The 54912-nt window shown below is 43.8% G+C and overlaps 1 protein-coding gene across 3 annotated transcripts; it reads left to right on the forward strand.

Annotated features, from left to right (window-relative positions):
- Positions 1-1015: 1015 nt before the first annotated feature.
- On the forward strand, positions 1016-29097 carry eogt (EGF domain-specific O-linked N-acetylglucosamine (GlcNAc) transferase). Of its 3 annotated transcripts, XM_028825046.2 has the most exons (16): positions 1021-1465; positions 2530-2803; positions 4564-4664; positions 6751-6859; positions 10065-10159; positions 12960-13064; positions 13576-13682; positions 15325-15428; positions 18847-18939; positions 19045-19116; positions 19732-19818; positions 20894-20962; positions 21480-21541; positions 23721-23840; positions 24142-24244; positions 26731-29097. In XM_028825046.2, the coding sequence occupies exons 2-16, from the start codon at positions 2570-2572 to the stop codon at positions 26875-26877; spliced, it is 1608 nt and encodes a 535-aa protein (XP_028680879.2). In that variant the 5' UTR covers positions 1021-1465; positions 2530-2569; the 3' UTR covers positions 26878-29097. The 3 variants fall into 3 exon arrangements, 2 of the variants coding, with proteins under 2 accessions (XP_028680879.2, XP_051777071.1); XR_007933865.1 differs by lacking the exon at positions 26731-29097 and having other exon boundaries at positions 1016-1465; positions 23650-23840; XM_051921111.1 differs by lacking the exon at positions 23721-23840.
- Positions 29098-54912: the final 25815 nt, after the last annotated feature.

A 54912-nucleotide genomic window follows, 5' to 3' on the forward strand; every position in this document is an offset into this window, starting at 1 on the left:
AAAGTATGGACCCTAATAGTCCCTAAATATCTAATTATAATCAAAGTCAGAGAAACTGGACCTGTTCCCACACTCCAGTGTTTTGGACAGATTAGCCCAGGTTTGTCAAAGGGAAGTTTACTGAAGATTTCTGTTTGCTGTTTACAGAACCGCGGAGAGGACACGACTTGCTGTTCATGCACACGATTTATAATTTATGTTTTACTTAAAGCGCTCCCTCGATTTAGTTGATTCTTGCGCACTCTGTTTACATCCAGCGACAGCCAGGCAGTCTTACTGCGCTTTGCCACTCATCAGCCATAAAGTGAAAAACCTCTTCGTCGGTAAAGTCCCTTAAGCCTGGGAATCCCTCGAAGCTGCCGTTCGCTCAGATATGTCCCGTAAGGCAAGAGCAGTGCGACCATAACTCGTTCCCAGATCACAAGGTAGCCTTATCCCACAACAGGACCTTACCCATTAGGCTGTCCGAATACAAGCCGGGCTACGCAGAGCGCAGGCGTACGCATTTCCTAACTCAAGGGAACGTCTTATTTCTTTTGTTATTTCTTTCTTTTTTGTGTGCCCTGTTCAATTACAAAATTGTTTAAATACGAAAATTATATTTTGCTATATCGTTGTGTATATGTTTTGTTGTATTATGTATTTTATATATGCATTGTAATTTTGCAATTCAAAAATAAACTAAAATATTAAAAAAAAACTAACTTGGGGTATGCAACGTGCCCACGAATAGCAGATCGTTGCCACGATTTTTCTTACTACCCGTCCTCTTGGTTTTCGAAAGAAATCCTTCTGGATTTTTATAAGTTTAAATGATGTAATGAGAAAAAATATTATGTAATTAATCTTATTATATTGGCAAAATTTCACATTCATAAATGTAATGTTATTAATCAGAAACCTTTTGTTTCTTATATTCCAAAATTAAGTTTCCACAATAAAGTTGAATTGCATATTAAGTTTGAAGTTTGAAAAAACGAATAGTATTTGTAAAGTTTTTAATGTTTTCCTGTAAGATTCTCTAATGTACCCTCGGCGATCTATTTCCTGTTATGTTCTCTATTACTGCAATTGCATTTTTTTTTCTTTTTAATAACAATAAAGATTGAAAAAAAAGCCCTTAATTGAGTGCCTGCACTTCCGCCCCTCAGTGAAAGGGGCGGGACGCTTGACTGAACTATGCAGCTGATTGGGTGGCTTCAGTCCAGGTCGGCTATTTTGGTGACGTCATGGCAAGTTTCCTGTCATGGCATCCTTCTTACCGGCGCCGGTTCAGGTTGAAAGTTAAGAAATCAAAGGGAGAAGGAGTCTGCGTGTGAAGTCGAAAGCTCACAGCGTCACGGGAGTGGCCGGACTTCGGGCGAAATCGGAATGCTGCGCTAACGGGATCTTTTCCGAGCTGGGCACCCGGAAGCGTCGATGGGCAGCGGCAAAAGTAGCGGTAACGGCGGCGCCCTAAGCAGCGGTACTCGGTTTGGTCTCTTTTTTATACTTGATATTGGCATTTGCTGAGTAGAAGGGGTCAGGGGTGCAGTTGTGATAAAAGTGATGTGAAAAAAGACCCCCCACACACATACCCCGGGAGGGTGGGTCCGGGTGCGGGTTGAATTCTGGTCCTGACTATTTGTATGTAATGTTTTTTTTTTCTTCAAATGAAATCATTAAGTTAAACAAAGTACAAAAGCTTCAACGTAGTCTTCAGCTAACATCTAATAAACTTTGGACAATTTAGCTGTAAATTATTCATCAGAGGCTTTCCGTCCCGGGGGTAGCAGATCCTTTCAATTAAACTAATTTCATCTTACTAACATATAAAAAATTGTGCAGCTTTAGCCAATATAAAAACAACACTTTCAGAAGTCATTCAAATTTTTATTTATACTAATGCACTCGTAATCTGAAAGCCTCTGACGAGACGCATTCCGCTGTGAATTACCGTTACTCGGCGATAAACTCCAGGACTACCAAACCATCATCACAGGGCCATTGAATTAATCACTGAAAATGTATTTATTATTTTTTTGTTTGTTTAACAAAACTTATTATTTGAACCCGGTACAGTTGTGTCTGGGGTTTGATGATCTGAGACGCCACCTACAGGCCACAGAAGCACATGCATTGAATTCTATGAAATACTGCATTATATTTGAATTGCCTAGAACTCTCTCCAATTTTCACAACCCAATGTGTTTTTTCGTATTGCGCCTGGTACTGCTGTTCAGTTTATTGTGTGAAGGCTATGAAATGTTTAAGCTTTACTGCCATTTCACTGCAGTGGCCTCTTACAGTAACCCACATCTTTGTGAACTGTGTTCTGCGGAACAGGTGATTAGCGCTTAATTAAATAAATTATGGAACATTTTACCACGTTTCCTATTTGAGGACAAACCCATTTCCAATTTATCAATATTTATACTATTATAATTTGCCTAGTCTGTCCATGCATTCTTATTGTGATTTTTATATTATGCAGATATGTAATGAGCACATTGTGTCAATGTTTGTAAGGCTTGGTTTATCTTTAAACAGGAATTGCCTGAGCCACTGCTGCCTAACCCGGACTCCTGTTATGGTGTCCTTTTCATGGTTCGGCATGCTGGTGTTGGCAGCCTTTGTCCTTTTCTGTGAGTGGATTGCAGTGGACTCGGGAGACTCGCCTTCCTCAGATACTGAAGATGCCCTGAAGAAGCCTCTGTTCAATTACAGCAGCGTCAGTCTACCAGACGAACATATCGGCTATTTGTTTCATAACAACCTGACCTTGGCCAAAATCTGTGAAAGCGATTCCCTTTGTCCATTTAAGGTAAGCGGGGCCTGTTTGTTACAGGCATTCTTCTTTTCGTGCCTCCTTTATCCGTGGTGTTCCCTTGATGATACCCATCTCATTTGTAAATTGTTTCATGAAGCCATTGTTTTTTGTTTCTGGGTCACAGTTTAAACATCAGAGCGTCTAGTGCTGGCGCACTCGGCACAAAACAGAGCAGCCCAAAGTTGCTGGAGCTCTGGTCTGATGAGCAGTGATCTCCCATTGTGTTTTGAACACATTGACCACCTTGGGCTTTAAAAAAAGGCTCAGAATGTACTGATACTATCAAAGAAATAGTCTCTCAGCTCTATGTAATGGTAAATAGACTTCATTTTTAATTTGCATATAGTGTATAATGTTCCTGCTTTCATATACGAGGGGCGTTCAACTATAAACAGGAATTTGTGAACTGCACTTTACTTATGGAATACAATTAAATGACTTGCATCCTATTTTTCTACGTAGTCTCCTGCACTGCAATTCACTTGTTCCAGCACTCAGGATGCTTCTTAATCCCCGAAGAGTAGAAGTCTTTTGACTGCATGTTGACCCGTTCTTGCACAGCGTCAATAACCTCCTCATTCGACTTGAATTTCATCCCTCCTAAAAATCCCTTAAGTGGACTGAAGACATGAGAGCCCTTGTACCAGTCATACACTCACATACGCTGAGAGAGGGAGACACTCGTCCCCAAACTGATGTTTAAGTCTGGAATAAATCTGAGATGGAATGACTCCTTCATTTGTTAAAAGTTTAATAATAATCTGCTGCACAACACCACTGTGTCCCTCCTGCTCCGACATATTGATTACAACTGACCGGAAGCAATACTAACGGCAGCTTCAAACATGCGTGTGTTTGCCCCATGAGTCACGTCTACCTTGCACTCTTTATAAGAACAAAGCATGAAAATTGCTGTTTATAATTGAACGCCCCTCGTATATACGCATGAGCAGCGCAGGGGTAGCACTGCTGCCTCACAAAACAAGGAGACTGCGGTTCATGTGCTCCCTGTGTTCAGGTGAATTTCCTCCCACAGTTCAATGACACACAAGAAAGATGAATTGTTATTGCCAAATTGACCCGTGTGTGTGTGTCACTCTCTCCTTCCTTGTGCCTGATGTGTCCTGGGATGGGCTTCAGATTCCCTGCTTAGGATAAGTAATAAGAGAACACGTGAACAGTCAAACAATTGGGGTTCCAGGACGGCTACTTTGTTTAACAAAGATCAGAATTCCATTATTGAGAGGCCAAAATCCATCAATGAGAGGTCCATGAGGTCCAGCACAAGTGCAGGCCTTTTTTAGCCAGTAAAGAGAGCTTCTTTATTGGAGGCCAGTCCACCTTTGATGCTTCTTCTGTAATGAACTCCGACTTCAGTTCAGCACATTCCTGAAATGGCAAATGGACCAGAAGAGGCCAGAAGAGACGTTCTGGGAGTGAGGTTGAAGTAACGCCAAAGTTCTTCCAGGGTATCATTCTCCACTCTGGAGGAAAAGAAGTCCACAATTGTGTCACACCTTTGTCCTTCCCTGTGACCCCTCCCTGGTTAGAGCCAGTAAAATGCTGCTAGGCTTTGGGTCTTTAATGTACACAAATATATAAAAATTGTCTTGTGGTTTACTCCTCAAATATCCGTCTCCATTTCTGAGTATTTGAGTAAGTCGAGTGGAGACCACTCATAATTTTTTTTTTTTTTTCTTCACGTTTACATAAATGACTCAAAGTTCAAAATTCTGCCTTCTTTTAATTAACAGGAACATCTAAAGAAAATGCAGTCTTGCTGGGGCTATGAGAAGACTTGCCAGCCTGAGTACAGATACAGCTACCCCATGTGCTCCGTTGTGGATGGAGGCTGGTATGTTCTCCACAGTGCCACCTTTGTCCTGGAGTGGTATTACACACTTAATAGACTATGGATGGTGGTCCTCAGATGCCTATGTGTGGCAATGTGTAAAACAGATGCACCGTAAATGAAACTACTCTTTATACAAAATTGCTGGTTTTTCCATTTTAAAAAAAAATCAAAACTGAAATCTTGAAACATTAGAACATTAGAACACTCAAAATGAGAACAGGCCATTCAGCCCAACAAAGCTCACCAGTCCTATCCACTTACTTCTTCCAAAAAAACATCAAGTCGAGTTTTGCAAGTCCCCATCGTCTTACTGTCCACCACACTACTTAGTCGCTTATTCCAAGTGTCTATCGTTCTTTGTGTAAAGAAAAACTTCCAAACGTTTGTGCAAAATTTACCCTTAACAAGATTCCAACTGTGTCCCAGTGTTCTTGATGAACTCATTTTAAAGTCACCGTCTCGATCCACTGGACTAACTACCTTCATAATTTTAAACACTTCAGTCAGGTCACCTCTTAATCTTCTTTTGCTTAAACTGTAAAGGCTCAGCTCTTTTAATCTTTTCTCATAACTCATCCCCTGTAGCCCTGGATTCAGCCTAGTTGCTCTTCTCTGGACCTTCTCTAGTGCTGCTATGTCCTTCTTGTAGCCTGGAGACCCAAACTGCACCCAGGACTCCAGATGAGGCCTCACCAGTGTGTTATAAAGCTTGAGCAGAACCTCCTGTGACTTGTACTCCACACATCAAGGCGCTATATAACCTGACATTCTGTTAGCCTTCTTAATGGCTTCTGAACACTGTCTGGAGGTTCATTGTGTCAAGTCCACTACGACTCCTAAATCTTCTCATGAGACGTACTTTCAATGTTTAGACCTCCCATTGTGTATTCAAACCTCACATTTTCACTTCCTATGTGTAATTCTTTACATTTACTGACATTAAATTTCATTGTCCACAAATCTGCCCGAGCCTGTCTTCTGTCCAAGTCCTTCTGTGATGATACAACGGATTCCAAATAATCTGCTAATCCACCTACCTTGGTATCATCTGCAATCTTAACCAGCTTGTTCCTTATATTCCTATCTAAATCATATATATAATTAAAAATAGCAGCGGCCCCAGCACTGCCCCCTGTTGGTCACCACTCAACATTTTCTAAGCATGTTTTCAAATATGGTCCTCATTTAAATTTGCTTCTTGCAGAGTTGCATTTCACTGCTTATACACCACAGTGTGAAGCTCCAGCAGGATTTCAGGAAAGCCCTTTAAAGCAGGGGACCCCAACTCCAGTTCTGGAGGACCACCATGGCTGCAGGTTTTCATTCTAACCCTTTTTTTAAATGAGTGCCCTATTTGTGCTGTTAATCAACTTCTCGGGAATTCATTTTAATTGAATTCCTTTTTTAAGATTTGCTTCCCTGAATTTCTTAATTTCTTTTCCTTAAATGGCACCCAAACAGAAATGAAATGTGAAACGAGTGAGCCAACAGAAGACCAACTAAGTCAGGACCTCAAACTCCAACCAATTTCACTCCAACCAGCTGCTTAATGAGGTGCCGATTCTTGTCGTTAATTAAACTCGTTCTTTAATTTCATGGCTTGTTGCTGCTCTCGTGGTGCATTAGCAGACATCTCCGACATTGTTGATTTTCTCTTTCTAAGAGCTCTGGTAAAATGTTTTGGGGACCTGAGCAGACCAACATTTATTTTCAGATATTGGATGATGGGCACCAGTTGTTTTGGTTCATTTTGTATCTTATTCTTGTTTGGCTGCTAATTAAGGAAAAATAAACAATTAAGGGGTCTGAGTCTTCAAGAGCAAATCAAATAAAATTAATTCAAAAGAAGTTAATTAGCAGCAAAAAAGAGGAGACTCATTAAGAAAGGGGTTAGAATGAAAACCTGCAGCCACGGTGGTCCTCCAGGACTGGAGTTGGTGACCCCTGCTTTAAAACTAACTTTGTGTATTCCAGAAACACACAACATCCTCTTTAGATAAGAAACTCTATTTATGGGAAGGTACAATTAAATACAAATACCAAATCTATGTGTGTTGTTTATTTTTCTTTTTTTTTTTTTTAACAGGGTTAATTCAATTTCAGCCGCACAAGAACTTTTCTGGAAACAAGCAGACTTTGGTTATGTCCGAAAACAAATGGACCAAATGAAAGTGTTATGTGAACCCCAGAAACCAGTAAGACATTTTATCCAAAATGTTGCTACCTGTTTTTACTGTTAAATAGAAAATGAGAGCATTGGGGTAATAAGAACAGGCCATTCAGGCCAGCGGGCCCGTCCACCCTATCCATCGAAGTGTGGTGGTCTCACTGAATACGTGAGACTCCCATCAGAGTCTGAAATGTGCTGGCTAACAGGAAACGCCAAGAAGTGCAGGTATGGAGGTATGAAGTGCAGGGTCCTCGCTGTTTTCATTGCTTTTCTTTCTAACTGTCTCTTTGTACTTGTGGCCCTTGTTTGTGTTGTCCTCATAAATTCATTGCAGGCGTCGCTTTCAAATTTGCCAATTAATTAAATGACTGGCATTCTGTTAAAATACTAAAAATCCGCTTAAACAATTTCTTAGAAACCAAATGAAAGCAATGCATAACAACAAAAAAAAAATAATGTGAGCACTGTAATATAATAAGCAAAAATTTTTTTAAAATCTATTGTATATTAAAGATTAACTAGGGGGCTTCGCTCGCCAACCCCCCGGCCTGCGCTACACTCCAGCCACTTTGTGTCTCTGCCGCTCGCATATGTGGGTTTCACTTTCACCAAACAGCAGATCTTTTAAGAAACACTACTTTTCCCTGATGGCAACATGAATTAGATGATCTATAAGTCTCCAACTTAAAGTTTAAATCTGAAAAATATATTCGATCTCTTTTCACTGTTCCGTTATTTCACCGAGTAATAATTTCTGTTTGTTTGTGCTAATGCGATCTTTACTATCAGCTTTTTTGTGACTTTCAAATTTTTGTACTTTCATTATCTCTAACCTTCTCTGCATGTGTATCGCACCAACGTTTTTGAATTCTTTACGACATTCTACTTGTCATCTACTCTTTGTCTTTTATTTCCAGCCCCGGGCCTGATTAAATCTCTTGGCACAAAGTCTCGTCTCGCGGGACATGAAAGTATGTCTCTGGAAAAAGTCGCATCTCGTTCCAGGATTTATTTATATAATAAAGAGATGTTTCATCAGCTTGTTATATACAGCGGGGAAAATAAGTATTGAAGATGTCAATGTTTTTTTTTCTCAGTAAATATTTCTAATGCGGCTATTGACGTGAAATTTTCACCAGACGTCAGTAACAACCCAAGTCCATAAATTAAGTTATGTGTAATAAAGTGCAACGACACAGGGAATAAGGATTGAACACACTTACTGAAAATTATTTAATATTTAGTAGAAAAGCCTTTGTTGGTAATGACCGCTTCAAGACGCCTCCTGTATGGAGAAACGAGTCGCCTCCATTGCTCAGGTGGGATTTTGGCCCATTCTTATTTCCACACAAACTGTCTTCAAATCTTGAAGGTTCCGGGGGTCTCTTCTGTGAACTCTGATCTTCAGTTCTTTCTGTAGATTTTCAATGTGATTCAAGTCGGGTGACTGACTGATTGGGCCAATCTAGCAGCTCGATTTTCTTTATTCTCTGAAACCAATGGAGAGTTTCCTTGGCTGTGTTTGGGATCCTTGTCTTACTGAAATGTCCCTCCTCGTGTCATCTTCAGCAGCAGATTCTTATCAAGAACGTCCCGCTACATTTCTCCATTTGTCCTTCCTTCAATTCTATGAAGTTGGTTCACTGGTGGTGGGGTGTTTGTGGGGTGATGTGCAGTGCCATTTCTCCACCAAACATGGGGTGTGTTATGATATCCAACAAATCCAGTTTTGCTCTCATCTGACCAGACTCCCAGTATTTTATTGGCTTGTCCAAATATTGTGCAGCAAACTTTAAATGAGCTTCAATGTACTTTGTCTTCTGCAGTGGAGTCTTGAGTGGTGAGCGGTGTGCATAGAGGCCATGGTGGCGGCGTGCATTACTTACTGGACCTGCTAATTCCTGGTCCTTCTGGCACTCTCGGCAAATGGTCCTTGGCTCTTGGACATCTCCTCTGGTTATTCTTTTGACAGAAAGCACCTGGTCGTATCCGCTTTATGGTGAAGTGATGTTCTTTCAACTTCCGGATTGTGGCCCCAACGGTTCTCAGAAGTTTAGAAGTACGTCTGTCACCATTGCCATCAGTAAGGTCGTGAAGGTCCTGAGAGAGCTCTGTGCTTTTACCCATCCCGAGATGCTTCTTGTGTGACACCTCAAGAATGATAGGCCATCAATTAGGACTAAAACAGCTGATGTTTATTTGCACTGCTAGGTGGCTGTCAGGATTGACAGATGTCAGCGGGTTTCTTGGCTTTTCGGACCCTTTTGCACCTCCTGTTCTTGTTGTGTTCAATACCCTTTCCCTTTGTCATCCCACTTTATTTCACATAACTTAATTTATGGACTTGTTTGGTTTGATTTGTTTGGTAACAACCCAAGTAATCCACACATACAATGTCTGGTGTAAATTTCATGTAGTTGATGCGTTTGATTCTTATTTTCCCCGCTGTGAATGTTTTAGATATTATTAATGTTCACGGCTGCCCACATCTGCTGTCCGCCTCGTAACTATTCATGGTCAGGTCGGTGTGTCTGTGGAGAGAGACGCTTACAGTTACAAGAAACAATAAGTGATGCTTCTGTAATTACCTGGAGTTCTGTATCGATTACAGCAGACTCCTCCAATCTCATCTCCTTAATTGAAACGCCTTTCTTCAATTAGCTTTTGGAGAAGTCATTAACACGGAGATTGACTTATTTTTTTTTCCAGTCTGCACCACGAATGATTTTTTCTTTTCGTGTCTTTATTGAGCGTACCAAGTACAGCGGTGTCTGTGTTATCAGTTTAATTAAGTTGTGTTTGTCTTAAAATGTGTGCTCTGATCTTCATCTGTCAGTAATCAGTCCAGAAATGCAGGTTATTCCAAAGGGCTCTCTTACATTTTTTGTTAACTATTAAGACTTTCATTGCTGGTAGTGATTTTTTAATTGAATTGAATTTAATTTTACACAAGGGGTCTAATTTATATTTTTCTACTTGGGCAAATCAAATTCTGGTTACAGTAGTGATAATTATTTGAAACTGATTTCCAGTTTTCCGATGACCCCTGTAGATCCTGTGCTACGCTCTGAAAGGCGCACCTCATGTATTAAGTGACTTCATGTTGGTCTTTCCACTTATTTATTTATTTATGCTAAAACCTGAACATTGCTGCATTAATTACAATTAAATGTCACAATTTACCTGTTACTATGTATTTGTGTATGAAATGACACGGTTTTGTTTTTCAGGAAGATTCATCCCTCGTATGTACCAGCTTGCTTCTGCATTGCACGGCGTCAAAGTTTTATCTAGATCTGAGAAACCCAAGGAGAACCCAAGACAGGTCTCTCAATTCTCTTTCTAAATTTGAAAAACGGTTACATTGTGAACACAGTTTACAAAATTTTGCTGTGGAAAGCTTTTAAGCGTTGTTCCATTTTTTTTTTCTTTTTCTTCAAATTTTCTTCATGAGGCAATGGCTGCGCTGTCAGAATGTGACACAACAGAGCATCAGCCATACGACAGGCGCCTCCAAACTGCTATGGGAGATCAGAGAAATAACCAGAAAATGTTTTGGGAAAAAAAGATTACCATGGAATAAATTAAGAAGATTAGCTTAACGCAGGAAGTTTAGTATTTTTCAGGTCAGTTATTTCTTCACATACATGCTATGTATGCATTGTCCACGCAAAAGTGTATTCTAAAGTCCAGTGTTTTCTACAAAGTAAATATATATATATATATATATATATATATATATATATATATATATATATATATATATATATATATTAATATAATATATATAATATATATATATATATATATATATTAATATAATATATATATATATAATATAATATAGATAGAGAGACAGATATATATACTATAGATAGATAGAGAGATAGATATACTATAGATAGATAGAGAGAGATATAGATATACTGTACTATAGATAGAGAGATATACCACAGATAAATAGATGGATATAGAGATAGATAGATGGACAGATAGAGATATAGATATACTACAGATAAATAGATAGAGAGAGAGAGATACTGTAGATGGATAGATAGATATAGATATGCTATAGATAGAGAGATAGATATATAGAGAGATGGATAGATAGAGATATAGGTATACTACAGATAAATAGATAGAGAGATATACCGTAGATAGATAGAGATAGATATATAGATATAGAGAGAGATAGATAGATAGATAGATGGATAGATAGAGATGTAGATATACTACAGATAAATAGATAGATATACCGTAGATAGATGGATAGATAGAGAGATAGGTATACTACAGATAAATAGATAGATATACTGTAGATAGATAGAGATAGATAGATAGATATATAGAGAGAGATAGAGATATAGATATAGAGAGAGATAGAGATGTAGATATACTGTAAATAAATAGATAGAGAGATGGATATACTATAGATAGACAGATAGATATAGAGATAGAGAGATAGATATATCTATCTCTCTATCTGTCCTGCACTGGTGCTTTACAATGAAAGCAATGGGGCACAAAGCACCGCCGTAAAATAACGGCCTAAAACTCGCCGAGCACGGCCATTTTGAGTTTCCACCTCAGTTTGTAATAACAAAAGGGATCTTGAAGTAATCATTTCAGCACATTGTCCTGGTCCTCTTTTTCTTGAGTTAAGGATGAGTTTTTTTTTTTCTGTTGGCTTGACTGACTTTTCACATACATACAGATGTGAATCGCAAAATCAAACCAACCCTGTGGCATGAAAAGCTGACTGTGATTTTTATCTTTCGAGAGGAACCAACAAATTATTGAGGAAGACTGAGGTAGTGTGCACAGCCGTTCTTTCTTTTAAAATGTCTCAATCCCATTATATTGGCGTTTCATTGTTGGAAAAATGATATGTGTGAACAATTTGACAATGTGTGTGCAATCGTAAAACGCGGATCAATACTCGACAACTGTCTTGGCTTGAAAAATTGACATATTTGGTCAAATTTTAAGGCTTCCATTTTCCGGCTTACCCATGCCCTGTATAATTCCAATATAAAATACCAATGCAGGCAAGACAGTTTTTTTTTAAATTTATAGAAAATGCTAGATTTTGGAACCAAATTTTACATGGCAATTGCATATATGCCACATTTCTGAAGAAATAACTTTAACTTGAAAAATACCAAAGTGATCGTTTATGGGCAACGCATTTAAATGAATGAAAATCTACAAAAATTGTGCAATACTACAAGCAATCAAAGAGTAGAATGTTATATAACTATCATAAATTATCAAGAATAAGTGCAAAAGTGCTATAAAAACCTATTAGAAGAAAATCCCAAGTGTCTAAATAAACATTTATTCTTGCTCTGACGATCAATTATTAGTCTTTTGTCTTTTTTTTTAATAATTATTTTAATAATAATTATTTGCATTTATGTAGCGCTTTTCTCACTACTCAAAGCGCTCAGCAATTGTAGGTTAAGGGCCTTGCTGAAGGGCCCAACAGAGCAGAGTCCCTTTTGGCATTTACGGGATTCGAACCGGCAACCTTCCGATTGCCAGTGCATATCCCTAGCCTCAAAGCCTAAGCTCCTGGTTCTTCCCAGATCAGTAAGAGAATTCCCAAGTGGAGTGTCCGAGTTGCGTTCCACATGGATTCTCCCATAGCAGCGCTTCTCGCCATCGCGTTTTGAGACTAGTCACGAGATTGTGGGCTCACTTCCTGAGCTCTTTGAGTAGTGAGATAATAAGCGCTATTTTAATGTAAAGAATTATTAATTATTATTAGTCTCTCCATCTGTGCCAGCTGCATTGCACTAAAACAGAGAACAGCAGAAACAGGGTCGCTACAGACATGATTAGATTTGGTGGCACTAGATGAAGATCAGACCACCTTGTATTAGTAATCAGTGTATTTACTTTACATCCTTGTAATTTATTCATCTTTTCATTGTTAATCTGAAAATAAACATCTAATATGAATTTTTTTTTTTTAAAGTTTTGCCAGTGCTTACAATCTTACTGTACAGGAGTAAGAAAATATTTTTCTTCCCTTTGTTTTATAAAGTACATTTACTTGTTACTGATCAAAGAGAACTTAACAACTTGTAGACACTCTTTTGTTTAATGTTTCTTTATTGCAGATACAAGGAGGATTTTCTCCAGGATGGTGAAATTGGAGGGCACTGCAAGCTCAACAAGGCAGCCCTCCTTGCTGAAGGACAGCATAAAAGCCCACTGCAGTCTTGGTAAGCTCACTCTCATCCTATCAGCCCTCCACTAACTCCCTGATGATGTTAATCCACCATAATAAAAAGATGAAGTGTCTGTGTGTCCATCCGGCTGCTACATCTGTCATTCCAAAAGATGGCACATCACAATCATTTATAGTAATAAAATGCATTGCACTTGTCATTCCAACAGTTGGCGCATTACAAACCTTAACACTGCTTTTTTGACTCCAATACCAAATGGCACAAAATAGAGACATGTGTGCTGCAGATGGCAATGCTGAGGTCTCCGTTGCTGTCTTAGACGGGTAGCACAGCTAGCCATTAAAATACCAGTAGAGGATGTTTGTGTCCTGTTCAATTATTCTAATATTTAATGGGAGTATCTTGATATCTGAGCAGCCTATGAGTGATGGATATCTGAAATCACTGTGTAAATGACTAATTATATAATTATGAGCATTAGCTGTTTAAATGATTAAACCAGTTACTGCATGGCTCTTACCTCAGAATGGTCAACTTTGTGCAGGTCTTCTGAGCTGCTCTCCTATTCTGCACTTAAGCTTCACCCTTTTGAGAATGGAGAATGTGATCTAATAGTTGAGAAGCCAGCCGTTTTTATGAAACTGGATGCAGGTAAATCATTTGTTTCTTCTGTCTTAGTGCTGAAAGTGGCGATTAAGCTGAGATGAGTCTCCGTTTTCATCTGTCATGCATTTGTTGTGTTCAGAATTGTGCCAATGTTTTAGAAAACAGTACAATGTATGAGATGAATGTTTAGTAAAGTTTATTGCGTGACAGACGATTGTTTCCTGCAGTAGTTCACTTGAGTCACAGATTATATTTGCCTAAAGGTAGCTTATTACAATTGGATGAAAGTCACAGAATGTAATGGTAGCGATGAGGCAAACGGCTGCTCCTCGTGATGAACAAGTCCTTGTAAAACTGAAATGCAAGCCATTCACGTGTCCGTTTGAACAGGCCAAGTAAACCCCGCTGTCTCTCGATTCTCGATCTTTCTGTACAGACTGCGTGGATTTCTCTGTATGTAGTGCTTATGACCGACAGTGGCCTCCACGCGCGATAAGATCCCTAATTTTCCTGCTTTAAGTCTGGTATTCAGCTCTTAAATGACCCCTGCCTTCTGTCCTGGGACGTTATTACACATGCTAGACTATAAAACAGGTGTTTATTTAAAAAAAAAGCTGTATCAAGGACATATTGAATTAATATACCATATTAATGACCATAATTAATATATATTGGACCACAGATCCAACTGGGGGATTAGATGGCCAGAACCTGGTAGGTACCACCCGTAAATGGGCCTCCTTGTGCCACTAAATTCGAGCTGCCATTTAACCAGGGAGGCACAGAGGTGACGTACAGATTACACACGGGCAGCCCCTAGGTGTGGCATTTGAACCACTGTGGCGCACCATACCTTTGTTGAAATAACTAGTTAAATATGAAATATCATTTGGAAATTTTGCAAACAAATCTGTTGATCTTGGCACTTCATTCCTTGTCAGTCTCCATCCTGGTGTGGAGCAGCTCAAGGAGGTGGGAAGCAAGAGGGAGCCGTTCGCTCATATCCTGTGGGCACAAAGTGACATGGGTATGATGAGTCGGTGAGACGGGAGTGGAGACTCTCTGCGGGACCACTGAGCGGTGGGATTGTAGCTCAGCCTAACATGGAGTTTTGGGTTCAGCTGTCAGACATTTTCAGGCCCACTCTGCTGCTGTCCTCTTCATTTTTGTGTCTCGTCACCGGACTGAAACTCACATCCCTCACTGGCTGAGAACTGCGTCACTTGTCTAGAACTACACTGGCACCGACTTCTTTCATGTAGCAATTATAGAACATTATCAGTTGTCAGCTTTGTTTATTTAAAAACTATGTGAGGCAACTGAAGTAATAGACGGCCTTCAAAATTGGAATTGAAAGTACCCAGTTTGAAAATTACAGAGCAAAGTTATAAGATAACTCGGATAATCCACAGGATCGATTTTAAGGAATTTCAGAATCGGACTGAGTTGGCAGTATTTTCTGTTACCAGCGAAGTGAATCTTGATCTCATTTGTGAAAACAGACACACGCTAATTATGCTCTGAATAACATTCACTGAACTATTTAGATCTCCGTGAAACCCAAGAGAATGAGCCACCTTAGCCACTCGAGTTTCAAACGTTGTAGTTGTGCAGGAGTTTATTTCTGCTCACGGTGTCGGCCTTTTCCAACATGCGCATCTCTCTCTTAATTCTTTTCCTGCTTTAGGAGTCAACATGTATCACCACTTCTGTGACTTCGTCAACCTTTACATCACCCAGCACCTGACTGGCTCCTTCAGTCGCGATGTGTACATCGTCATGTGGGATACGGTGAGTACTGCGCTCATCGTAGTCTTCTTTTCTTGCATTGTTCTCGTGCCTCTTCTGTTGTGGGAAATAAGGAGTCCAAAAATGGCTAGTGGTCATAAGAAAAAGCCGAAGAAGCTGGCGATCCCCGGCTAGATTTGTATAATGGGTTAAGGTAACAAAGCACATATTCACGTGCCTTTTAAATGTTGACCCCTTTTGTCATTGCTGGCTGCCTCATCCGTCATCTCCACCACCTCACTATCAAGAGGTCTGCTCTCAGTTGAGTTGAGTTCTTGTTTTTTTTGTGTCGGATTGGATTCTGAAATATTTACGATGCCTCCTTCCTGGGTGGGCACCATGGACACCAACCACTTCTTTGTGTTTCCTTGTTTACTGTGCTTGATGTTTAATCCCACAATTTAATCATTGAGGCGACGTGTAATTTGGCAAAACTACTGGTGTTTGTGTTGAGCCCCCCTGTTAACGATGAATGTTTGAAACTCGTGTCAACTCTGTACGTTAAGTTGGGCACATGTGCAGAATGTCACAAACATCCATTCAGCTGTTTTGGAGTAAAGCCTCGTTTTTTTGTGCTCTTCGCCCTCCCATTAAGACTCTCTTACGATTTGTCCATTTTTTAGGTTTTTTTTCACTTTTTTTAACCTCTCTATCTGGCTTTTTTTAGCCTAGGATTTATTTGGGTTTGTGTTTTTTAAGTTACAGATATTTTACCTTTGAAACTTGTTTGACACCCTTTTATTTATAACTAGCTCTGTAAGCCTGTACTGTAAAAAGCCCAAGCTCCTAGAAACTATGGAAATTGTCAGAAAAAAATTGAAATGCAGAGTCGGCGGGTTCGTTTTGGGGATGTTCTCGCCCCCCTTGTCTATCAGCAGCTAAGCGAGTTTCTCTCTTGGCAGTGGTTTCACTTTGGTGACAGTGTCTCTTTCTCTTTCTTTCAGCTTCATGCTGTAGCCTCATACTTCTCTCATCTTCCGACTTCTTAACCCTAACCCTAACCATAACCCTAACCTTGCCGGCTCTTTGAGCTTCACGCTGTAGCCTCGCACTTCCGGGTCGGAGAGACAGACAGACACGTAGACATTTATAGATAAGACTAGCTGTGTAAGTCCAGGCTCCTAGAAACGGTGGATTCTGACACTTCAATCAATCAATTGCATCGGTTGTGCATTAGCAGCTAAGCGAGGTTCTCTCTCCTCGGAGGTTTCGTTTTGCCAACGTGCTCGCCTCCGTTGTCTATCAGCGGCTAAGCGAGTTTCTCTCTCGTTTGTCTTTCATTGGCGGTTTCAATTTGGTGGTGGAGTCGCTTTCTTTCAGCTTCATGCTGTAGCCTCGCACTTCTTTCTTCTTCCGACTTGTTAACTTGGGGCCGCCTTGCCATCTCTTTGAGCTTCATGCTGTAGCCTCGCACTTCCGGGCCGGACAGACAGACAGACAGACACTTCCACCCGTAGACGTTTATTTATAATGGGAGTCGCCATTTTCTGCAACCATTGCAGGGCAGCTTTGGCGTTTTGTAGGGGCAGAGTCATTAAGGTCACAACCTCAAAAGGTTAAAGGGTGAGCTGTCGGAGCTCTTTCTGCAGAGTTTGCAGATTGAACACAACCCTCTGCAGGCTAACGTTTTTGTTTCTTTAATTCCTTTTTATTATGTTATCTGGTTTTGAAACTTGGTTTTGGTTCACGTCTTGGGATTTTGTCCTTTGCTATGTTTTATTTATGTCTCTTCGTCTGGTCCATCTCCTAAAATCTTCTTGTGCTTCGAATAGCACGATAGACTGTTCGATAAAATTGCTGAAACTCCTTGAAGCTGATATTTTAAATTTCGTGAACAGTAATGGAAATACGAAATTTAGTGAAAACAAACTTTACCGTTTTTGAATGTTGCGTGATTTTTGGGTTGGTGCCCCGGTATACCACATGCCATCGGCGTTGTTGAGTCATGGAGGTGTCATGGAGCCTTCGCTGTGTAGACCCACACCTAAACAATAAGCCTAACTCATTACAATTGGCTGAAACAGTTTGGCGTGGTAACACCATTTTGGTTTTGTGCTCCCTCATTACAATCCCATTCGTCAGATGAACTTTTGAAGAGCCTTAAAGTCGAGATTTTCAGTTGTATCAACAGCCCCAGTAATCTACCTGCATGCCTCGGGTATGTGGAGACTATTCCTTGGAGTGAACCTCCCCGGTGCCATAACCCCGCTTCTGTTGCTTTACATTCTGAGATGGCTGAGGAACGCAACACTGCCTTCCTCCATCCTCGCCACGTTTTACAGGGGTGTTTGAGACGGCGCACTGACCAGCTATGAAAGGACAGGTCATTGGTGTCATTGGTGCTCCTCTGCCTTCCTGCCAAGACCCCTTTAATAAATGCAGCCTCTGTAAAGCATTGTGGCCGATTTCATGGGTGCCTTTCCTCCCGCCTGGTGAACGGTACTGCAGTATGCGGCAGTTGGGCACCTTCATGACTCCACCGACTCCAGCTGAACTGGTCACTTTATACACTTTTAATTCCTTTTACCCCTCAACTGTGCTTACATTCTAAATTTTGTAACTCACTGTAATAACTTTGTTTAATAACCTCGAAACTAATGGAATAACTAATCCCTTCTGCGTGTTTTTGAGCTGAGCCCCCGTGTTGCACTTCATGCTGTCTTGTGTTGCTGATCGTCAGTTGCTCTGTGGACCTGAAGGCCCTCAAATTTGTCACCCCGTGTTCTCTTATATGGCTGCGATGACAATAAAGAGGACTTGACTTACACTTGATATTCAAAACTTCATGAGCTTGAACTCGACTGTCTTAGAGTGATGGCCCCCCCATTACAACCACACTTCCTGATGAAGTTTTTTGAAAGGTCCTTAAGCCTGGATGTTAAATTAGTTCAACTTTATTAGAGGTCCAATAATTTTATTAGGATCAAATAATGCACAATTTTTGTGTTGTCCCCTCAATTACAACCACCGTCCCTGATTTAAATTTTAAATATATTTTAAATTGGACCAATGGCAACCTACATGACTGGCAGACACACAGGTCGGATGTGATCTGGGAGTCTTTAGTGTGCAAAATCAGATAAATAAAATTAAATGAAGCTGGAAAAATCAAAACACAGATAAGAGGGCGTTACGACTTTATTTCTGTGGCCCAGTTGTGCTACCCATCTAAGTAATGACCGCAGAGCTCGGCCTTAACATTTGTACTGCAAATATCTGTTGTATGCCCTTTGGTGTGGGATTTGTAAAGGCAGTGCTAATGTGGGTGATGCTCCATCTGTTGGATTGACAAATGCAATGCATTTTATTAGAAATGTTTTTGTGATGCACCATCTGTTGGAATGACAGAGACACAGCAACCGGACAGACACTTTTCCTTTTATTAAGGACTTGACGGTTTTCTTACTTTTATCATTTTCAGAGTTTCTACGAATATGGAGACCTCTTTAAAGAGACATGGAGCGCCTTTACTGAGCATGATGTTATTCATCTGAAATCCTTTGACTCTAAAAGGGTAATTTAAACTTTGAACTCACTAATGTGTTTTATTATTTTTTTTTGTCTTCCTTTAAATTCCACTTTACAATGTGTATGTGTGTGTTTTTCTGTTTTCCTGTAGGTTTGTTTTAAAGAAGTCACATTTTCCTTGCTTCCTCGGATGAGATATGGCCTGTTCTATAATACTCCTCTGGTGAGTCTCCTTAACCTTGTCCACGATATACAGTACTGTAAAGTTTTTATTATTGAGGGACGGCGTCTCTTTTGTGTTGCGTCTCGCCTGAGGAGTGTCGGACTGCTGTCAACTCGGCTCTTTGAACATCAGTCTCGATCCTCCACCGCCAGTCATCTTTACACTGAGCTTGTTTTTGGGACTGAAGCTTTCTGTGTCTCTTTAATGGTCTCTTCTTGTTGGTTTTTGTTTAAATATTAAATGGGAGGACACTACGTTTTTCTTTGGGCACCCTGTCATTCCTGCAATGGGTACAGTGTAGATTCTTTTATCTTGCGTCTGGTCAAACTGCATCCAGCTGATAATGGAGAAAAGGAAAAATGAAAGGTTAGTCCACAGTTGCAATAATCCTCAATCAAGCAGGGTCTCCTCTCTTGCACTGTGCGTCGTAATTCAAGTAGCCGTCAAGGCGCATGCCAAGTCAAACTGGCATTGGGCTTTGCATCAAACAAGCCGACTTTGACTGGGAGCAGACAGACGGGCTATTGTCTTGAATACAGAAGTGAAATGTAACTTGACTACAGGATAACGGCCCAGTCCTGTGCCAGTCTCTCACAGCTCATGTCTGACTTGCAGATCTCTGACTGTTACAACAGTGGGATGTTCAGAGCCTTCTCTCAGCACGTCCTTCACAGGTTACGAATCCAGCAAGAAAAACCAAAGGTAACCCAACTGGAGAGGTTCGTTTTTTTTCTTAAATTATTTTTCAAATGCATGGATGGCCGAATATTCCATAATTGTTTTGTACTTAAATCACGTCAGGTTCTTACACAGAATCTGACCGAGAGTTATAAAGACATTGAGGGAACACCAGTAATTGGATTTGTTCACATACTGTATCTTTGGTGTGGGGGCTGCTTATCAGTAGAAATGTGTGATTATTAACGCTTAGTTGTAATGTCACAGCGTCATGACGCACTTCTGTATGAAGGTGAAAACTTCAGCCAGTCACAAACGTCTGTTAACTCTGAGCAGTTTTGTGCGTATGGGAGGCTGACGTCAACGTTTTTATTCAAATGTGATTTTCTTTTTTCCGTCACACAATTTAAGTATGAAGGCTGACAATGGCGGTACGGTGTGAGGCTCCATTGATAAGAAACTCTGCACAGGAGATCAGTTCCTTTAAGGACAGCCATTCTCCAAGTACGATACTCACTCCGAGTTTGGTTTACACCTTGTGACGGCCTGCCTGCCCTTTGGTGGTTCCTCTGCTCAGTACACGATGCTGCCAGAACCTGACGTTGGATTAAGGGGGATTGAAAAATCAATTAATTAATTAGTAAATAGTTAATTATTATTTCAGATGAACTCTTAAAGTGTCTGTTCAATTGTTGTCTTGGTCATTTCCCTAAGTTTTTGCTTCTTTCCACATATGTATGTTTGAGCCTGAACAGATGCTTTACTTTATTATTATTATTATTATTAGTTCTGAATTATTAAAATGAATTGCAATTTCTTTTTTTGATTTTGACCTTAGTGCGGCCTCATGTGTCAGGACTCGAGCTGCTCTCTTGTTCCTTTTTAATGGAGAAGACCTTCCCAGCAGCTCAAGGCAGAACACAGCATTTCCTTCTAACTGCCGTGTCGTCCTTATTAACGCGTTTCCATAAGTTCAGCTTTGCTAGCCTCGTTAAAAACGTTTATTTACCTAAACAAGACAAGACGTCATCTTGAACGGACGCTTCTTTGATGATTAAAAGTGAACGGTTACTTTACAACTTATTTTGTTTTGTTTCAGGAGAACAAAATCCGTGTCACTCTTTTATCACGCAGCACCGAGTATCGTCGAATTTTAAACCAGCAGGAGGTCAGTTGGGGGTCTTGTGTGTTTCCTCTCAGATGTGCTTGGTGTGTCAGACTTGGATCTTAGTGTGTGTGTGTGTGTGTCACAAGTATTCATATTGTCTTAGAAATGTCACCTGCATGTACCGTAGGTAGAGTATAAAGGGAAAGTATTGTTGTCAACAGATTTACTTATGGAGAAATGTTCTGGACAAAAATTAAAATGAATGAATGCTTTGGAAGTAAATAAAAGTAGTGGGAAAAAGAGTCAATAAATAAAGAAAAGATCATGAAATTGTGAGCATAAATAACTAAATGTGTCACCAAATTGTTTTTTGCTTTTTAATATTCCTGCAAATGCCACATGAAGTGCAGCTTGAATTGAAAACTGTCCCTTTCTTCACTCGTTAAAGCTGAGAGAGGGTGGGCTGTGGCGCCAACAAGAACACAGGGGCCCAGTTGGAAACTTGGGGAGATTTGTTTGGAGCTCAATGGCTTCTTCTCCTCCCGATTGTTGTCATGTTCTACATTTTGTGTTTCAGCTAATAAATGCAATGAAGACTCTGACTTTTTTGGAAGTACAAGAAGTAGACTACAAATACAAGTAAGTTGTTGGATTGACAGTCCTTGAGAAATGTACTTTGGTTAATACATTCAAAGAAGCCGTTTTGTTGTATGCTTTGTTTTTGTCTGCTTAGTCACTGAAGGTGCCGTGGATTCTGCTCCCAAATACGAGGGACGTTCAAAAAGTTTTCGCACTTTATTAAGAATTTCAAAAGCAAATGACATCACTTTTCTACATCGTCACCTTTGTGTGCGATCCATTGTCCCCAGCGTCGTACCAGCTTTTTAATGCCCAATCACTACTCCTCGTGTCTTCACCGTCTCCAACGAAAATATAAAAAGTGCGGAGACTTTTTGAACGTCCTACTTCTGTGTTCTGTTTCTGTCAGACTAGATACTGTAACTGAAACTGAGTGAGTGCCGATGTGAGAGCAAAGGTTAATGGTGTAAGAGTCAACTTACCTCGGTGGAATTCTGAATAAACGTTTTTCACAATTTCTTTATGGGTTAAAACTTTCAAACACATGGCACTCTGTGGCTGAAGTGCTAATATCGACTGATTAAGATTAAAATCCCTTAAAGGATAAGTTTGGTATTTTTCAAGCCAAAGTTATTTCTTCACATACATTTTGCATTTGCATTTACCACTCAAAATTGTATTCTAAAGTTAGCATCTTTCTGCAAATTTAAAAGAAAATTTCTTGCCATTCTGGTGCTTTACAATGAACAGAGGAGAAACTTAAAGACTTACCCTCAAACGCAGACATGTTGCCGAGTATTGATCTGCACCGTCTGTGTTTCTCATGAATGTTTGTGAGCGTTTTATTGCATACTAGTCATTGAGCCTGTTACAATAACGAGCGCTAGAACAGTAGTGCATAAACATTAGTAGGAACAGTCTGTATTAAATGGCAAGGGACTTTGACCTCATTCTTTTTGTTGGTCGTATTTTTCTTTCTTTCAGCCTTTCTTTTATTGATGTTTACTTGCTGAGCTGACCGTTCTTCGTGGGCTGCTGTCGTGTATTGTGTGTCTTTAATTTTCTGTGACAGTAATACTGTCTTGTATATCGTCCGCTGGCTTGTACGTCCATAATATAACTTTAAATTTTCTCTGGCGGTAATACAGGCGTGCGTGTCGGTAATATGCCTTTAATCTCCTCTGACAGTAATACTGGCTTGTATGTGGCTGTAATATGCATCACTGTATTGTGTACCTTTAATTTCCTCTCACCGTAATACCGGTTTGTATTTCTGTAAAACACCTGTAACTTTCTCTGACAGTAATATCGCACATCACACCGTGCCCCGTGCATGCACACTTCACCAGAAGACACACACACACGGACACCTGGACGCACACAGGGATTTTATTAAAGAGGATTCCTGGTAGTCGTTTTTTTTTTTTTTTTCTCATGGTAAGGAAAGGAAACATTTTCTATACGCTTGTGTGAATTCTCACATAAACACAGCAAAACCAAACCACGTGGCACAAAACATTTACTGCGATTTGGTCTTTTGCTTGGAAGTTGAAAAGTTATTACTGCACAGAAAGTGCTGAGCTGTCACACGTGGCCGGTCTTCTTTGAAAATGGCAGAATCCGATAACAATATGATGTTTTGTTTTTATGAGGCATATAAACTGTTTTTTACAGTTTGTGTGTGTGTGTGTGTATAATCACAGGACACAGGTTAGTACTTGACCTCTAATGGGCGTATTTGGTAAGCTTTTAAGCTTTTCCTCTGTGCCCCATTGGACTACAATGTAAAGTGCTGGTGTGAGCAAGGTCTTTTTTTTTTAATTTATAGAAAACTAACTTTTTAGAACACAATTTTTCATGACAAAAAGACACTGCTCTGAATTTTAATTCTTCCTGTTTACTATCAGGATTCACAAATCAGTCATTTCCTTACTAAATGCTTCACAAACCATTTACTGTAAAAGTCGCACATAATTTCCTAATACATTTTGTTTTTTTCCCTGATGCTGTTTCCACTCCAAATTAATTTAAGATTACATTTGCTGGGTCCAGTCGACCACCTCTGTTCACTCTTGGTGCCCTGAGTCGGTGTTAAGGAGCGAATTGTGGCCAACTCGTTCCCGTCCGTAGTAATGAATTCTTTTTCTTGCCCAAATATCATTCTTTAGGTTTTGGATTTTACACTGGATCTCAGTGGGCAAAAGTACAGTGAATAATTGTGTATCTCACGTCACCACAGGGAAATTGGGTTTCTGGAACAGCTAAATATAACGCACAATTCCGATATCTTTATTGGACTGCATGGAGCAGGACTCACACATTTGCTCTTCTTGCCGGACTGGGCTGTCGTATTTGAACTGTAAGTTGTACGATTTCTTTTATTCTAAGGGTCATTGCAGGCTAATCTTTGTTTATATTAAAACTGTAAAATGAGAGAATTGGAAAAGCTTGGCTAATGTAAATGGAACAGAGCATGACCGTGGCAGATGACGTGACTAAGATTTTAAAAGACAGAAAAGGCTGGAATACTTTTCCAAAATATATAATAGCAACTTGTGCCCTCTGCTTTTATTTCTGTGAATGTTTTATTGAACTGTGCTCTCTGGTTTGAATTAAAATATACTGTAGTAATATCTAGAGGGCTCCTGTGAATTTTGCAGGTACAACTGTCAGGATGAATCCTGCTACTTTGACTTAGCTCGACTTAGAGGAGTCCGATATGTGACCTGGCAAAAGAAGAACAAAGTGTTTCCTCAAGACAAGGTTGGTAGAGCTGGCATACATTTCTACTAACAAACCCTTTGTAAGAGATCAACAGTGAGACCGTGTCCACAGACTGCTGGGAAGAAGAATTGGGGCACCAACCGTATTTAATATCAATCCCGTAAAACAAAAGGGTGCAATGTAAATATCGGCACCAAAAACGAAAACTTCACAACGCTGAGTAAAGGATACTGTCACACTGGCACTCTGTTCCCTGTGATCGCTGGGTCATAGTGAGGTGTCACCACCCTGTGGGACGCGTCCGGTTCAGTTACAGCCAACCAGAAGGGGTGGGGCCTGCTCCGTGGGTGGAGTTTAGTGTCCTTCAGACCTGCAGGTAGATAAAGAGAAGATACAGTTAGTGACCGCGCCCCTGAGCAGAGCCAGGCAGACGATACCCAGGGCACACACGCCTGACAGCGGGTAGACGTGAAGTTTTTTTTCTTTGACTCCACTGTGTAATAATTGCAAAGTACTCACACCCCTTTACTTTCTGCACATTTTATTATATTGTAGATTTGATTTTAAAATGAATGCATTTGCCATTTTTGCTTATCAATCTACTGTACACTCGATAGCTCTGACTGACAAAATTAAAAAACATGTTTTCAGAAAGGTTTACAACATTTATTATGGATGAAAAGCAGAAATCTCTCATTTATATACAGTAGGGTCCTTAATTCAAGGCTTTGCCAAAGCCCCTTTTCCTCTTCTTACAGCCCCGAGTGTTCTTGGGTGACCTGGCAGTGTATCCTACTCTAACTGGCAGGTCCTCTCGAGTTCTGATAGCCACATAAAGTCCAACCGCTACACTCCACCACGTTTCTAGTAATATATTCATTACAGATTGTACGTCAACCCCAAACTGCCTTCGGACCCCTTACAGCAGAGCCGCAAGATTACATCAACTGATAAAATTGTATTATCCAAAAAATGACCCGGAGAAACAGTGCAGAGAAAAATGTAATTAATGACTTCCATGCAAATCACACAAACTCCCCAGACGTGCTGATCCCTCTTCCAACACATACATTATACAAATAACATAAAAAAATCACAGACCCAAAATATCCCACAACGCCCACTCAGTTGAGTCTCTTTAGAAGATCAAATATCTCCCAATGTTTCAATTCTTCAGACGTGCCATCCCAGAATAAAAGATTATTAATTGCTCACTCTGATCTCGATCCTTTCAGCTGTCCAGTCCACTTCCTTCAGTGTATTAGGATTTCTTCAAGGAGGCCACCACCAAGCTATATAGGACTTTGGTGCTCCACAAGAAACAATCAGATCGGTCTCGCCTGTCCCCTCCGCCATAACCTCGGGCGGTTTGTCTTCTTCCCTTCCGCACTCTTTAAGTGTATAGCCTTGATGGAATGCATCTGTGAGCCAGTGGCGTAGCTAGGGGTGGGTGGAGGGGGCGTCACCCCGGGTGGCATTATTGTCCAAAAGGCTCAGAACACTTCTTGTGTAAGCAGCAGGGTTTGGAAAAATATCACTCATGAATGAAAAAAGTCAAATTCTCTGATTTTTATCCACAAATGCTTCAAAAATCATTTTCTGACTGTCTTTCAGACACGACAGTTGAAATTTATGAGGCAATAACAAAAATAAACAAACATACACAACTAATTCACAGTTTATAATTTCGTTTCGTTAACAATCCAAATGCATTCTTGCTCATCCCTACCTATCACTTGTACACTACACTGGTTCAGGTTTTCACAGCGTAATTATATTAAACTAATAATTAGAACACGGCTTATCAGTGCGTCTATACGATATTCTTGTCTAGTTGATGCTTATAAATAATTATATGTGAACAATTATTGCTGTTTCTCTATATATATGAATAAATCTATACAAATTTTTCTCAATACGTCATTTTAAATTTTCTATTTAAATAGGTTAACATATTCAGATATGCGGCACGAACTTGAGCTACGCCACTGCTGTGAACTGCCTTCTTCAGGTCTCTCCACACACTCACTCACACACACACACGGTGCACGTCTGGGCCACTCACGGACACTCAGATTTGTCCCAAAGTCACTCCAGCATTGTCTCTTCTGTTATCTTCGGGTCCTTGAACTGTTGCCACAGTCTGAGCTGGCATGCACTCTGGCCCAGGTTTTCATGTTGGTCCTCTCTACATTTGGCTGCATTCTGCCTTGCCTCAATTCTGGCCAATGTCCCTGTCACCACAGCATTCTGCAGTGTCCCCACCATGCTTCACTGTAGAGATGGCATTAGGCGTGTGGCCTTCACAAGACCCAGTGCTCTGCCCAAAGAGTCGGACCTGAAAGTCCTTGTACTTGTGCTCTCTCAAGCCGTTAAATACCTAAGTGACTCGTCCCGTGTCTTCTGCTCAGGAGTTTCTTCCATCCACCCGCTCTACCATAATCGGACGATGGATGGCGTGCTTGTATTCCTAAGGAGTTCTCCTTTTTGATTCATCTTCTTCTTTTATGTCTCCTTATGCGCAGGGCCACCATCCCACTCTTGGAGAACACCCCAAATTCACCAACTACTTGTTTGATGTCCAGGAGTTCATGCGCCTTGTTCTGTCAGCAGCAGAGTATGTTAAGCAGCACCCTCGGTGGCCTTTCAGGTGGAAACGGGACGAGCTGTGAGGCGTGCAGAGGGAGGACTTTGCCAATAAGCGATTTCCTTCGATTATCTGAGCATTTACTTTTTTTAACCAGGTCTTAGTTTCAAGATATGCACATGGTTTTCTATTTTTTTTTGCCTTTTTATCCCTTGTGGGTTAAATGATTATGTTTTACTTCAGCAATAATGAATGATCTAAGGTATGGGAAGGGTCACACTTTTGGCATTAACCAGTTCCTCCATAGAACCACAGCTTTCCTCAATTGGTGAAAGTTCCGGTTTCTTCTCGCACTTTATTAGTGAGCTGACCAGAAGTACGGTTTCTCAGGGGTCACTTCAGAATTGACCAACGGCTGTAGCTTGTGAAACGTAGGAGTCGGCCCCCCTTGAGTAGGCACTGAAGTACTCGATGTCACGTCTGGTACATGATGTGCGAGGGTGGCTGCTGTTTGGGGGGCTTCAATCCAAAAGGCTCGACGGTCGGCAGCTCTTTTAGGAAATGAACTTGAAGATTAAAAATCGGTGTGTGTGTGAGCGTGTAACATAAAGAGGAACGCGTTCTGCACGCAGTGACGTGAACGATTTGTTTGAATTGCAATCCATTTCAGTGAATGAGAAGGAATGTGTAAGGATGTAATGTGCGATAAAACTGTAAAGTACACGTGACTTGCGTTGAATGTCTGCTACGTATTTATTAAGTCTGTGATGCAGTATGGAATTCTCAGGGGTCTTACACGCGTCATCACATCAGCGTATTGGACAATGAAGGCTACGGGACATCCTCGGAGAGCCGCCATTCATTTTCAGGACCATTCCAAAGTGGCCCAAGTATTTCCGGTAAAACGTGTCTTTGATACCCACAAGAATCTTTGAGGCTCGTGTGCCGAAACTGTTTCAAGTTTAAATTCTTTTCATGGTATCCTCGTGTTTAGTGCCCTGCGACGCACTCAACGTTTGCTGTTGGAGTAAAGAGCTCACCTGATGGTGTTTTTAAGGACTGAATGAACTGGTAGACCTTTAGCTGGAGTGCTGCAGAAATACCTCCATTACTCATTTAGACCTTTGCAGGGCCCACTTACATTAACCCGTGCAGCGTGGTCTGCTGACGTGGCTTCCCTCACTTTGGAGTGGTCAGAGGTGGTCCTGTATGTAGAGCTGGTGAAGGTGGAGGAGTTTAAATACTTGGGATCAACAGTACAGAGTAATGGGGATTGTGGAAGTGAGGTGAAGAAGAGAGTGCAGGCAGGGTGGAGAAGAGTGTCAGGAGTGATTTGACACAGACTGGTATCAGTAAGAGTGTAAGGGAAGGTCTGCAGGATGGTAGTGAGACCAGTTGTGTTATATGGGCTGGAGACGGTGGCACAGGAGACAGAGCTGGATGTGGCAGAGATAAAGATGCTAAGATTGGCATTGGGTGTGACGAGGATGGACAGGATTAGAAATGAGAACATTAGAGGGTCAGCTCACATTGAGAGACAGAGAGGTGAGATTGTGTTGGTTTGGAGAGATGAGGGGTATAATGAGAGAAGGGTGCTAAGGATAGAGCTGACAGGCAAGAGGAGAAGAGGAAGGCCTAAGAGGAGGTTTATGGATGTGGTAAGAGAGGACATGCAGGTGATGGGGGTGACCCAACAAGATGCAGAGGACAGAAAGATATGGAAGAAGATGATCCGCTGTGGCGACCCCTAACGGGAGCAGCCAAAAGAAGAGGAGGTCCCGTATTTCTCCTGACACTTCAGCATGAGAGCCGGGAATCCTCCATCTCCATGAGTCGCCTTACCGCCGTATCAAGTGCCTCACTGCACAGAGCTGAAGAAGCCATTTGCCAAGGCTTTAGCAGCCTGATGAAGACGACAAGCTGCCGTTGCTAAGGTCTTGTTACACAACCGTAAATGAGGGATGGGTGCAGGATCCAATCCAGTGGCTCCCAAACTCGGTCCTGGAGACCCCTTTTTAATTGGACTCCTAGCCTAACTAAGTGAGCTGTAATTTCCCAGTTTCTGTGTTTTGGGGTCAATGAAGGAATTTCAATGGATGCGTGTTAGAAGATTTTTATTAAAATGTATTACGTGGATATTGTATTTTTTTTTATTATTGATTTTTACTTCTGTTTGTTTTCTGGTTTCCATTCTGCCGTTCCATTAGTGACTAAAGAGGGGGCTGACGCTGAGGCACTCGCAGCCTTTCACCATTTAGTGTTGCTCACCCGGGTGTCAGTTGTCACTGTTAGGATACAATGAGGGGAGAACACCAAGAAGGAGTTAAACAGTTAAAGCTATGTATAGCAAAGAGAGCGCGAGACCCACCACACCATGAACCCACCCGAGCTCAGCGGGTGACACCTTGGCACCTCACTGGAAAAGGGCAACGTTTTATACCCTGGCTGGAGTGCCAATCGTGCCACCAACCCCTAAGTTTGTAGGGCTAGATGCTGATTAATATCAGAGCAGGACGAAGCAAAAAAACTACAGAAATATTTCTAAATGTCTTTTAATGTAAAAACCCTACTGCTGCGCTCTTCTGAAGGGAGAATAAGAGAAAGCTGCTCTTTTCTTGCTCTCCCTAACTAAATTATCATCAATTAGTGTGAATCGGGTTGGAACAAAAGCCTGCAGCTCCAGGGGGTCCCCAGGACCGCGTTTGGGAAGTGCGGCCCCAAACTAAAGAGTCGCCAGTGAACGGCAGGGCAGCCTTGGCCATGGGGTGGGCCTCTCGGCTTGCTGGCTCAGACCCTCGTCTTCATCTCATCTCTCTCTCTATATTATATATATATATATATATATATATATATATATATATATATATATATATATATATATATATAAATATATATATATATATAGTCCTCTGTCCATCTGTCCGCTTTTCACGAGAGTACTACTTTGCGGATTTAGATCGGATTTTTTTCTAGAATCTGCTTGAACATTCCGGCTGATTTTGCGACTTCTCTCATCATCCTAAGTATCACGGCTCACTTGCTGGAGCGGTATATTTGTGTTAATCCCAGACAGAGGCTGCGGGCCGAGGGGGGCGGGTCCCCCCTCACTCATGTGCCAGCCTCCATTTGAGTTAGTCTACCTGTCGCCATGTGTTGGAGCCCACCTCGCCTCCCCTTAACTAGCAATACCTGTTTGTTCAGCAGACATGATAATCGAGAGATTTGTTAAGGAGTAACATTTGACGTTTTTGAGCGAGAGATCAGAGCTACGTGTGTTTCAGAGGGTACCTACTGATTGGCTACACGCTCTTCTCCCGTCAGAGCTGAACGCGATTAGATACAGTGCCAGCGTTTGACATCAGAGCGTACCTACCTACCGCTTGGCCAGAATTACATATTTTAAAATTGTTTTATTAATTTTTAAAGTGTGTCCTGTTTCATTACTACGTGGGCACAGCTAGTTTTGTCTAAGGACATCGGGCTAACCTGGCAGGACCGGACCACTTAAGAGTCTCCAAAGGCGGAGGGGAGCTCGAATGACTTCGGTCTTTGATCATTTGCCTATTGTAGCTCATTATCAGTGACGATATTGACAACTGTTCAGTATGATGCTTGTATGCACTCTGAGGTATACTGTATAAAATAAAGGTTGCACTGCTGTAGATGACTCCTTCAGGTTTTATTTTTCTTGTCATTTTCTTATTGGATGCTATAGCTGATGAAAGGCTTACAGAATTGCCTTTACATTTAAAGGCAGTCGTCTGCTGGGATCTGTGAATGACAGGACTGACCTACTGGACAGGTGACCAAGAACCCAATGGCCGCTCTCACAGAGCTTTAGAAGGACAACCGGCTTGGCAGCACTGCATCAGTCGGGCGTTTATGGCAGAGTGGCCAGATGGAAGCCACTCTCGAATTAGTGGCATTCAAAGGACTCCTAAAAGCAAGGAGGACAAAGCACCTCTGGTCTGACGAGACAGGAACGGAGCTTCAAGCACTAAGCCTGGTGAAGACCACATGCTAATATTTCCATTCCCCAATTTTTTTTTCCCCCCCAAAGTTTTCTGACCCATTGCCCCCCATTAGTTCGATTGATGAAGCCTCCACAACTTCAAGTCCTTCTGGTCATTTTTGCTAAAGCCCCTTGTCAGTTTACTGTTTAGCATAAAGGTGTCATTTCCTGCATAAAATAAGGTCTGAAAATGGCCTAAAAGGGAGGGGGTTTGGGTTTAGAGGGCCTAAAAATCGAGGAAACCCAACAAATGTTTGATGTCTTGCATTACTTGACACCAAGTTGAGTCGATCAGTCTGTCATATGTGGGCGTTTATGCAGGACTGGCGAGACAAAATGAAAATCAAGAGATTTCAAAGCCTAAAGAAGGAGGCCTTAGGAACACAAACTCTGGAAATATTGTGAAGATGTCACAGATTATAATGAAACTCCATGTGTATGATGTATGTGCCACCAGACAGGGGACAAGATCCCTCCAACCAACCATCCTCTTTCCATCCATCCTATCCATCCACCCATTTTCCAACCCGCTGAATCCGAACACAGGGACGGGGGTCTGCTGGAGCCAATCCCAGCCAACACGGGGCACAAGGCAGGAACCAATCCCGGGCAGGGTGCCAACCCACCACAGGACACACACAACCACACCCACACACCAAGCACACACTAGGGCCAATTTAGAATCACCAATCCACCTAACCTGCATGTCTTTGGACTGTGGGAGGAAACCGGAGCGCCCGGAGGAAACCCACGCAGACACGGGGAGAACATGCAAACTCCACACAGGGAGGACCCGGGAAGCAAACCCAGGTCCCCAGATCTCCCAACTGCGAGGCAGCAGCGCTACCTACTGCGAGGCCACCGTGCCGCCCCTATCCTCTTTCCATCTGGACCCAACCCAGGAATCCATTCAGGACAGGACGTTTAAAACTTCAAGTGGCTGCACTTCCGAGATGATCCAGCAGATGGCGCCGGAGGTTCACAGAACAAACGCGGCTACGCCGTCGAGTCTGAGATGTCGCCTCACTGTTGGTGGCCTGATGAGGTCCTTAATGCCACGGCTACCGCGTCCAGACCGATGCTTACCTGCGTGTGGATCAGATCACCATGTTTAGTAAGTATAAACCCCGTAAAGGTCCTTTAATCTTTCAGCGTGCCTTTGTTAATATTTGTGTTTTCTATACCTAGAATTACATTTCTAAAGCATAGGTGCAATCTGGATTTTTTTAAATTATCATCTGGCAGCAGATCTGTTAATTGTTGTTCCTTGTTTCCCCCTTATAGCTAGCGCCCCATTAAATTTTCATGTATACATTTACTTAACTTACAATATTTGTGATAGAACTAGTTCCCTTTCTTTTGTTCTTCCAATTGGCGCACAGACAGAACCGACTTGCTCTGGGTCACGCAGTGTCAGTAGCGGGATTTGAACCCAAGACCTCCGAGTGTGAAGTCCAAAGCCTTAAGCACTCCACCACACTGCCTGCCTACTCCTCGACTTCTAGTTGGATGTGATGTTAAACTTGACGAGTGAAGTTGCTGATGTCACCATCTGAGGATGTCAGATTACACGAATAAAATTCATAGGGGATGTCCGATTAGCCGACTGCCTTTCTACTTTGCCGCACAGGTTCACGTTTCCAGAGTATTGTCCCCACTCCTCTCACTCCCCGCCCCTTTTTGGCAGCCAATGATGTGCTGCTTGATGAAGCCGGCGAAGGCTTTCCGGGGCTTTTTTTTCACATCAAGGAATCAAACAGTAAAAATAGAAATGAATTCGAGACGATCTTAATGTCCAGATTGAGGCACGGCAAACAAAATCTCCAGTTAACATGGACAGAGAACAAGGTGCTATACTGTATGACCCACATCTATTACAGATAAATTGAATCCTATCGGTCTTTCATCATCTAAGATGTGAACACCTAATGACTGATAGACAGTGTGAAAAGCTGTTAATAATAGATGGGTGGATAGATCGAAAGACTTGAAGGGTACTATATAATAGAAAAATACAATTGACAGATGAGAAAGGAACTATATAACTATAGATAGACAAGAAAGGCACTAATGTGAAAAGCTGTTAATGATATATGGATTGACAGATGTGAAAGGGACTCTATAAGAGAGACTATATAGAGAGATGAATAAAGCGCTATATAAATAGACGTTCTAGTAATGTGAAAACCAGTTATTGATGGGCGGGTAAGTAGATTTGAAAGGCACTATATAGAAAGTGGTGCTATGCCAAGTACCAGGGAGTGCAGTGGTGCTTGGACCCCAGCTTCATTCAAAGAGTGCTGCATAAGGCGTGCCTCCTGACGCCCCCCGGCTCGCCGCCTAAGCTAACCTGGAACGCCCAAACGGATTGCAGGCAGCCGCCGTCCAGTCACGTGCAGGGTTGTGTCGAGTTTGATGCAGAGATTTGACGGTTTGAAGTTCCGCCCGACTTGATGATCTTTTGGCCGCAGAGGTTGGCACGACGGCTGCAGGTCCCACCGGGGCCGCTCTTAAGGTTCCTACATTATAGCTGTACGCTGTGCCAGGCTCCATTATCCGTGCCATTTGTTTCCGTCGCTTTGAGCGATGGCGTGCCCTTTCACCAGGAGATGCCTTTCTGGGTGATGCATGGGGGGCTTCTCTCCGTGAACATTTCGTGTGCTGCGCTCGGGGTCACGTAGCCCGCGTCCGATTCATCTTCTAAAGCAAACGTTTCTAGCGGCTGTGAAACAAAATCGATTTCTGTCAGCTGCCGCCGCTTTCTTTTTCTATCTTTTTGTTTTCTTTTGCGACGAGATCGCCTTGCAAAAAACAGAAGGCGTGCATTTCCCGGACAGAGCCCCCCCTTCCACAGACCCCCGCACCCCCTACCCCGAGAGTGGCTGCAAATCGGCAGAAAGGCGGCGATGGGACAATTAGATGAGCGCCGATATCTCGAGGAGCTGCCACGGCTTTGGCGCTTTGTGTACCTCACTGGTTTGGGGTGGGCGACGCCATTCCGTTTTATATCATAGCGCAGGACGGAGATTCGGCAGTTTATGGCGCCCCGCAGTACACAGAGCGACAATGATGGCAAGGGGGCGATTGAAGGGGGTTTGTTAAACCGGCTAAGTGATCCCAGACGTAAATTATGATTGGTGTGTTACATTCTTTTTAGGTTAACCCATAAAGATGAATGAAATTTAGGATGACCTAGCGCCCCCTGCAGGGCAGGATCTTGCGCTGTGGACATTTATCCAGGGATACCGCAGGCTCCGTGTACCTGTGCCCCTGAGCTGGGTGGACTGAGATCACAGATGGACTTTGACACACTTAGCGACACTGGTGTAAATAGCGACCTGTCAGTTGTAGTGAGTCACGTGAGTAGCGAATTTGACTAAATCTGAAGAGGACGGAGGAGGCGGCGTGGTGCCGTCAGATTTTTTTATTTTCTTTTATACAAGTGAAACACAAGGACCTCTGGCCACATGCGTTTCTCCGTCTTTGTTATTCTAAAACTCTGTATCCCATACTTGATGTTCAGAAGATGTTGCTGCTCTTCTTCTTGTTATGATGTTCTTCATTGCTTCAGCCACTGATTTGCTTGACGCTTTGCAGAGATTTTCTTTTTTTTTTCCCCCATCATGTCACCTTGTTTGTCTATCAATTTTACCAGAAGACACACACAAGTGCAGGTCAGTTTGTTAATTTTTACCACTACCTTACACTCTGGTACTTCAAAAAAATGAATGGGCTCATAAGCTTTTGCTTGAGACCAAGATCAAGGTTTTCGCTCCAGTAATTAGACACAGACTTCCAGTCACCTGCATTTCTTTGTCACTGTTGTTCTTGCACTGTGTCCCACAGTGGATGCTCAGCAGATGTGGCTGCTCTTCATCTTCTTTCTGTTATGGGCTTCCTTGTCGCATCATCTGTCTCTGAGATTTGCCTGATGCTCAGCAGATGGCGCGATTCTTTCTTCCTATTATGGTGATCTCGGTTTCATCATCAGCGACTGCAGTTTGCTTGATGATCAGCAGATGGCGCTGCTCTTTTTCTTTCCACCGTGTAATTTTGTTTTGCCCATCACTTTGCCATAAAATACCCATGTGTGCAGGTCAGTCTGCGGATTCTTGCTGCTACCTCAAATCTTCTGAATTAGCAGCACATATAAATCATATGGTATTGACCAGGGGTCTTCAATCACAGTCCTGGAGGGCCGCAGTGCCTGCAGGTTTTTGTTCTAACCTAGTTGCTTAATTAGAAAGCAGTTTTTGGCAATAATTTAATTTCATGGCTTGTTAGTGCTTAACTCTGCTATGTCAGGTAATTCTCATATCCGCGATTTTCTTCCCCTTTCTAAGGATATCCTCCAAATGATTCTAAAGTCTAAAATGGAGGAGGAATTCTCAGTTCTTTACTTTTTTCTCTTCACTTTCCTTAAAAACCAAGAATACTGCTGTTTAAGACTAAAATAAGCAATAAGGGTTCCAAATCTTAACGAGCGAGACCACTAAAGTGAAGCAGAAGTGTTACTTGAGCAGTAAGAGCATCTTATTAAGTAATTGGGTTGGAGCAAAAACCTGCAGCCACTGCAGCCCCCCCAGGACCGTGATTGAAGACCCCTGGTATAGACCAAAACCAAGGGTCTTGTCCCATTAGTCCAAAAGTAATCATGTGACAGACCTTAGCATCATACATACACAGGAGATAAAGCCTCTGCTATTCCAAAGCCCTTTACAAGTACAGAGCACTAAACAAACACGCTTCACGAGGACAGATGTTTGAGTGTTTTTACAGCTGGTGGTGACGTGACATACAAGGACTGAACCAGCCAGTTCATGGCATGCAGTACTTTAACCATTAAATTAGAGAACCCAATGAATATATTTGTGTGATGTTCATCAGAGCTAACACTAAACACAAAGAGGTTACATGGTTTCACGTACATGCCTTAGAAGATCGTCTTCCAGGTGCACCCGAGCTATGCAGTACCACTCTGGGACAAGAGGGGGCGCTGTTGATAATGGCATTGTCTTTTTTCCCCCCACCACAGCACCCAGAAGACATCCAGTGAGGGCAACTGATCCTAAGAAGCTCCGCCCCCTTCTGGTCAGGTTGGTATAAAACCCAATGTCCCCAGAAGAAAAAGTGTCACATTTTGGTGTAACCAGCAGATGGCGGTCTCCCCAAAAGCCAGGCCTGCTCTACTGAGCCCTTTGTTGTAGACACAGAATCGGCAACTCTTGCCTGTTTTTGGTTTAAGTGCCATTGTGTGCCTCTTTATGTTCAGCGTTTTTCTTTGTGCTCGTAATAAACGGGGTCCTTCAGGTCCGTCACTCATCCCTAATGAGTTATACGGAAAACACAGCCACATGGCCGCACACAGTGTTATTCTATATAGTGCCTTTTAGTGTCAGCCTTAACCTTTGTGAATATTCTAAGCAAAGGTTAACGGTGGTTTTATTTTGCTTCGTGTTCTTCCCTCAACCCCGGGTAAAAGAAAATGACCTCGGCAGTAAACCGGCCTCTCTGCCAGTCCAGTCCTCAAGTCAAACCTGTTAAAAGCGGACACGCCTGGCTGATCGTTAAAATTATAGATGAAGTCAATCAGTGTGCATGAAGCCCAAATGAAGTTTTTAAGAAGACCTCACGGTGTTCACTGGAGTTTCTGCTGTCCCCTTCTTTGTTGTCACCCGGCTGTGTGTTTTAGTGGACTGATTTCTGAATACTTAGCTTCTCATTCGCTTGAGTAGATCCGGCCCATGTGTTTTGGTGAAGCAGGTTGAGGACCTCTGCCCTAAGCTGACCCCCCTGTCCATTTCGTGTTGTTAAACGCTGTCACCACAGGCTGTGCAGAAAGCCACTGCCGAGCAAATCCGCCTCCATGTGGCAACTTAACACGTTTCTGTTTTTGTTTTTTTTCCCCCAGGACTTTAATGCCTGGAATGTAAATGGTTAAGTACCGGCAGTAAATGGCGGAGTATCAGAATCTGCTGTTCCAACGGTCTTGGTACCCCCCCCCCCCGCCTTATCCAATCAAAGGTATGAATATGATCATCAAAACTCCAATCTAATGAATGATACACCTGCCCCCCCCCCCCCCCATCCACCACTCATCTGATCAAAACTTCTAGGAGAACATGGACACACTCTTATAGAATGTCATATTTGTATATCACCTAAAGGGGGCTCTTGATTACCCCCCCCCTCGATTATGAAATCTGGGGAGGATCGAGAAGCCCACAAAGCCCAGATGGTACTTGCAGCTGCGCATTTCCATGTCTGGTACTGTCTCACGTTAAGATCGAATGGACTTGAGAAGATGCGGCCTTTGAGATTTTCGTGAAGTGACAGTCTGTTTGAGTCCTTTGGTGCCCAATCACTCGTATGATTTGGGGGTATTGTGGGGTGGGTGATTAACTTGTCCCAAACCAGCACCCATAGGGATGTCCCTCAGCGGCGGTGGCATGGAAGTAAACAGGTTAGCCTTTAAGCCAACTGCAGAGTATGCTTTTATAGCGCCTTTCACGTCAAGACTAATCTCTAAACGCTTGACGCACGTGTTGAGCATTAAGCTCGTCTTTGACCGTCCACTGCCAGGGTGCTCCTTGCCTAAACGTCACCCCTCTGGGGGTCCTCCTTTTAGCGGAGTCGACCAGTAGTTTTGGAGTAAGTGCCGTGACGGGGTCTCAGTCAAAGCGTCACACGCGTATCGACAGCCCTGTCACAGCTCGGGGACTTGATGAAATGAACAATCGATCAGCCTGTGGAGCTCATCTCACGCGCCGTGTAATTAAGGCCGGGAGCTCCTTAGGCGGCCATTAGTAGCAGAAAGCCTGCGGTCAGCACGGTGCTCATGTGTTCCTTCATTTTGTGTTTCTCTTGTCATCTGCTGTCCTGTCCCATTTCTATGCCCAGTAAGTGGACCTTCTGCTTTTAATCATCAGAGCATTTTCTGATACTGAAAACCAAGGAGTTGATGTGGTGGGGTGGGATATTAGGTATGAAGAATCGTCTTAATTATCATTCATCCATCTTCAAAACAGGCTTGATCCGGGTCATGGGAAGCTGGAGCCCATCTCATCCCCCTGTACCTCTGCTGGCTGCCCACCTCCTCAATGATGTGCTGCTTTTGGAACTGGCTCCTCCAAACTGGTCCCACTCCGCTCCTCAGTGCGCTGTCATGTTAATGGCGTGCCTTTGCATGTTCTCCTTGTGCCTCGGTGGGTTTTCCTCCTGTGTCTCCACTATGCCATGCATGTCCGGTGATTTTGAACCCTCATTGTGTTTAGTATAACGGACTTGTGACCCGTCCATGGTGGTCCTGCTTTGCTCTCAAGGAGGCTAGGATAGGCTCCAGCCTACTGTGACCCTGAACTAGACTGAGCAGGTTAGAAAAGCCCCCACCGGAGCAGGTGGCACAACTCCTCCTCCAGGCTTTGGTTGGATCACAACTGCACAAGCACAACACTCTGCTGCCTTCAGGCTGCTGCAGATGATTCAAAATGCAGCTGAGGTGGGCACACATCTCTCCTCTTCTCAGATCACGACATTGGCTCCCTCTGGCGGCCCATTTTAAGTTCAAATCCTTGATGCTAACCTACAGAAAAAAGCTGGTTAATCCATTAGGTGACATGGATGGCCATTTAGGACGCCTTTTATGGAGCTCTAGTGACACTGAGGTGCCCCCACCCACCCCAGGCTCATCATGGGCTTTGACCGTCTCGGCTACAGCATAGGCAGCGAGTCAGCACCAATGTACTGTAAAGGAAGCCCCTGCTGAGGTCCTCTGCTCCTTCTCGCCCACTCAGGGCAGTTGGTGAACCTGATGGTCCCTCGGTCTTGAAGATTACCTCTATAGAATATCCAAAGGGTGAGAGCATAGCTGACGGAGTATGTGGCACAAGCCCTGGTCCAGACTTTGGTCTTCATGTCAGGACTGCTCTGCCACTGATACTCCGCTCTTACCTGCCATCCCCTCCAGAGGACCACATGGCCTCAGCTAGAAGCTCTGCATGTGTCTCCGCCATGGAGCCTGCGTGATGGGACACCATCTCCAGCCTAACTTGGCCAAGACGGACCTTCTTGTCATCTCGGCGCCCCATTGTCACTAACGTCTGCCAAGTTGGGGTGGCAAGTGATGAACAGCACCATGTGGCTCAGGTCTGTTGGTCTTCACACTGCACAGCATCCACACAATTGGAGCGTAGTGGACCGAGGCTTTGGTCTTCATGTCTGGACTTGCTGGGGCTCTCCACTGGCACGGACACTGGCACGTTTGCTGTTTAACATGTCACCTCTCCGCAGATCACTGCATTGGCTCCCAATAGGACCACCAATCACGTTCAGCTCCTCAGTGCTCACCTTCAGAGTAGTCAGCAGCTCCAATTAATGGAGACACTTGTGAGGATTTCTGGTCCTTCGTGAGCACTCAGGTCTGCTGTTGAACTCCATTTGGTGAGGCCACCTCTGTGCAGCTTCAACTTTCGGTCCAGACTCTTGTCATGTGTAGGTCCTGGCTGGTGGGACAGGCTGCCCACCTCAAGGTGTGTACAGAAGCTTTTGTGAACTTCTGTCTAATCAATTAGGTGTTAATAGTCTAGGAATCGTAACTCGCATGCATTTTGTGCAGAGTTCTTTACTTGTTGTGATCAATTTTGTCACCTTGTCCTGTCACATTTGTCCCCAGTGTCCCCCCCGTGACATTTTCTCAATTATAGATCAATAGAGCTTCATGTAAGTCACTTTGGATTAAAGCAAGTCAATGTCAAGTTAGAATGTTATGTTGTAGTCCATTTAAATACAAGCCATGCTAATGACACATCGTGTAATTATATTTTAGTAATTAACTCGCGATTGCTTGCTATTTTGCATTTTTAAACACTACGTTTCAGTGAATAATTGTTGTAGGAGGATTTTTGTTTCTGTAAGGTCACCTGACTCCCCTTTTAATTTAATCTAATTACATTTAAATTTAAAATTAAACTCACGTAACACAATCCAAAGGCAGAAAGGTGGGCCGCTAGCCCTGACCGTGCGCGGCGAGTTTAGAGCGCCTGCCGCTTCCCACTCTGACCGCGAGAGGGCGCTGCTGTAACGCGTCTTTCTATCTGCGCGCCAGAGCGACTGTGGGCTCCGCGCGCTGCTCCCTTGTGGTTGATAACATGGCCGCTCCGCACGGCTGCTGGCACATCGCCCTGTAAAGCGCAGGCAGGTGCCTCGGGTGCGGCAGATGGCGCGTAGGTGGACACAATCAATGGCAGCACTTTTAAGGTTTTTTTCAGTGTCCTCTTCAGTCCAGCCTGCGGGGTGCATTGCACGTCCACTTGAAGCCCACCTCGTGAAGAAAGGCCTGGTGCGTCGCACACGGCAGGTACCAGTCTCACTAAGCAGGTGCCAGCTGGTACAAACCTTCACAAACGCAAGTGTAACAGTGCGCAGGTCTCTGGCGGTGCCAGTTCAGCTTTGTGCGAATTTTCATTTTCTTCACCGTTGTTATGGGATTTTTTTTTTGTCTTGTTACTGATGAAGACGACTCAGCGCCTACAGGTGGGGACTTTAACGCGTTTTTACAGCCGGCTTTGTGCCCTGGGGGTCTCTTATGCCGCATGGTGGTGTAAGTAAAACAGTGCAGCCCTGGCACAGGCGTCAACCCATCTGATTTTCCAGAATTGGAGAATTCAGCTTCAGGTTTATTTGGGGCGGCGCCCCCTGACTGACCAGTACAAGAACCCCCCACCTATGCCTCCACTGGACTCATCTGGAGGTCTACATATGTGAGACATCATGCCTTTTGTGCCCCCCCCCCCTTTTTAGGCCTTTTGTGATTAAGAGTAAATCAGCACAACCAAAATGACCAGAAAGGCTTGAAGGTGTGATGGGACATCAGCTGACTGCAGGAGTTCAACCATTAATGTGACACTAGGGCCACAAAACTGAAAAACGAGGATTGGTAAAACAGGCCTGCGGAGTGTCGTTTGATGCCACTTTGAGGATGCCGATAATTAAACCGATGACCCTCTGTTTGATATTTGCTTGTTTACCGGTGGTCCTCACTACTAGAAGGTGCTCCAAAATGATGTTTCCAACATAAGCATCCGGGTATCGATTTTAGACAATTTCTCGGTCAGTGATTACGAAGAAGAGGTCATTTCTCTATGGACCTCCATCAGAAGGTGAAAAATGACAAGTTGCTACACCAATCAAGCACAAAAGTGAAGCACACACACATTTGAATATTTTGGATATTTGACAACTATTTTGCTTTATGATGCATGTCTTACTTCATGATGTAAATCATCACAAACTCCCCGAATGAGGGCGGACTACACAATTCAAACTTTATTGTAATGCAGAGCCTGTGTGCCAACATTGAAGCCAACAGTGGATGGGATGCCAGGCCATCACAGGGCACAGCCACACAAATACGGGGTCAAAAGCACACTGACAGTCTCAACCCCCCCCCGCCCTTCATAGCTAATGGGTGGCGAGCGTACTGGCACAAGAATGGCTGCCATGCACCATCCAGGTGGGTGCAACACGTTGGTGGCACCCTTGTCATCTACGTAAAAAGCTCAGAGTAGCTAGCAGAGCGCTGTATAAAATGTCACTATTTATTCATTCTTCAGGGACAGTTGTGCCACTTGAGCATCCTCAATCAAAACATTCTGAACAGTTCCAAAAAAAGCCACAAGAGGGGGAAATCCCAACAAAAAACCCTGGCTAGCCACACAGAGGGTCACAAACTCTTTATAAAATAAAAATTCCATCTGGTATATAGTGCCTTTCTTATCTCGCTCTCTCTATGTATTATATAGTGCCTTTCTTATCTCTCTTTCTAGGTCAGCCAGTGTGGTGTAGTGGTTAAGGCTTTGGACTTCAAACCGTGAGGTTGTGGGTTCAAATCCCACTACTGACACCACTGTGTGACTCTGCCTGTGTGCTCCAATAGGAAAACCAAACGAAACTGAACCAAGTTGTATCAAACGCCATAAGTCATCTTGGATAAGGGCGAGAGCCAAAGGAGTAAATCTGTTTATGTATTATATAGTGCCTTTACCATCTTTCTGTCTATTTATTAGTGAATTTTAATCCCCATATACAATTTCTTGTATTAGGAATTTGTCATTTTTCACATACCACAACTTGCTGTCCAGAGATACACAGTTTTTTTGGGGGGGGATCGGAGCACAGGGTCAGCTATTTGTACAGTGCCCCCCCGAGCAAATGCAGGTTAAGGGTCTCACTTAAGGGACCAACAGAGTAGCATTCCTCCCATCACTGCCGGGATTCGAACCGGCAACCTTTGTGTTACCAGCCCAGATCCTTTAGGCACAGAACCTCCGCTCCGGCCTTGAACATTATATAGTGCCTTTCCCATCTTTCTGTCTATGTATCATATAGCGCCTTTCTTTTCTATGTATCTATGTAAGGATAGCAAAGCACATGGTGTTGGTAAAAATCAGACAGGAGCACCGGGAAACCCGCTAACCCCGCAGAGACGGTGCCTGAGATGGGCGGCGAATGCAGGACTGCAGCTCTTTGACATGGCAGGAGGACACCGAGGTCGCAGTCCAACTCGCCCTTCTAAGCGCCATCAGCGACCTTTCATCCTCCATCAGATGAGTAGCCCCATTGCTGTGACGTTTGAAGCCATCGGAGTGTGGCACCTGGTGCTGGTCCCTTCCCGTTAGGTCTCCTGACAGGCCAGCGGCTCATTGCCATTTCAGAGGACGCCGAGCTCGTCGCCTTACGAGTCACAAATCGGGCTAATCCATCACAGCGAGGGGCCGTCGGAGAGGACAGGGCCGATCGGTCTCGGAGGAGAGCTGACAGGAGGGGTCTGATGAAAGTGAGAACTTCACCTCTTACTTTATCTGCTTGGGCACCTTTTTCCATTTTCTTCTCCTGCCCAATTGACATGCGAGTATTGATTTCTGGTTTCTGCTGGGAATTGCTTTTTTTTTTTTGCTGTGACAGGATGTCACGCCTGCCCTGCTTTGGCGTGCGGTGTGTTTGTGCAGGTGACACGTCCTCTCGTGACTTTCTCTGAATTGCAGGGCTCCCATTTCAACACGATTCCTTTCTCCAGTCAGGACCCTGGGGGTCTGGCTGGTCCACGCTGTTCCTACAGACGACAGCTCTAGAGAATCGAACCAAGCTGACCCACCAAGCCAATAACAATAAGTGGTGAGGTCAGGTATAAGACCTGGACGAGAAGACCTGGATGGTCATTGGGATTCATCTGAAAGGTGGCCAGCAGGACTGAGGAAACCATCAGGCTTACCTTCAAAATCAGAAGGAGGCCAGGGCTGCCAGAAACCCCTGGGACCCCCCACCTACAGTCCAAAGAAGTCTTATCAGAAGTGGTCTTCACAACGGAGGTGCAACCAAAAAGCCATTTTGCTGAGGTGGAGGTAAAGCCAAACGCCTCAAATACATAAAAGGCTCAAGGACTGGCACGCAGGAAGATGGCAGCAGGTGCCCCGGCCTGAGGAGTCCACAGTTGACAGGAGGGAGTGGATGTGCTACAAGTCCGTGATGGTCTGGTGCCCCATCCAGAGGTGCTTTCCACTCTGTGTCCAGACCCCTGTGACGCCTATACAGATTACATGGGCTTCAAATTCGTGACAGAAAGGGGTAAAGCAGTGCCACACAATCGGGTCTGTGTGCCCGTAAGTGTCACCAGCGACGGACGGTCACCCTGGGCAAGGACAGGCCCCGGCGTTTTGTGACCCTAAAAGTGAGAATGAGTGGACTTGTTAAATGAGTGACTTCTAGCATTGGCACACCTTGGCAGCAGAAGAAGCTGAACAGTGGGCACTTCAGCCACACGGCCAGGACTGACAACTGAAGCCAAGCAGCTAAAGAGTTGTGGGACTCGGGAAGAAACTACGGAGGCCTGGAGCTGCAGCAGAGACCTCGAGAGCCTTTCAGAAGGACCTGGACGAGATATGTGGACATCTTGGCTATGAACGAAATAAACGGGGTCTCCACTCCTTTGCCAAATGTCTTACGTTCTAAGGGCACACTCTGCTAACCTGCTCGTCGAAGCTTTCTCTGTTGTAATACCACATTTCACCATGAGATGGCTCCACAGGACCGAAAGAATCCTGCATTTGCCTGCAGGCGAGAAAAACCTGACGGCGAGAATTCTGCGTCTTGAACAGAGTCGGTCACGTGAGGGGTGCGGATTGTGAAATCCAGGGGGGCTTCAGCTGGCACCGGGCTAAAGGCCATTTAGTGAGGAGACATCAAACAAAATCTGTGCTGTCGATATCCACAAGTCAGCGGAATATTTTGTTTATGGTTCGGCGTCAAAGAATGACATAACGGAGTTAACAGCCCCCAGGTAACGGGGGGAACGGTGGGGTCTACAGTCTGAAACAAACAGTCCTGGTGTCACAGAGGACCTGACCCAGCAGCCAAGCCAAAAACTGGGCCTGGACACAACTGGGTGGGCCATACTGAAGGGGGTCCCCATGAAGGTTTGATCTGCTCGGTGTTTTGACAATTAAACACTTTGGGGGGGGGGGGGGGGTCCCACTTGAAGTTTTGCATGTCAAGATTTATTGATGATCAAATTAAGGCTGGAGGGATATTGAACATCAGTCAAAGAAAAACAACTTTTTACTTTGGGGTGGCCTTCCTTGTGAATGGGGGAATGGGGGGGTCTCTGCCCCCCCCCATGGTCTCACCCCTTACCTAAACTGCTCCAAGCGCACTGACACCTTGGTGAGGAAGGCCCTCCCAGTTACTAAAGAACTTCTCCACATCCAGACAGGTGGCACTACCGCCTTGTTTAGGAAAAGAACGCAGGAGAACCAGAGGGCTCTGCAGAGACTGGTGCAGTCAGCTGAGCACATTACTGGATGGGCATTCTCTGGCATCTTGGGCATCTACACCAAGCAGGGTCCCAACAGGGCCAAGAAACCAGCCAGACTGGTGCCCTGGCAAGGGTTTGCTACCGTCTTGTGCCCAGTGCTTGCTGACCAAAATGACATGCCATGACCAGCCACCCCAACAACGGCCTGCAGTCTGGTAGACAGTATAGCTGCCTGATGACCAGCGCAGGGTGACTGAAGGGGAGCATCCATCCACAGTCCATCGCCTCGAGCTACAGGACGCCCTATTGGTGATTCTCTTACATGAGGTTAAGTTATTATTTATTACTATCACATCTTTAAATTTTATTAATGATTAATTTTATTAAACAAGTCAATGATTTTTGATATTTACCAAGTCACATATTATTGTTATTGTCCTTTTATTATTATTCTTAAAGGAACCATCGTTGGTGTTGAACAACTAAGTATTTCACTACATGTTGTGCTGTGTGTATCGTTTGTCTGTGTCCCTCCAGTAACGAGGTCTCCAACAGATGGTGCATCTCAAACATCTTTAGAAATAAAATTTATTTATCATTCCAACAGATGGTGCATCATAAAACACTAACTCCGACTTTACAAATCCCATGAGTAATAAATCGAGACATATGATTTGAATTTGTCGTTTTAACAGATGGGGCATCACAAACATGGTGCATTTTATATGGCATTTACGAATCCCATATAAAATGGCATATAACCGAGACATATGCATTGCATTTATCATTCCAACAGCCGGAGCATGACAAAACACTAACCACGACTTTACAAATCCCATGTGAAATGGCAATAAACCAAGACATATGATTTGAATTTGTCATTCTAACAGATGGTGCATCACAAACATTAACACTGCATTTATCAATCCAATTTAAAATGGCATATAACCGAGACATAGGATTTGAATTTATCATTCCAACAGATGGAGCATCATAAAACACTAACTCCGACTTTATAAATCCCATGGGCAATAAACCGAGACATATGATTTGAATTCGTCATTCTAACAGATGGCGCATCACAAACATTAATACTGCATTTACGAATCCCATATAAAATGGCATATAACCGAGACATATGCATTGCATGGTGCACTGTAAGCCTTAAAGTTGAGGTTGAAACCCAAGTAGTCAACGTAGACTTGTGTTAGATGGTTACCACTGCTAGTCCACTTTAATAAGAGGATAAGTGTCTGTGTGTCCATCCGGCTGCTATGTTTCTGTCATTCCAACAGATGGTGCATCACCAACATTTGTTTTAATAAAATGCATTGCATTTGTCATTCCAACAGATGGCACGTCACAAGCATTAACGCTGCTTTTACAAATCCCATACCAAATGGCAAATCACAGAGACATATGCAACGCACTGGAATGTTGATCACTTAGATTTAACCCCCCCCCCACAGAGGGGTAGCCCAGCTAGTTTAGAAGAAACTTATTCACCAAAGCCCCTTTTCTGCCCCCCCCCCCATCTCACACTGTAATCATGGCTGTGCCAACAACCCTTGGTTAGACAAACCCTTGAATGCACAAAAACCGATATGACATTAATCTAAAAGACGAGTAAATTGGTCAACATATGGGACACGAGATCATCCTACATGGGGATACACAGACAGACCCCGGGGGCAGCCTTGAGGGTCTCTGCCTCCTTGAACGAGCAGGCAGACAGAAGGCCATGACACTAAAACGCTTATCAGCCTCAGATGTCCCAACCAGGATTTCCGCTGCACCTCAAGTGGCGTTTGGGTCCAAATGGAAGTTAAAGCTCGACACTCGGGTCCGTCACTCATCTCATCTCGGCCGCCCACCACGAGGTGTGTTAGGGGGCTCCCCGGCAGGAGTCCAGCACAGTGTGACGACTTATAAGAGGGGTCTTTCTAGTAAAGGTTGGGATCAGGGCTTGTTTTTTTAGTAACTTTGTAAATGTAATAAAACAAACTTAAAAAGAAATCTCAAGAATCACTCGACTAAAAGCGCCGAGTCAGCGTACAGAAAGAAGGTTTTAAAAAAATCCCGTTTTATGTTAAATTTACTTCATTAAAACATCTATTTTTAATGCAAGATAAAAAGCGCATTTTGAATACATGAAGCTTAAAAGGGGAAGCGGTGGGTTTTGTGACTTGGGGGCTTTTCTTTTTTTTTCCCTCCTCTCTTTTTTTGAATATAAGATGATTTCTTATTTCAGCAGAACTTTGAAGCCCCTCAGGTGAAAGCATCAAAGGGGGTCACTTTTAGTGAGAATTCAGTTTTGCCTTCTTTAAAAGAAAATGTGCATCAGGTGGGAGATTCACAAAAGGTCGGCGCACAAACCCCGAGCTGCTAAATCAAACATGGAGGGGCGCGGGGCATCAACATGGCACTGTGCCCAGCCTGGGTTGGCTCCTGCTTTCCAATAGATGTATGGTGGGCTTCAGTCTGGTGTTGCCCCCACAGGTGGTAAGTGGGTGCAGAACGGAGTACCACGTCAATAAAACGAGGGTGTCTGAAGGTGACACTGGGGCCAGGACTGCAGTGTGCCACATTCTGAAGCAGCTCCAGCTGTGACACCAGCTGTGACATTTGGTGGAGCTCATCTGTGGTCGATTTGGGGATTTGGCCTGTTTACATTTCACCATAGAAACAAGGAAAGTCTGGACCATCGAAAGCATCTGCAGTAGGGTGGTCCATGCCGGGGGGTTTGTGGGGTGCTTCACGGTTATCACTCCGGAAGAAAGCAATGGCAGCGATATACAGTCAATGCTGTAATGGCTAGGGTGGGCATGAGAAATGGGGGAGTGTATTCACCTTACGCCCTTAAAAGGACCTTTGGCTTCTTCAGTGTCACCTCCACAATGCTGCCAGGTCTTCTGTGGTGCCACCCACTCCAAGTTGCTTCATCCCCTCAGCTCACACACACACACACTATTCAGCTCCGCTTCACTCTGCTCTCCCAGGGTCCGAGGCAACCCGACGCCACATGATCCCCCAGTTATGCCAGGGTACACATTGGAGGCTCACACACACACAAGCCAATAGTCCTCAGTAGCAGAAGTTATGGAATGAAGAGCGTTCTCACAGCTCCATGTCTGCACCCTGTCATGGTGGTCACGGGGTCGCTAATATAGGTGGCTTCTTATCGACTCCCTGACGCTTCTGGCAGCCTGAGGCTTCCCAAAGTTGTTCAGAACCCTCCAGGGTAACGCAAGGGGTCTGCCCAGGCTGAAGCAAGCCATCATAAGAATGGTCGAGGGATCCCACCAGCGTTACTGCGAACACAGCCTGCCCACCTCAGGGTCAATCCCACTTCTGACACCACAGCAACAACCGGAGGGGGAAGGTTCTGAGGAGGGCAGTGCAGAGACCCCGAGTGTGCGGGTCAAGCCTGGCATAGTGGAGGCATTGCTGAAGAAGCCAAAAGGTCCTTGTAGGGCCACCCCAGCAGTCTGGAGGAAGGCGACTGAATCCATTCTTCAGATTGTTGCACCCCTGGGGGTTTCATTCAAAGCTGATATTAAAACTGCCACCAATCACAACTCTGTATTGACTTCAAATCTTAAAATTACAATAACATAAAATGTATTTGAATTATAATAAACTACAAGTCACAAATGACTTTTACATACTCAAACTCGCAGACCCCACTTGTTCTCTTCTTACCCTCCCATGAAGTGCGACTCGATATGCACTATAAAAAATTAAATAATTATAATCGAGCTTTATTCTCTCTCATTGTGGCTTTGATCTTTTCAGTGTTGTTCTCACCATGCCTAGACCCGACATGCCACATAAAGCTCGTGACGCTCAGCGCGGATTGGAATTGTGACCTCAGCAACGTTATGGTGGCCAATAGCGTAGTCACCAAGTCCTTTCAGATTTCTTGTCACATGTGCACAGTACCATGAAATTCCTGCCTGCCAGCCTAACAACAAAAAGTACCAACAATACAATAAAACACAAACATCTGTGGGTGTGTCCAGCTCCTCCGAGCAATCTGATTGGTCAAACATGATCGCGACAGGAAGGGAGGATGAGACACACGAGGTACCTTGGAAAGGCGTAGGAGGAACGCCGAGAGTCAACCTCAAAGACAGGAAGCATTTGCAAGAACAGGAATGAAGTTTTCACAGTGGGGAATGGGGGTCTGTCTACCAACGTGAGCCAACGGTAAGAAAGCCCCTCGGAATGATCGAGTCTGAGGAGGAGGCTTTATGAGAGGTAGAAAAGAAACAAAGCGGAACCAAAAAGTGAGGAGCAGTTTGTGCTTTCTGTTCAAATCGCAGATACTGAAGGAGGCGCCGTGCCGGCCTTTCAAGAGTCACACTCATGAGGTGACATGTGGGGACATCGGAAACCTCGTTCCATGGCAACTGGGATCAGCGCTCCTAGAAACTGGAATCATGAAACGGTGGCACCCATATGCAAAACAGCACCACAAAGTCAATAATCTCCCTATGTTCTAGAAGAATTCTAACACACGGTGCCCCCGCAGAGTAACAGAAGCCCACCCACATTCCCACAAGTACGTTTGCTTAGATAAATGCATTTTAAGAAGAACGGCCCATAAGGGCACGAGGCCCCTTAGGACGAACCTCCCCAAAGACACACGCAGGTGGGCATCTGCTCATCCTTATAGCGAGGGGGAGCGTCGGCCCCTCCATCTTCATCGCCTTCCTTTGTTGCCTTCACAATGGCACCTTCTCACTTAGTTTGCCCTCCTTTTCCCATTCATTTTTGATAACCTTGGGCCATCTGCCAATCTGTCATTGATCTCTGAATGAATGAATGAGGGGATGCGGTGGGATGGGGGGGTTGGCGAGGTTTTTTTAAAACAGCTTTCTGCTTATCAGAATGGAGCACTCACAATAACGACGTTTATCTGCCATGCCGCATTATTGTCTTCATGTGGGCCCTGTCCTCAGGCGTACTGCGTTTCTTAAATGACATTAAAATAAAAATGACACTTTAGCTCAGAATGGCATTGACGAACACCCAGCCCAGGGGTCTTCACTTCTTGGCCCCAACAGCGGACATGTGGTTGAGGGCTCGTTTGTTTGATTTGGTGTACCTAGGGGCACATTTACAGGTGACGGGGGCCCGACAAGTAGACGTGGTTGGGGGTCGACACTTTTACCACAAAGTAAAAGCAATATGGAGTTCCTGGCGTTTTATTGATTACTCCCCTGGATTGCATTTTGGGGGCTTGTTGACCTCGAATTTCCTTTCTCTGTCCAACTCCATTTTTTTTTTTTTTTTTTACTCTTTTTGTTACATTTTCAATTTTTATGGATTTATAAAGATTTTGCATTTCAATTGGTCCCTTAAAGCCAGAGTTTTAATGGTTTCTCCCTCTAATTTGCCATTTTTGACATTGCAAATGCCAAGCAGGTTTACATGGCATCCCAGACGGGACCCTTACCGAGACCGGATGACAAGAGAAGGGAGCAGTTGGGGACAAGACTCCTAATGTTGTATATTTTTATCCCCCATCCACTAGATGGCAGCAGCTCAGAATCACAGTAACCATGTGGAACCCTGCAGGGCATTATGGGAGTTGTAGTGCCAAGAGTCAGAGAAAGGTACCGCCAGCGGGTGCTGCAGGGATTCACCATCCCTACTTTCCGGGACTTCTGCTTCCTTCAGGCTGTGCCCTGGCACCAGAAGTGCTCTCAGGTCCAACATAAAAGGAGGCCATCAACTTCCTCCGGAGAGTCGGGAGGAAGTGGAAGAGGACTGGCGGCACGAGTGTGAAGGAACAGAATTGTTTTTTGGGCTGTTTGCTTTGGTTGTTCTTATTCTGATCTGTGGAGGTAATGTTTACTAATAAAAAGGGACTTTATCTGAACCCGTGATTGGTTTCGGAGTGACTGTGTCTGGGGATCAGTGGTGCCCCCTACCGGTTACAATATCTGGGGACATTAAAGTTGATTTTGAAGCCTTTAAAGCCATCTCCTTATTTTTAGAGAGGGCCTGCTAGGCCGAAGCCTGCAGTTAGTAGTTGGGGACTGGCTGTATCTAGGGTGAGCCTCTTCGTGTGAGACCAGAGAGGGTCCTGGCCTGCTTTTGGAGGCCCGTTTGTGACTACCCGTACAAATTCTTAAAGGCCAGAAAAGAGAAGAAGATGGAGAAGGAGAGCAGGACCACAGCAGTCTGAAGACACTCATTCACGGCCTTTTGCTGATTTTAGTGCCCGGTCTGAAGTTGAGGTGGTGGACAGAGTGAGGAGCTCAAGGCCACCCAGATCTTCTTGTGAGGAGTCAGCAGATTACTGTGGAAGAGAAAAATATCCGAATTCGGCTCCTTTATTGTTAATCAGGTTACGCAGTTTTTGCAAACGTTCCTCATTGTATAAACATCGTAAACTCGCACTTGATGAACGCCGGCTTGTTTTGTGTTTTTAGCAGTGTTAACTTAAAAACTGCACACATTCCCACGTTGTGCTAAATTTTAATCAGCACTGCCGCGTTCAAGAGGTGTCGTTAATGGCACAATTAACACCACAGCGAAACCTGACAAGTGCTCTGTTAATCATGGCCGACTGTCTCCCGCCTGTGTCTCCCACCTAGTCACCTTCACCCGGTGTGCCCCCAACATTCAGCTTTGTGTTCAGACTTCTTGAATTGCTCATTGGAGGGGGAGAGGATCAGAGGGGTTTCACTTTATTCCTTTCAGTTTTAGGTGGGCCACCATTACTTTCACAGCGAGGGAGCAATGGTGGGCTTCTTCAGTAGAGTCTCGTGGGATTTGCCAGGGTGCCCTGCATTTCCTTCCACCATTGTGCTGACTGGAGGGCTGCAGCTTCTCACCTTCATCGTGTCCCTGTCAGCTGGCCTGGTGGCGAAACATCTGCTTTCCAGTTTATGCCAGGCATACGCATCAAGTGGAGATCTAAGCGGGTTCAGCTGTGTGGAGAGGAGGAGATATGGCAGCTGACGGGTGGGACAAGAAATCTGCAGAAGGACGAAAAAGATGAGTGGATGTTAAGTCCCTGGGAATAACCCGAGTCTTGTAGACCTCTGAGATTCTCGAGGCGTAGTGCCATGGGCACGTCGTGCTGTGGAATTCGTGCTTGCCCACCTCCTCGGAATGGCGACAGGAATGCCAACAACAGGAGACACACACGTCCTTACAGGCCCTCAGGATACACTCATCGAATCACACACATCGTGTACGCCGGCGCTCCTTAAACTTTTTTTTTTTTTCTTGTGACCCAACCTTGCCCTTCTTAGGGTCTTTGAGACCAAGTCCATGGTGATCGTCAGAAGCCCCCCTTGGGGAATCACTACCCACAGTCATAGCGGAGCATTCATTTAACTGGACACGGCGACTCATCGTGAGACAATTCACAAACCATACGTGGCCCTCGAATACAACGGCGATTCACAGCTCTGAATGACCCAAAAGTTTAGAAATTATGGACTGTGTGATGAATTCTGAATGTCTTCAGACCCCCGCACTTTCTACACATTGGATCGTGTTGGAGATTTCATTTGAAAACGGATGAGTTTGTTATTTTTGCCCCGTGATTTTCTAGTCAAAAACTCATCACGACAAAGTGAAAACTCATGAGCAGAAAGGTTTGGCAACATATTACATATCAGGAACTGAAATCTCTTAATAGCTGTGCTAATGTTTGGGATGAACCATCTGTTGGAATACAAAATTAATGCACTTTATTACTTGTATTAATCGCAGGATTTGTGAGACTTACTGAGTGTGCTTACTAGGTGGGTCTGCTGCCGCACCTTAAGATTAACACACACACACACACACACACACACACACACACACACAGACAGACACACACAGATACAGAGACGATACTCTCCAAAGTTCTAGCAAGAAGGACTGAGAAAGTACTTCCTTCTGTATTATCACAGGACCAAACCGGATTTATTAAAGGCAGACACTTGGCTCCCAATCTTCAATGTCTGTTTGATGTAATATGGTCACCTGTAAGGTCCAAGACCATTGTTGGTTGCAGATGAAGCATTTGATATGGTTGAATGGGGCTACCGATTCACCACTTGCACAAATTTGGGTTTGGCCCAAACATACGTGCATTGATCACACTTCTGTATAACAGTCCAGAAACTTCAGTTGTGGTAACAACATTACTTCAGACTGCCTCAAATTAGAATGTGCTACTAGACAAGGATGCCCCCTGTCACCACTGCTATTTGCAATTGCCATTGAACCACTGGCTGTTCACTTTCAACATCCATCAGAGATAAAGGGGATTATCAGAGCAGGACTTGAACAGAAAATCTCTCTATCCACAGACGATATGGTATCATGGTATGGATCAGACCCTCAAACCTCTACACCTGCAGTCCTAACAGCACTAGCAGAATTTCAAAAGATATCAGGACTCGAAAGTAATTTGAAGAAAAGTGAGCTCTTTCCAGTGAACTCTTTAGCACACAACATCAGATTGGACATCTTACCCTTTGATCATCAGTTTAAATATCTGGGGTTTCAACATCCCAAGTAAATATAAAGCTCTTTATTAACAACATTTTGCTGTCTGCATGGAAAAACTTAAACAAGATGTGCATAGGTGGTCTCCCCTCCATCTCACATTAGCAGGGAGAATCAACACTGTCAAGATGAATATCCTTCCCAAGCTAAAAACATCTCTATATACATTAACAAATCATTTTTTAAGAAATTCGATTCAAATCATAAGGTCATTTATTTGGGATTCAAAACACCCACACGTTCACAGGACGACCAAAAGCAGAAGGTGGCACGGCACTACCCTGCTATCAATTTTATTAGTGGGCAGCACGTATACAAGCGATAAAAACCTGGACATGGACACAAATAGATGAACACACACATACAGGCCTGGCCCGCAACAGAAATAAAATCCTGCAGGACTTCTTTACATTCCTTGCTTTGCACCCCAATACAAACCCCAATTCGTCAATTGTCCTTCATTCACTCAGAATTTGGAACCAAAGCACTTCAAGATAGAGAAGCTCTTAGCTGTGGCTCCTCTGCATGATGGCCATCTTTTTCTTACAGTTGTTAACTCTTAATCTGCCACATACTTGGGGGGGGGGGGGGGGGGTTAATGTACCCCCGGACGCCATACACTTTTTTGCTGCTCTTTTAAAGTAAACATCACAATTCACCAAGGAAAAGTGAAATTTCAATGGAAGACATTTTTTTTCATGCAAAGAGCATCACAATTACTGCAACGCACTGCCAATGAACTGTAAAAATAATAAACACCTACTGGAACAAACTCTGATGATACGTCCAAGGTGCAAGTGATGCCATTGACGAAATTCAGTAAATCACCGAGCCAACTGCGCTTGAACTGGCCGCACACAGAGGCCAACGCTGACACTCGCAGGCTTGTTCAATCCCAGGGACAGTGACTGCCGATTCGCTAGGGGGCGCTAGTGGTCATGAGCTGGCTGCTCAACGAATATACGGCACGGACTGATCAGCTCCGGCGTGCTGGCAAATTCCACTGGGAACCGACTATAGCCGGTTGTGGCGGTTTAAGGGTTAATGTTTGGAAAACGTCGGGGAGTCAGTCACTTCGAGATTTGTACATAGATGACGTCTTTGCATCCTGCGAACAATTACATTCCAAATTTAGCTTCCCGTCAATACAATTCTTCCACCACTTTGCTAAACTGAACCCACCCAACTTTCCTCACCTCCCTAATAATCGATCAGTGCGGAGGACTCAGACAGCATTTCTAGAATTTATGAAACCATTTTAAAGTCCCCATCCTTTCAAAGATCCCAGAGTTCAGTGGGAAAAGGATCTCAAACTCAACATTTCATAAACAGAGTGGAAGGCAGCCATGCACAGAATTCACTCGAGCACCATATGTGCAAAGCATGCAGTTACTCAACTCAAAATCTTTTATCAAATCACATTTATCTCGTTTAAAATTGTCCATAAAGTGTCCAGTACGAGATCTAACTGGTGAACATTGCAATCGAGCTCCAACCTCACTGGCCACATGTTCTGAGCGTTCACCAAATTAACATCATTCAGGTTCAAAATCTTTGTGTGCCTATCAGACCCCCTCGGTGTCGCAGTCACTCCTGTGTGTGGTGGGCTCACAGAGGGGCTCAGAGTGGAGAAGAAGGACAAGCAAACAGTAATGGCCTTTACTTCACTATTAGCACATAGACTTGTCTCGTTCAATTGCGAGACTCCCCACCCACCGCTTTTAACTCGGCGGGTACCCGATGTTCTCTACGATTTGAAATTGGAAAACATTCAAACT

The sequence above is a fragment of the Erpetoichthys calabaricus genome, chromosome 18 (assembly GCF_900747795.2).
Source record: "Erpetoichthys calabaricus chromosome 18, fErpCal1.3, whole genome shotgun sequence".
Lineage (NCBI taxonomy): Eukaryota > Metazoa > Chordata > Cladistia > Polypteriformes > Polypteridae > Erpetoichthys > Erpetoichthys calabaricus.

Bases quoted from the DNA above. Each gene is read 5' to 3' on its own strand.
- eogt (XM_028825046.2), top strand. From the start codon at position 2,570: ATGGTGTCCTTTTCATGGTTCGGCATGCTGGTGTTGGCAGCCTTTGTC. The intron at 2,804-4,563 runs GTAAGCGGGGCC...TTTAATTAACAG, and splicing joins ATTCCCTTTGTCCATTTAAG to GAACATCTAAAGAAAATGCA. The intron at 13,683-15,324 runs GTAAATCATTTG...TTCCTGCTTTAG, and splicing joins TTTTATGAAACTGGATGCAG to GAGTCAACATGTATCACCAC.